The 71,722-nt window shown below is 42.1% G+C and overlaps 5 protein-coding genes across 9 annotated transcripts in view; 3 read left to right on the top strand and 2 right to left on the bottom strand.

Moving 5' to 3' along the window:
- The window catches only part of rps6kb1b (ribosomal protein S6 kinase b, polypeptide 1b), a 12,051-nt gene extending 1,541 nt beyond the window's left edge, over window positions 1-10,510 (top strand). The window contains exons 3-15 of the mRNA XM_080771416.1: window positions 126-246; window positions 882-950; window positions 2,273-2,420; window positions 3,763-3,820; window positions 4,338-4,438; window positions 4,578-4,668; window positions 4,816-4,906; window positions 5,546-5,653; window positions 6,199-6,261; window positions 7,097-7,174; window positions 8,677-8,784; window positions 9,175-9,287; window positions 9,430-10,510. Of these exons, the coding sequence (XP_080627542.1) occupies window positions 126-246; window positions 882-950; window positions 2,273-2,420; window positions 3,763-3,820; window positions 4,338-4,438; window positions 4,578-4,668; window positions 4,816-4,906; window positions 5,546-5,653; window positions 6,199-6,261; window positions 7,097-7,174; window positions 8,677-8,784; window positions 9,175-9,287; window positions 9,430-9,688 (1,408 nt within the window). The 3' untranslated portion in view covers window positions 9,689-10,510. The remainder of the gene's footprint in view (window positions 1-125; window positions 247-881; window positions 951-2,272; window positions 2,421-3,762; window positions 3,821-4,337; window positions 4,439-4,577; window positions 4,669-4,815; window positions 4,907-5,545; window positions 5,654-6,198; window positions 6,262-7,096; window positions 7,175-8,676; window positions 8,785-9,174; window positions 9,288-9,429) is intronic.
- A 1,512-nt stretch (window positions 10,511-12,022) lies between these two features.
- On the bottom strand, window positions 12,023-25,721 carry slc33a1 (solute carrier family 33 member 1). 5 transcript variants are annotated; one of them, XR_013964582.1, is made up of 10 exons: window positions 23,803-23,876; window positions 22,696-23,123; window positions 21,990-22,149; window positions 21,626-21,821; window positions 20,023-20,228; window positions 19,289-19,473; window positions 18,412-18,529; window positions 16,258-16,473; window positions 13,787-15,267; window positions 12,023-13,725 (listed from the first exon to the last, which is right to left on the bottom strand). XR_013964582.1 is itself a non-coding variant. In XM_080771807.1 (9 exons), exons 2-9 carry the CDS (start codon window positions 23,076-23,078, stop codon window positions 15,100-15,102), a joined length of 1,632 nt encoding a protein of 543 aa, XP_080627933.1. In that variant the 5' UTR covers window positions 23,079-23,123; window positions 25,533-25,721; the 3' UTR covers window positions 12,023-15,099. The 5 variants fall into 5 exon arrangements, 4 of the variants coding, with proteins under 4 accessions (XP_080627933.1, XP_080627931.1, XP_080627930.1 ...); XM_080771807.1 differs by lacking the exon at window positions 23,803-23,876 and adding an exon at window positions 25,533-25,721 and having other exon boundaries at window positions 12,023-15,267; XM_080771805.1 differs by having other exon boundaries at window positions 12,023-15,267; window positions 23,829-23,886.
- A 3,276-nt stretch (window positions 25,722-28,997) lies between these two features.
- Window positions 28,998-29,555, bottom strand: LOC308321556 (gamma-crystallin M2-like; the record flags this gene model as incomplete). Its single annotated transcript, XM_080772497.1, has 1 exon — window positions 28,998-29,555. One exon carries the CDS (start codon window positions 29,553-29,555, stop codon window positions 28,998-29,000), a length of 558 nt encoding a protein of 185 aa, XP_080628623.1.
- Window positions 29,556-33,297: 3,742 nt separating this feature from the next.
- Window positions 33,298-50,350, top strand: gmps (guanine monophosphate synthase). The gene is made up of 16 exons (XM_080772300.1): window positions 33,298-33,547; window positions 37,059-37,231; window positions 39,002-39,116; window positions 39,487-39,584; window positions 40,725-40,828; window positions 41,009-41,202; window positions 42,339-42,504; window positions 42,665-42,816; window positions 42,976-43,149; window positions 43,513-43,618; window positions 43,738-43,853; window positions 44,214-44,339; window positions 46,061-46,176; window positions 46,410-46,540; window positions 46,894-47,066; window positions 47,765-50,350. Exons 1-16 carry the CDS (start codon window positions 33,521-33,523, stop codon window positions 47,864-47,866), a joined length of 2,073 nt encoding a protein of 690 aa, XP_080628426.1. The 5' UTR covers window positions 33,298-33,520; the 3' UTR covers window positions 47,867-50,350.
- Window positions 50,351-51,934: 1,584 nt separating this feature from the next.
- Window positions 51,935-65,098, top strand: vmn2r1 (vomeronasal 2, receptor 1; the record flags this gene model as incomplete). Its single annotated transcript, XM_080772898.1, has 14 exons — window positions 51,935-52,158; window positions 53,844-54,135; window positions 54,295-54,537; window positions 54,772-54,963; window positions 55,234-55,362; window positions 57,565-57,749; window positions 58,262-58,388; window positions 59,002-59,229; window positions 60,254-60,377; window positions 60,919-61,079; window positions 61,316-61,511; window positions 62,476-62,717; window positions 64,134-64,333; window positions 64,774-65,098. The coding sequence occupies 14 exons, from the start codon at window positions 51,935-51,937 to the stop codon at window positions 65,096-65,098; spliced, it is 2,868 nt and encodes a 955-aa protein (XP_080629024.1).
- Between the last annotated feature and the right edge of the window lie 6,624 nt (window positions 65,099-71,722).

The raw sequence follows: 71,722 nt of genomic DNA, 5'->3' as shown, positions 1-71,722 counted from the left end.
GTGTGTGTGTGTGTGTGTGTGTGTGTGTGTGTGTGTGTGTGTGTGTGTGTGTGAGTCTGCGACGTGAGTATGAGCTTTGTGAAACTGGCGGGTATTTGAAATTGACCCTCTCTCTCCACACACAGCAACATGGACGACTGTGAGAAGATCGAGATATCGGAGGACAACGTCAACAAAGGAACCGAAAACATCAGACCTGAATGTTTTGAACTGTTGCGAGTTCTAGGAAAAGGCGGTTATGGAAAGGTATTTGTGTGGTTGAAAGATGAGTAAAAACGTGCATGAATGAACTCACTGTACATGACAGACAGCACATCGTCTCGGGTGGAATGTCAAAATTCAAATTCAAAAGTAGCAGTGCTACAAGCTCAAATCTTTCGAACTTTCAGATCTGCTACTATTGATACTTTAGTGTGTCGCTGTAGTATGATCACGGGGCACACAAAAACACAGAAAGTTAAAATATAGAGAAGAGGTTTCTGCCTGACAGAAATAATATGTACTATCAGGTGTTGATGGCACTCAAGAAGCGGAATGTTCCCCCAACAACCTGCACATTCACACACTTGATTTTGCCATTCTAATGAAGCAATTGCTACATTTCGTTGCTGTCGGGCAGGAACCTTGTATCTCCATATTTCAGATTTGTATATATTTTCATAAACGAATGGCCTGGTAGTTCATACAAGCGTCACACAAAAGTAGTGATAGCAGCTCTACAAGCTCACAAACCGCCATGATGTGACGCGTTGTGAGCTTGTAGATCGGCTACTTTCACTATTTTCGATTTTTTTAGTTTTCGACATACAAGGTGTCCACCTGACAGTGCTGAACGGTTTATTTCATAGTGACATGTGTTAATCCACTTTCTTCCTGTCCAGGTTTTTCAGGTTCGAAAAGTAGTTGGAGCTGCTTCAGGCAAAATCTTCGCTATGAAAGTCCTAAAGAAGGTACTTGCCAAACACACACTGTCCCTGTTGACATGACTGATTATCTACTGTACAGTACAAGAAATAATCCACAACAATGTAAAATAAAAAGTCAAATAGTGGCCGATATATCGGGAAAACTGGAATATCAGTCTGGATCTACTCTTAATAATATGACGACAATAACAAATGGAAATTGAATTATGTTGTTTCTGTCTGCAAATATTTGCTGTCCTTGGAGCCAGTGGTTGGGTAAGATATGACCACTAGTTGGTAGATTGCCATTTGTGCTGCTCTGCTGCAGTCTTGACTATCAACAACAAAATAAACTGTCTCAGTCTATTAGATTCTGCCTATAGCCACACTGCTTCTGCTTGATTAGCTGACATGACCCTAATGACAGCTTGCACTCTTGCCAAATCTCCACCAATGGGATTTGATTGTTTAACTGCAAAGTGGTGTACACTGTGAAGTGGTGCCTGCACAGCAGCCAATAACCTTGATTTATATACTGCGTAATGACCATCAAAATATGTAGTTTAATTACTATGTATTATGATAGTGGTGGATGCTGCATTTATTTGCGTGGGTATTAGACAGCAGATTTCAGTTTCTATTATACAACAAAACTGTTGCCTTCATCATAATAACAAAACAGCTGTACTGTTTGAATATTTAAAACTAAAATAGGCCTATTTATTTTATTCCCATACCCCAATCCCATTATTATTTACCGTGACAGATTACTTTTGAAGCAATATTCATTCATTCTCAAATAGTGCTGCACGATTCTTCCTCAAATGTGAATCTCTATTTTCCTCCAATAAGTGATATCACGATTCTCACACAATTATCATTTTTCCCATAATTCTTTATTAAAAATAAATAAAAAACATAAGAGTAACGAAAATGAATTGGACAGCCAACTAGTGCTGCACGATTCTTCACAAAATGAGATTGCATAGGTGTCTGAATCTAGATCTCGATCTTTTTTCGATTAATTGTGCAGCACTATTCTCAAACTCTGGGTGGTGATACAGTAAGAGGGGTGCCACAACCCTAGTTCCTGTGGCTACCGGTTGTCAGTAATTGATAGAAAAAGGTCATTTGGGGAATGAAGTTTTCCTTTAAATTGATGGAACATTTCTCAGGTTTGTTGATTTCACAATTCACACAATGTAGCAAATCTTGCTGCCAAAGAACCTGCTGAATCGATTTCCACCCCATCTCTCATTTGGTTCTGTTGCTGGGAGATGTTCTATTTACATTGCCCTAAAAATACATTTCCTAGTGTATCTCAGCCTTTGTGACATGCCGTGTGTGTGTGTTTTGCCATCCAACAGGCTATGATTGTACGCAATGCTAAGGACACAGCCCACACCAAGGCAGAGAGGAATATTCTAGAAGAGGTGAAGCATCCCTTCATTGTGGACCTCATCTATGCCTTCCAGACAGGGGGGAAGCTCTACCTTATCCTTGAGTATCTCAGTGGTTAGTACAAAGCAACACACACACACACACAATGCATGCAGAAACATACAGCTGCATAGTTGAACCACTTTTAACTCTGTTTTACCTATGTCAGAACAGGTTAAATAAATAAATAAAAAAGGGAATTTGCAGTCATAAAGTGATGCATTGTGGCCTACATTCTTAACACTTGTTACACTTGTGCATGCACTCTGACACCATGCCCAGTTCACAACAAGATTGATGGCTAGCCATTCTTTCCACCCACTCTTCTGTCTCCAGAGATTCCATTCAACCCACTAGACATTACTGTCTCTTAATACTGATAGGCTTTTTTTCGTGTTTGGGTGGACTCATTGTAACGGCTTTAGATTTAAAGTGTTTAAAATATGTGGGTTAACACCTAGTACTGTATACAATCATTGGTGAATTAACTTACAAATATTTATTTTCAAAAATAGGCTCAAAGATTTAAATAAATTGTATCAAATGGGGGTCATGGCCTAATGCAGTGAATCTCATCCTTTTCATTTAAAGGAATCATAGTTTTATATCATTTCTGTCGGGTGGAAACCCTGATGTCCAAACTGTTACTTTTCAGGATTAATAATTTAAAACGGCAAAAGTAGAAGATCGATGAGCTACTTTTGATGTTTTTGTGTGACACTGTACTATAATCAAATATGGCATTAAATGTCAAAATACGGAGGTAAGAGGTTTCTTCTTGCCAGCAACGATATGCACCAGGCTGCCAACACCTATTTGATATGATTTGATGATGTGATCTGTGGGACTGGGGATACACTGTAAACCCCTTAGTGTTCATTCAACTCTGATAGTTACAGACCTGTAACGGTCTATTTGGAGCCCTAGTGGACCCCCTGAATCGACGTTCAGAACCAGTTTAGCTGATGATGAAGCTAATGCTGTTTAGAGTCCTCAAATTCTTCCCCTACCCAACCCGACGTTTTTGGGTCTGCCCGGGCCCAAAATATATGCTTATTACTAATAATTAGTCGGGCCGGGCTGAGCCTCGGGTTCCGTGGAGAAAAAAATAAAATAAAGTTTTGGTTAACCAGACGGAAATGGAAGTGGATGTGTTGGATGCTCAGAGTGAACTTTACTCAGATATCTAGTTTGTTGCTGTCCGACTTTATAGCACGTGTTAATAAAGAACAACGGGCGTCAATGGCCAAATCGGTGTGACTTTGAGGACATTAAGCACACAATGACACCCTTTCTGTTTTTCAGGCCTAAAAGTATGGTAATTGTTCAGGCTGAGCCGAGCCTCGGGCCAGCCCAGTTAGGGCCTTAATCTTCTGCCCCGTTGAGAACTCTAATGCTGTTGTGTTGGACTCTGCAGGTGGAGAGCTTTTCATGCAGTTGGAAAGGGAGGGTATCTTCATGGAAGACACGGCCTGGTGAGTATCTCTTAATAGGCAAAACGTCTTTGGCATGCACACAGGCAAATCAAAGGGCTTTACATATGGCATTATGGCATAAGAGGGCATTTTATGAAGAAAAAAATAAAGTTGAGAACCAAGGATGGGGGTCGGCGGCCAAATTCAAATTTTGGGGTCCTCGACATGAAATAGTTTGAGAACCACTGATAACATGCATAACAACATTAGTCTTCCAGAAAACTGTTAGAATGTAGAAGTCATTTTTAGAAGATTCAGCCTCAGTTCTTAATGGGTTAAATATGCATCCCTGCATTATTAGTTAGCTGCTGCCAGAGTGAGGTCTAGCCAACACCAACTCGGGATTCCTGGATCGCTGCCCTCCATAATTTCCTATCCAACATCAGGTTCTTGAGGTCTTCACGTGTGTGTGTGTGTGTGTGTGTGTGTGTGTGTGTGTGTGTGTGTGTGTGTGTGTGTGTGTGTGTGTGTGTGTGTGTGTGTGTGTGTGTGTGTGTGTGTGTGTGTGTGTGTGTAGCTTCTACCTGGCAGAGATCTCCATGGCCCTGGGACACCTACATCAGAAAGGCATCATCTACAGAGACTTGAAGCCTGAGAACATCATGCTTAACAGCCAAGGTGTGTGTGTGCACTTGTATTACTATACAGGGCCAAACATACACACAAGTTATAGTAGAATTTGAGTATTAGAAATTGTAAGAATAATTTTCCTGAAATCTAGTCCAAAGTTTGTTATAATGTATCATTTCTCTTCCAGGGCACGTCAAATTGACAGATTTCGGCCTATGCAAAGAGTCCATCCATGATGGAACCGTCACCCACACCTTCTGTGGTACTATTGAATACATGTAAGTCAGTATTGCTCCCTCCCTTTCTCATTCGTTCACAGTTAACACACACACACATGTTGGTCATCATCGCTCGTGTATACTACTCAAATGCTTCCTCGTTCCTACATGTCTATTTTCTCAACAATCTGTGCTAATGCTTTTTAGGGCTCCTGAGATCCTAATGAGAAGTGGACACAACAGAGCAGTTGACTGGTGGAGTCTGGGCGCTCTGATGTATGATATGCTTACAGGAGCGGTGAGGTCAACACATTAATATATACATTTAAAAGGTTAACTACTAGAGATACAACACCCACCACCGCAGAGACCTGGATTAAAGACTTCTTGGCTTGGCTGGCTGTTCCAAAGAACAACTGGCAGGGGTTCTTCTGGGTGGAAACCAGCAAGGCACCATGTTGTCCATGTCACTCACTACACAGTGACTCCTACTGGTTGGTCACAGATAATGTGACCCTCTGAACACAATACTGTCAGGTGAAAAGAAGAAACTGTCACTTGGCATTGACTAAACTGGGCAGAAAAGGGGTGAAAACTCAAAGGAGAATTTAGGGGCACTGGGAGCTGACAGGTTTGTGCGGCGACCATATCATTGCAGCGTCTCATTTAATTTGTTTTGGACACCTTTATCAGCTCCCCTCAGTCCCCTTAGATTAAACTGTCCTGTCTGATAGTTTGTTTTTATTAACTGATTAACATACAGCGGGGAGGAAACTGATCCTCTTAAAGTGAACGTGGGCGCTGGCACAGGTTAACTACATTTATGCTACCAACTAGCAGCACAGAAAAAATTAAACACCAATTTTCCCACTTTAATTCTATCTTGCTCTTGTAATTACATTACATTCCTTTTCTTTCTTCTTTTATCTTTTTTTAGCCACCATTTACTGGCGAAAACCGAAAGAAGACCATTGACAAGATCTTGAAATGCAAGCTGAACCTTCCACCATACCTCACACAAGAAGCTAGAGATCTCCTAAAACGGGTAACGGGTGACAACCCTACAAAGTACAAACCCTAAAAAACTTTCTACAAACTAGAAAGACTGCATTTGCAGTGACCGGGAGGTAGAGTGGCCGTCTTGGGTTCCTCATGGTTTCAGGTTGAATTGTCCTTGAGCAAGATGCCAATAAATTAACTGCATCATCATCAGTGTGTAACTGCAATGAAATGGAGAAAGCTATTTTAAGTGCCCCTTTTAGCATTTATATATGCCAACCCTACCATTTGTCAGATATGCCATTTCCCCCCTGAAATATGACTGATTAGACCTTGAACTTGATTGTAAGCTTCTTTTGACCCAAACATTAATCAACTATCTGGAGCAGCCTTCTGATCTATCCCTGAAAGTTATTTTGAAAATCCTCCCTTCTGTTCACAAGTTATTTTGCTAACATGACCTCTACCCAACTCTGTTAGGGTTAGACAATGATGAGTTTACACAAAGTATTTATACAGTTTTTTATATATTTCTGAATATATTTCACATACTTTTCAATAATGTAATGCTCTCGACTGTCCTGTGTCCAGTTGCTGAAGAGAAATGCGTCATCCAGACTGGGAGCTGGGGCAGGAGATGCTACAGAGGTGCAGGTGAGAGGACAACATTGTACTTTTTACTGATATTATTGTCATTGTAATATATCTCTGTTGTTGGGGAGAAACCACCTAACTCCAAAACGATAATTTTTCAGAAAATGAAAAATAAAAAGTTGATATTGTGACTTAATATATTGTCAATTACTTGCATGAAAAGGGGAGAGGACTAAGGAGGTGGAGTTAGCTGCTTTAGCAGACAGTTTGAGGGTACAATGGCGTTAAGAGGTTTTGTCCGAATCACGTTTTAATACTTTCCATTGGTTCAATATTTTTTAACTATAACAAAAAACATTGCATGGATGCACCTGGGACGTATCCTCAGTGATGTATCCCAAGGTCATCAGGGTTTCGGGTCTCTCGAACATCATACGCCTCACTCAGGCGACCCAGCCGGGGTGATCAAGACCTGACTTATGTCCCAGTAGCTACCCTCAATCAGTCCCACTAGGGCAAAACAGCCAATTTTAAATGATCTATTCTGACAATGTTCGGGGGGGGGGGGGGTCATAACTGCTTATTACATATTTGTGATTTATTAATATTATGTTTCATTTGACACAACAAAAGATCGTGTGGTGTTCACTGTTCAAACATCTTTTTCTCCACATACTGTCAACTGAATGCTTGTACGCCTGTGTCTGTGATTGGCTGGTTTTCTTGCTCATTTGCAGAAAAATGGTGCATCGATTGGCCAGTTTAGCCTTGTCTTGCGTTCTCTGTGCCACCACCTTTAGCGTCTCAAATGTTGTCATTCTTCGCTGAAGCTGAATCTCTGCTGCGTCTCTTTTTTCCCCTAAATTTCAACATTGTTGGTCTTTCCTTCCTGCAGGCTCATCCATTCTTTAGACACATAAACTGGGAGGAGCTGCTAGCCAGGAAAGTGGAGCCTCCCTTTAAACCCTTCTTGGTAAGTTGTAGCCAAAGATGCATGTACTGCTAGGTTAGCATGACTTGGTTGGAGTTTGAGACGGCAATTCAACCCAGGTGTTCTCCTATTTCAGGCCCTCGTCAGTGGACACACCTGCTCATGTTTCTATGTATCTCACCATGTTTCACTTTTCTCTCCTCTCAACTGTTAGGCATGTCACAATTTCTACATAATGGCCTATTTGAGATAATTGAAATTATAATCATTTATACATGTTGAAAAATGTATTGCATATCTACAAGCACACAATGTGTTAAATCTGTATTTGAGGCAGTCAGTTCTTTGCAACCACGTAGAGTCTGTGGGGGCCACGGGGCCGCAGCCCCCATGAAGACTCCCAGGGCCCCTTTAGGCCCCCATGAAGATTTTCGTGGACATTTTACATTTACATTACAGATTTTCTGGGAATTCCGAACATTTTGGACCTCTCCGCCGGCAATCTGAGAATCCCATCGTCAAATATTCGGGAAAACAGCGCCTCCCCTGTTGTTCCTCAACTGTTGTGAGGCAACAGTCTGTCTTGAGAGACTACTCCGCCAGCCGTCCAAGAGGTGTTAAAAGTGTTGGGTGCGGCCACCCAAGTACTCAAATGCTAATCGTGATTCTTTTGTTTTCACCTAGCAAGATGTCCACAACATCAAAGCGTGTCAGAATTTCATGGTAGTTGTTCTTGAGTCGTGACATAATAACACTGATCAAGAATTCACCAAAGAGACTCACCTGGTTCAAGGAGCACCAGGATGAAAACGGGCCCCCTTGAGGATTGATCAAACTCTTCGGCTCTGGTTCTTTGTATATTTAAATTAGAGGCCATATCTACCCTGCAGTTCAGTCTTTGTTCACTAAAGGTCATTACACACTGGTGAATTAGCCATGCAGCACATATAAACAACCCGAAAAAGTGAAACATTTGGCCGGTGAATTTTGGCGCATCTGCCTATACACATCTAAATGCGATGCGTATATCTGATTATTAGCCACTCCACTCCTCCTGATTATTCTCCACTCCTCCTGAGTCGTAGTCAAAGTTTGGCAGAGCCCGTTGGTGGATGCTGCTCGCACACAAGTGCCCCGCTCCCCCCAACAGCTCTGGTGTGGTGGAGGGTAGGTTAATAACGTGGAGAAGAGGCGAGGGTGCAGTGAGTGTGCTCCCCGACCGCGCAGATCTGCGGGCCGCATTTTGATTGGTGTAATTACATTCACCAGCGAATGTCTGCAAAATTCGACAGCAGAGCAAAAAAAATAACAGCCACATTTTCACTCTGTGTGGACTTTATGATGAAAATTGAAATTATTCGCCCCCGGTGTGTAAAGACCTTAAGCCTAAACAGTCTAAACAGAAATTGTATTATTTAAGTGTTCCAGCATTCAATTCCAAAATTAAACATTAATCACAAATTATTTCAAATGTCATGATCGTGACAGCTCCTACTCAACCTCTAATCTCTTATCTCCTCTCCTCTTCCTCTGTGTCTCTGCAGCAATCAGCAGACGATGTAAGTCAGTTTGACTCAAAGTTCACCAGTCAGACGCCAGTCGACAGTCCAGACGACTCAACCCTCAGTGAAAGCGCCAACCAAGCCTTCCTGGTAAGTGCTGTGCACTCCAGCTGATGCTGCTTTTGTTTAGTTTGTTTTTATTGATCCACCTAATTATGTCCAAAACTGTTGCTTTTCAGGATTCAAATTCAAAAGTAGCAAGCTCGTATATAAGCTCGAAACTCATCGCTTTGTGACACGTTTTGAGCTGGTGGTCGGATCTGCTACTTTTGATGCTGATACTGTAGTATGATCAAGTTAGTAGAGCATTAATTTACGGAAAAACACAAAAGTTATAGAGACCGTTATCAGCGACAGCTGATGACAGATGAAGTCCAATGTATCTACTATAGAACGCTTTGAACAAGACGGGTGTATCACATGGCATCATGCATAATGGATATTACATAATCAAACACAAATGTTTTGCACTCCTTGTAGGGTTTCACATATGTTGCTCCATCGATCCTGGAACACGTCAAAGACAGATTCACGTTTGAGCCAAAAATCCGCTCGCCTCGCCGTTTTTTGGGGAGCCCAAGAACACCTCTCAGGTATGCCAGCAGATTTGATTGATTGACTTTTACCTCCCCTTGTGGTCTCCTGATAGATGATTTTTCAGGCCAGTCTTGAAAGTTGCCTCAAACAGCTGCAGTCAGGCGATTACAATGTTCTGTTGTCCCTCCCTCTCTCCAGTCCAGTCAAATACTCAGGGCCTGAGTGCTGGGCCCGTAGCCCTCTCCTCCCTGGTGGAGGAGCACCCAGCCTCCACCATGCACCCCAGGAGCAGGCCATGGAGCTCTCCACCCCAGAACAGATGGATGTCTCTGCCAGCTCAGAGGCGTCGGCGCCCCTTCCCATCCGCCAGCCTTCCGGGGCCAACATGGCCCATGCGAAGCAGCAAGCGTACCCTGTTATTGCTAAGCGACCCGAGCATCTACGTATGAACCTATGACCCGCTGCCAAGCATCCTTAGGAGAGTTTCTTTACGTTCTCTTTTCTTTGTCTATTTCTCTTCTTTTTTTTTAAGGATGGGGGGGGGGGGGGAAGCAAAAGGAAAATAAACAGACATTTGAGACAATGAAAATCGCACATCAACACGCATATGCCGTACTACCTGGAGTGTGTGTGTGTGTGTGTGTGTGTGTGTGTGTGTGTGTGTGTGACTGTGTGTGACTGTGTGTGTTTGCGCGGCATGGGGATGTGACTTCAGTGTGCGCTGCAGCGACTGCCACACTGACTACACCATCACTACCACATCCACTTTCCTGCTTTCTGTTCCTTGGGTCTCATTTGGCCTCCCTCCCCCCCCCCCACCACCACACACACCAATAGGACTGGGTATCTCTTTGGGATGTACAGCCTTTGTACGGCAGTGTCATACCTTGGACTTTAAAGAATGGTGATATTGTATCATGATACAATATGTCACTCATCATTTACACTACAATGCAGTCAAAGTCTACTGCACGGTCGGTCTACTGAAATCCAAAGCGCTTTGTGCTATCCTGAATGAACGCCGATAATGAAATTGCTTCCATTCAAACGGTTGGGAGATTCTGACAGTATTTATTGGGAAAACAAATGCTTCCTATGGCTGAATGAGATCAAATTAAGTTTTGTTAATTGGAAGGAAGAAAAAAAATAATTGGAAGCAGCTTTGAAGAATTGAGGTTAATGAATATAGCTTTGTCTTAAAGATGTTTTAATGGATGCATCAACTGTGCTATGTATCAATGATGGATCAATGAGCCTCAATAAAAAAAAAACACACAAATGTTTACTTTTTACATTCTCTCACTATTGGTGTCAATTGAATGGCTTGTTTGATGTGGGACCCACACAATCGCTGACTTTCAGTGAATAACCCACTTGATCACTATCACTTAGGGGTGTATTAAGTGTAACGATACATTCTAACCACAATATGATATGCATCACGATACATGGACGATATTGGCTCATGGCGATATATGATTCAATGATTTAAAATTGATACTATAACTATTTAGATATACTTAGATTCTTGAAATTAAAATCGATACAGTTACTATATCATTACACCCCTATGTATCGCTGCATCAGCCATCAGAATCGGGAATAATTTAGCTTTCTGTTCAAACTAATTGATATGACTCAATAGCCTACAGCAGTGATACTCAACCTCAGGCCCGCGGGCCTGACCATTATGACTGGCCCACCAATGAAAATCTAAAAGAAGAAAAAAAAATCTGGAAAATGAAATAAAAATAAATAAATCTGAATGAAGTTATCTTTAATTACATTATTATAAGTAATACTATTAGAGTTGTACTATTACTCGAACGAAACGGGGGAGATGCAATGCAAATGAAAGACATATACTGTGTATCCCTATTCCCTGACATAATTTTATAGCTAAACGGACAGAATTCTATTTTATTTGAATGATGAAACCCAGCTGCCATTAATAGTTGGAAATGGAAATGGAAATTGCGGAAATTGTAATTGCGGAAATTGCGGAAATGGTGGAAACGGAAATGTGGAAATGGTAATTGCGGAAATGGTGGAAATGGAAATTGCGGAAATGGTAATTGCGGAAATGGTGGAAATGTTTTGGACACCTTTATCAGCTCCCCTCAGTCCCCACTGCAAGTCGGGAACGAAGCAAGTTTGGGACTGCATGCACCCGGTTTTGCAATAGCCTACCCAATGTATGTCTGTTTGACTGTGTCCCTTTTATGGAGTTCTGTGTAAGGCATACCAAAATATGGAGTCCAGGCCATATGATATGACATCATATTGATGACCCGTACATGGCGATTTGCAGATGTATCTATATTTTTGGACATCCATTCAACGGACATGACGCGATAATTGTACACGTATATGTGAACTTGTGGGACCTTAACCCATTCTGACCTGAGATCAGATTCATACGAGGTTTCCACTGGACACACACTGGGTCTGATTAACCCATTCTGACCCGAGATCAGATTCTAAAAATGTCAGTCGTTCTTCGATTTTTCAAAAATAGCAGACCTACAAGCTCGTAGCGCGCCACTCGGTGGCGCGCTATGAGCTTGTAGATCTGCTATTTTTCAATAGCTAAAGCATAACATGATGCTAGCACCAAAATGGGTTCCCGGTCAGAATGGGTTAAGACGTTACATATCACCTATATATTGTCCGAAATATCGTTTTAGGGTGTAGAATTTGCCTCTGGGTTGGAAAATTACAATGTTTTATTCACTCAAGTTGCATTATATTTGTGTGATTATGCAGTGTTCGCATACAGAAAACAAGGGCGTCAGAGTGCATCATTGTTTTATTACATATAGGATTTGTTTCAAATCTACTCCATATTGCATCTTGTAAAGGTGTATATAAAAGTACATTTTTACAATTTACATCATCTTACCGTTACCCTGTGCTTACATGTTCAAATAACAAAATCTCAATTTCTGACTCAAGCCAATAAACAGGCAAATGGCATCAACCAAACTAAATTGAAAGTGAAATTACAAGCCCCATCAATGCTGAAATTGAACAACCACCACAATCATTTGTGAAAAACGAAATAAATTCATAAATATACATACAGTACATCAATGACAGAAAGGCTATTTGGCATGTAACTGGAAATGAATCAGATTTAATTAAAATAAAATCGATCGGTATGAAGGCAAGTGTCTACTCATTGTACATGAGTCTGTATGAAGAAATATATGTATAATAATCTAATCTAATCTAATCCAATCAAACCTGACCTTGGACCTGTGGTAAGGATAAAAGTCATCATAAAACGAGAGTCCGACTGATGCCTGAATTTTCTGTCCAATCACTGATTACCAATTTTGACAAAAATCTATGTGAAAAAAACACTTAAAGCCTATATAAGTTTCTTTTTCCAAGATCCATCTACAAGCTCACGTTGTGAGCTTGTAGATGGATCTTGGAAATTTGGAGGAATGTTTTCACCAAGAATGACATACCCAAAATATGCCGGTCGTCAAGTAATGGCCGATATATCGGTCTGGCTCTACAATCAAACCACAGTCCACAGACTAGTTGCCACAAAACATAATAATAATGACCTAGTGTTTTCTCTATCATCACGTCAATTTCCACCCCAAAACCATTACCATCATCCATCTTAGACCTAGCTACACACATTGTGATCGTGTAGGACTATAAAACACACAACAGCTGGCTTCTCGATGCTGGTTTTACTGCCATTTTCAGTCTTACCTACAATGCTCTGTTTATGAAATGGCTTCCGTCTTTGATATTCGTCCACCAAAAGATGGCAGTGCCAAAGTCAATGGGAGGAGTAGATCAAATGTCCAACGCCACTTTGAGATTAACCAACCAAGTAGTTATATAAGTAATAAGACAGCAAAGACAGCCAGATATATGGAGTGATAGACGTTACAATTCTGAGAAGCTTAAGAAATACAGACAGACACCCCATTTACGTACCATGAAAACTATATAAACTAGAGCCTGGCCAGCCTTAGTAAAATAAAATAAAAAATAAACATTCTGGTCTGATCACTGGTTCTAATGATTAATCATGAGTAACTGAACCATGGATTTTGAAATCGTACATTGGTCAGGCTCTAATCTGAATGTCACCTTCAGTATTGATAAAGAATCCTAGTTCAATGGTTAAATGCTGCACTGTGCATGTATTGGATTACAGTAATCAGTTATAAGGGGTAAGGGCATTTTTCCACATGAAAATATTTTTTGGTGAGCAATAGCAGTTGAATTACAACAATAATCAGGTTATTTTTTAATTGTATTTATTAATAAGTGAATATTTGGTGAATTACTCAAAAGGTAAACATTTTACCAAATGCTAATAATGCTTGCAGATGATAGGTATAACAGTATTAAAATTAAACATTCACTATGAATACAGTATGCTTCACATTCCATACATTTATTTTGAGTGATCCACCAAATTATTATGAATGACATGTTTACAGAGGTAGTCTCTCTACCAACCTGGGCTATTAAACTTAATTATTATTAATGACATGTTTACAGAGGTAGTCTCTCTACCAACCTGGGCTATTAAACTACAAAAGATGAACAAAGGACTAGCACCTTTGAAAGTATAACAAGGCACCAAAGAAATAAAACTGTAATCCTCAATTCTGACCTGGATTGAATGCGTTTCAACCATTGAATTTACCAGTGGAATTTACTACATCCGGGCATTTCAGGTTAATTGTCCAAATACTAAATACTATACTGACCTTAAAATAATGATATGGATCATTATAATTCCAACTGGCCGATTAAACAGAGTAAGAATGAATTTCAAATACTATCTGACCCAGGTCTGGTTTGGTTTATCCATTTCAAGCAGCATAGAATGTTCTAAAAGGACACAAAGCTTCAGTTTCCAGTATTATTTAATGTACAAGTAAGTGACTTGCTAGCCTGAAGGAGTCCTTGTTTCCAGCGGGACAGGAGTGAAACCAAGTAACATCCTCACCTCCAGAGAGCGAGGGGTATTACCATAAGGTATTACTTCACAACAGTGCCGGACAAAGAGCAAATTGAGAGCTTTTTCCACAGTTAGGTAAAGTTAGCTACATTTGTGGCAAATCTGCAAAATAAATGCTTACCACTAGCTTTCTTCACAATTGTGTTCATAAAGATGTCTACTATCACATCGATTTGTTCCAAGCCAACTCCCTTGCGAAACTTTGCGACAGCTGTTGAAAGTTATGGGGTACCATTAACAATTTACACATTTTCATTCTGCTTTAAGTAGCATGTGTGATGGGTCAAACTAGGGGATTTTCATGATTCGAAATCCATTGCAAGCATTTGGTTTGCACGACAAACACTCCTTGGGCTAAAAACGGCCATAGCCACTTTTCCAAATTTGATGACCTCATCACATTTGTGATGACTGCTATGGACGATTTTAGCCAAGGAGTGTTTTTTTCGTGCAAAATGCTTGCAATGGATTCAGACTCATGAAAAACCCCTAGTCTGACCCGTCACTGCGTCACATGCTGATTAAAACAGAATGAAAATGTGAAAGTTTTGCCTGCATATAGGTTGTTAATGTACCCCAACTTTCAGCAGCTGTCACAAATTGTCCCAAGGGAGTTGGCTTAAAACGAATTGTTCCAAAGAACACCTTTATGAACACATTTATGAAGAAAGCTAGTGCTAAGCATTTATTTTGCAGATTTGCTACAAATGTAGCTAACTTTACCTAATTAACAGTAACAATTAGAGGTGGAGCGTAGGGAGGGAGCCAGGCAGAAATGTATGACAACAGGAGCACCCCACACGGTGGGATATGCATAGGCGCACCAGTAATAATAGTCTGTTTGTTTTTTCCACTGAAAGAGAACATCAGTGGATGGCTCTGCACCTCCACGCTGCCGGGCTCTGGTCCTGTAGCCGTCTCATTTTCTTACCCAGCCACAGCCACCAGGCTAAGCCAATCACAAAACAAACGACCGTCTCTATGTAGTACCCGTCCAACAGCGTCACACATGTGCCGCCCTCCTTAACGCACAGCTGAAGGATGAAAAGAAGAGTAGTTGATACATTGTATTTATGTAAATATGATCTTGTTGCATACATCTGTATTTATTTGTAATTATTATTATTTATTTTTTTTACTTTTCATGAATGAATGCCCTATTTTATTCTTCGTCATATTACAGAGTCATCTACCAGTAAGACGCCTGAGGGCACTGGCCATATATGGAGCGTGTCTTGAGTGTACAGGGTTTGATGAGGGCCCAGGTATGGCCGGGCCTTCATTTTCGGGCCTGTTGAGAACTCTAGTTTTCGCCGGCAAGTTCTGACATATTAATATTGATGACATCAGAGATTTCCATATATGGGCTTAATTGCAGGTCGCATTTACTATAATATGATCCCTGATTTAATATCATCCCGGATGATGTCATAGTGATGTCACGAGACCTGTGCATATATGGGGGCTTTCCCCATGTATGGTTATTGTGAGTGACGTGACAAAAAAGACCTTTGGTCACACACAAAAAGGAGGCAATCTAAAAGCTCGTTGCATCGTGAGATTCGTGACATGTAGTGCATGGTCACGATGCGATGAGCTTTTTGCTGGTTTTGAAACGTTATGAAAAGGTTTGATCATCCAGAACAACATGCCCAAAATAGGGACACCAGGTATTTATGAATATTTATTAACCAATGAAAGGTTTTAACAGGAGCTTGTTGATTAAATAATAACTACATTCATTCATTTGGACATACATTCATAGAAATGATATTCATACCGTAAATGCCTTTGCAAACACCCCCCACAACCCCTCTTTCAGTCTCACTTATCCTTCCCTTTTGGTGTTTTAAACATTATGTTGTAATTTACAAGCTTGTAGGTCTGCTATTTTTGAAAAATTGTGAAAATATTTCTTTCAGAAAACGGGAGGATTTAGAAGAATCTTTTTTTTATTTCTACGTCAGGCCTGAATGGGTTATTCTCTCCCTCTCTCAATCTCTTTGCCTCATTCACTCACTCACCGCTGCATTCTCTGGAGAGACGCAGGTCTGCCCGACGGCCCCCTGGCATTCCTTTGAGGTGAGGGGGTCTACCAGCCACAAGGCCACCGTGGACGGCCAGTTCCCTCCCAGGTTGGTGACCGTGTTCAGCAGGGTCATGTACGTCCCCCCGATCAGCGGGTCACTCACTTGAGCATTGAAGGCCATGCTGGAAACATACATGCAGTACAGTGCCACCTGGTGGTCAAAGCAAGGAAAAAATGCTTCATATTAAAAACATATTCATATTAAATGGTCCGGTACTTTCAAATAAATCCAGGGCCGTGGAGGAAAACCGGTATGACCGACCTTAGCTGGAAACAAATCTACACACACACACACACACACACCAAGTTTACCAAAAGCTTTGTCCACTAGAGCGTAGTCTCGTGTAGCCAGACAACTATTCCACAATCTCCAAACGCTATAGTCTGGAACTACACCTCCCAAAATCAGAGTAATCTGTTTGTCATTTCCGTTCACAAAAGATATTTTAAAATATCTTTAGAGCTTATTTTTATATCCATTTCTGCTAAGCAGCAAGCTATATATGCTTGGATGATTTTTATTTATATTAGGATACATTTGCGCGACTGTAAAGACTAAACGGAAGTGGGGAGCAGGCTACACTTCTGCTTTATATTTTACTGTTAGGCAACTGTTACGGCCAGCCATAATTAGGTTCTTTTGTATTTGGTATTATCTGTTGTTTCCTGTGTTCTGAGGTGGAGAGTTGATGAGAGGAGAAGGAGACCTGTGTCATCATGAGACTGATTACTGGAGAGTGCTTGCTGCTGTGGGGAACTAGTCCTCTCCATGGATTGGCCGGCTCTGATGAGCCCTATGATACCAGCAGTGGAGTGGGTGGTGGCCACACCTGATCTACAAAGATCAGTCACAAACAACTCTGTTCAGAGGACTGTCAGCTTCAGGGCAGCAGGGAATCGGTCCCCCTGTCCTCTCACCACAACCTGCAACCATCCTGTCCAGTTCTTTATTTGGGATAAGTTTTTGAGTTCTGTTTTTGATTTGTGTTTGCTATGTTTGAAGTTCTGTTTTGTTAGTTTACGTTTATTTGGGTTATTGTATATCGTTGTAAATATTCCTGATTTTGGGCTGTAAATAAATGCACATTCCGTTTTATTGCAATTGTCTTTCTGCATTTATGTTGCTTCCCCTAACCCTAGACTAGGGGGTGTAACATGTGGGGGCTCATCCGGGCCAAAAGTTAAAACTTTTGGGTCATTTTGATCATGCCAGTTGGGTTGGTCTGGTTCTGTTTTAGGTTGGCAGATTTGTATTGTTGGTATCGGTGATAATTTTGTGCAGATACCCACTGTTACTATTAGCTCATTCAAGTTTAATTCAAGTGCCTTTGTTGCTGTTTGCTAATGTCTCAATCTCTGCACTGCAGGCGGAGAGAGAAGAATGGTGTTGCAACATTCTGAGAAGTGTATTCTGGTGGCTTCAGCGAGAGACCTTCGCCTTCTATCGCGGTAAGTGTGACCATGGGGAGGGAGAGGAAACTCTTACGTCCCATGGTTTAACATTTCCGTGGGGAGGGTGTGGGAGGTTCTCAGGGTGGGGGACTCAACAGAGTCTTAGGCTGGCCCTCCACCTAGGTGGAGCTCCAAGGAAGGAGTAAAGGCTAGAGCTGACTATGTGTACAAGCCCCCTAGCTAACACTGCCACTCCTACCTAGTCTGGCAATGCGAGACTAACTAGTAGAGGGTGACCTCTCAAGAGTAGTCTAGGTTCACGGTTCTCAAAGTGGGGTGCATAGTCAGGGGTTCTGTGAAATAATTCAGATTCATTTTTATTTTTATGCTGCATCATTACAATTATGTTTATCTAATTGAAAAGTGTGCTGTGAGGTTCTGAGCACAATCAATTCGAATAAAATGACTAATGGCACATATTGTAGTAGTGGTGTCCGTTTATGACTATGAAATGGGTGTGAATGATTTTGATTGAAAAGCTTTTAATACAAATAGTTCCAATGGCGTCTAAAGTATATATGTGTGCGATTGGTGTGCGAGGATCAGGGAAAATGCCTCCACGTCCACCGGGGCTAAAAATGTTTGAGAAGCCCTGGTCGAGGTGAGCATAAGAGGAGGAGACAAACGGAAGCCATACCTGGTGCAGTGCGTAGCTGAGCAGCACTATAGCGTAGTAGTAGACAGGGAAGCCCCCTTCCTCTTTCAAACTGGGGGTGTAATACACCAACAGAGCATACTCCAGACCTATCAACAACCTGCCACCAGAGCACAGGAACACCGTTAGAACACAGCTACGTACGTACACGTGCACACAATAGTGCTGGAACACTGCATTAACACCAAATGCACAATCATTCACATCAATTCAATATACTGTATAAACACTGAAATGTGAGTATTCAATTCCACCAGAGAACAATAGACGACACACTTAGAGAACACACAAATCAGCAAATCCCTTTCAGCTCAGTCAATTTCTAAACACCAATCACAGTTCAGCAGCCAGTGATATAGCATTCAATCTTAAACAAATGGGCTCGACAAAACAGGTCTTACACGCCAAGTTAGGTTTACTATAGATCTACCAAAATGCAACCACTTAAATCCCATGGACTGCTTTTGCATGCTTGCATGTACATATGTGCAATCATATACATGTCTGTCCTCTATGCAGTATGCATGTTAGGGGTGGCACAATACGGTAAATTGCAAAACAAAATCGCAGTCTTCACAGTATTGTGTGACTTTTACATTGGAGCAAAGGTTTTTCTGGACAGCTTCCTAAGAAAGTATTGTAGTGTTGTGCAGAATCCCTTCCCTAGAAGTAAAGTCTGTCAAAAAGAAAAACATGTCACATATACTCTATACTGACAATCTCCGTTGCATGAACAGTGTCACATGCCAAAAATAGCAGACCTACAAGCTCATGTAAGCTTGTAGGCGAGCTATTTTTGACGTGTGACATCGTCCTGCGACAAATAATAATCAGGCTTAAGGACTATGTATCTTCCTACCTAAAAGGGAAGGACTTGTAGTAGATGTCCAGAGGTCTAGGCCCCGCCGTGTATTTGCTGATGAGAAGTGGCAACATGATCTGAAGGGGCACCATGGGTACTGCCAGTAACGCCAGCTGCTCCTTGGGAACGCCTGCCTCCACTAGCTTAAGGCCTGTCACTGCATCCGCTACAGAGAAACCAATCTGGAACAAACACGCAGAGTGAAAAGCAGGCATACGCATGCATGCGCACGTACACATGCACAATACACAAGATAAATGCATTTACATAGATTTCAGTAGTTTATGACCATTACACCGGGTAGTTTAGATACTTATTCTGGATATAATATATTCTCAGTAACTTACTACTACCAATACTACTCTTGAGGAATGCAGGAATACAGTTTGTTTTTGGAATGAGAAAAACAATGTCAATAATAACATGTGCATTTTAACAGCCTTTTCAACAGGCTAGTTTGAACTCGCTTAACAAAAGGGAATATTATCAATGATATGGGCTAACAAAATAAGAGTAATGAAACCATACACAGTCTAATAAACCATTTACCTTTTGGAGCATATTCCGAGTGAGCGGACTATTTTTTCACTAATAAAATAAGTTAAACACTTAAATCCTATATTCTTCATTGTATGTTGAATAGAACTGTTGAAGGTCTGCTATTTTTGCTGAATGTTCGCTTTCGGTTTCATACGGTTAAAAGATGCTTGGCTTTAAAAGCAGTGAGGTACCTTAGCAGTGAGAAGCAGGCCACAGAAGGTGGCCACAGCAGGCATTTTGATGATTGTAAACAGCAGTTTGTAAGTTTCCATGACACTATGTGTCACCTCCGGAACTCGTTTCTTTCCTTGGACACGTTCATGTGCACTCTCCTTTTTAAAAATGGCCACCAGCGTCGTGGAAACCAGGAACACCATTCCCCAAAAGAACAGGAATTCTGTAGGAAAGAATCACTTTTCACATATTGGTCTGATCACAAACAAATATTCCTCTCTTTAAACATTAGTTAATTAGTAGAGACATGTGGGTTTGGTGGCTGTAATGTCATCCTCATGTGATGTATGTAAACAAAAACATTGTTTATTTGACGTTTCGGCCCCAATAGGCCTTCCTCAGAATCGAACAAAATTGTGTTGAGTCTGAGAAAGGCCTAAGGGCCAAAACATCAAATAAACTACTGCATATACTGTCTAGAGTCTGAGTGTGCAACATTTTCTCCTCCTCCTTTTAAGATCAGGTCAGTGATAACTTTTCTCTAGTAAATACCTAGCTCTGATCCATAGCCTAATGCACTTTGCTGCCGTTGCATTTAGGCTATGGGACTGTTCTCTTTCCTGGCTCGCATGAAACGCAGACCAACCTCTCTGTAGCGAAAATATTAAGAACGTTTTACCTACTCACCAATACAAAGGTGGTTTGTGTAATTAGAAAGTTCCTCTGAGCCACCCACCACTCACTGACACTCCACTCAGGTTTACTTTACTGTTCCTTTGGTTAGTATTGAATTTGGTAAATATGCCTTCTTTTAAAGCCCATATACAGACTGGAATACTTTACCAGTTAACATTAGATCCATCTCAACATTCCCAGTTTTTAAGTGTGCACTGTCTTCTTACTTTAAAGTTGTATGTTCTTGCTATCGATAAATATGCCATTATATCACCATGTTTATTTCATTATTTAATTTTGTATCACTATTATCATTATTTAATTTTTTGCACTCACTGTATAGGACGTAGCATTTTCAAAATGCGTTATATGATTGGATTCAATGCCGTAATGAGGCTGTGAGGTTTTCAAGGTTTGCAATGTTTATCGTTTTGTCTTGTACATGTATGTTGTATGTAATTTGTTTTGTCTTATTGTTTACATGTACAATAATGATTGTGACATGTGTTGGGATCCTCAAACGAGACGGTACATCTCAAGGGGTCTTTTTCCTAATAAAGAAACGTATTGGCAAGAAAGGGATTACGCTATGTAATTGTCCACAGACATCCATCTGAACATATTTTTGTGCCTTTTATTTTTTATGTTTTGAAAATATTCAAAATATTTCGATTTATTCTCAATAACGGATTTACAACCTCACAATGTGTCGCTGTGAGCTTGTACATCAGCTATTTTCATTTGTGCTTGTTTTCATAGACCTGGCCACGTTTCTCTTGCAAAACTGGCAACACAGCAAGAGAGAGGAAATCATGCACAAACGCAATGCACTATGGGCTGTAAGAAAAAGGTGAATAGACCCCTGTGGGACTACGGTTTACAAAGAAAGTATATAGGGTTTGAGTGGTTAAAATGATTCTCACAGAGTGTGACATGCCTTCATACCTGCCAGCGTGACAATGCCTTTGCTCTTGGGGACTGTCCTGAGGTATTTGTTGCAGAAGTCTGCAGACTCCAGAGCCAAGAAGAGCACATTTCCCAGGAAGTAGCCAGCTGTCTGGCCGACTGAGTTGCACGTGGATGCGTAGCCGACGTTCTCTCTAGACAACATAGTCAGGGCCCAGCCGTCCACAGCTATGTCCTGTGGGGCAGAGAATGAGAGAGATAGAGAGGGGGAGAGATAGAGCACGTGAAGTTTTCTTATCCATCTACCACACAAATTATGTGCGTCTTTCTGTGTGTGTCAGTTTTGCCTTTCCTGTCTACTACAGTACAGAATCTGACAAATGAATGCTTTGTTATTGCATACCTGTGTAGCTGCCAGGAATGCCAGCATGAAGAACACAAGAGTAAGTGTGACTACATCAGGCCCTCGTCCCTCCTCACTGTGTAGCAGTGCATCTACTTTTAGAGAAAGGTAGATCATGAAAAGACCCAGCAGGTACTGAGTAGGGACCAGCCATGACTTCCTACAGAGGAGAGACGGGGCCCAAGAGTGAAAAAAATGACATGGGGAAGACATACAAGAATACAATGGCCAAAAAATGTGCATTTCTTTTATGCACAATTTAACCCATTATGGGCGGGAAGTTCCAGGAACCCATTTTTGTAACCATACCGTTCAACACAGTACAGTGGTACTGTGTTGTGTGTGTGTGTGTGTGTGTGTGTGTGTGTACACCGTATATAGCAAGTTTTTCAGAAAATGTAGGTCAGGATTTAATGGCCTAACGGTTAAATAAAACTCACTTAGGATGATAGACAGTGGGCTACAGCCTAATTACTGGAATTTTCATGTTTTTCCGCTTGAAAATCTATTATTTCTGGCAACACCGGCCAGTGAAATGTAAGTTTCACTGGCCGGCGTTCCAACGCCTTGGAACGCATTGAGATCCCCCAGGAGGAAGTTACTAATGTTGCTCTGGAGAGGGAAGTCTGCAGCTCTGGAGCTGTTGCCCCCGCGACCCGACTACGGATAAGCGAAAGATGGATGGATCATGGATGGATGGACTTACCTCCTCCCAATCCTGGTGATGTAGAGTGCATCCACCAGTGGAGCCCACAGCAGCTTGAGGCTGAAAGGCCAGAAGACGAAGCTGAAGAAGGCTTGGTCCTTGTAGCTGACACTCTTACTCTGCAGGATGAGAGGGATGCTGCCAGCCAATCCCAAGGGAATGCCCTGAAGCACGTAGAGGAAAAGGAGAAGCGAAACATTCCCCAGCTCATCGCGAATCCCCGTCCTGACTTTGGGACGTCCGCCGTTCTCGTCGTCCGACCCTCTGATGAGATCTGCCTCTTCCTCTGAGCCGGAGGCTTCCCTCATGTTCTCGGACTGGGGGCCGGTGTTCACTGGCTTTCTCTGCCGTCCGTTTTTGTGAGTGACCACGTCTGACTCCATGATGGCGGAGCAATGGGCATCAAACCAGCTGTGCCCTCCAAAATACTGGAAAGGAGTGAGGGCATGACAAAGGAAAACAATTGTTCAGCACAGCATCTGACAAGACTTTGGCTGAACTTTTGACTGATTGGCATTCACAATCATCCACCAACGTCAACATTGAATTTTTTTGTCTGTCTTTATTTGAAAACGTAATAAAAATATTAAATACTAACATTGATTGGTCACTTTGACATCACCACCAGCGTCTATATCTAGACTATTACACATACAGTATGTGTTGTTAACTTGTTATTGCAATTAAAGCTAGAGCTCTTAACCAACTGGTATGAGTCAAACAACATTTTTCTAACAACGATGAATGGATGTTGTGACAGCCTGGCTAGAGCGACAAGCAGGAAGCACAGGTATACAATGGATGCTATGTAAAACACCCAGCAGGACCATAACCATAGCTCAAGAATCCACAGAAATAAAAGTTAAAACCGACAATTAATCAATAGTGGACTGGAAAGGACATGTAGACAACGGTAGTCTAAATTAAATCAATGGATGCATGCATACCTGATGAAAGCAAAACTAGCAACATGTCACAATAGAGCCAGGTCTAACGGTTGATACATTAAATAATCGATAAGAAAACAAAGCCGCTTGAGTTTGCGTTCATTCGGCTGTGAATGAATTGCATCTCATACACAAAGCAAAGAAGGAAAATAGCAGGTACCCGTTCGGCTTTGAACCTGTTCTTACATCAACATAACAGACAGCCACAACCAAGAGAGAGGACCAGGACGTGTGTGTGCAACGTTGAAATGTGTCCGTTTAGTTCAGATGACGTGTCCCTGTTATATTAAATATATAGTTCCTAATAAATCCAGTTTTTTATTTAGCTAATGATTGATTATAATAATACTATTACAAATAAACAAGACTATTTTCTATCATATTAGGTCTGGGTAATGAATCTTATTTAGATGAACATGAATAATAATCCTTTATACTCCGATGCGCCGAAAATAGCAAACCTACAAGCACACAAGGCGTCGCATCCGCAACGCGCTGTGAACTTGTAGATCGGCGATGAACTACGAAGTATATAAATTTGGGCATTGGAAATTGCGTCCTCTCCTCGGAGACAGCACACAGCAGAGATATATCACCAACAGTTGCATCACTTCTCTGCCCGACTGCCCTGGCCCCCTGCCAAACAGTGCCAATGATGATTTGTGTGAGGATGATAAAACAAAATCTGAAAGAAAATATACACGTGACGCTATGTTATATTTTATGTCATATTTAATTAGCAAATGAGTGTGGACTTAAACTGTTATTCGTCTAGTACTCATTGTTGCGTAGGTTTGAAAAATAAGTTTGGTATCTGTATGTACCATGTCCATGCTTACTTTCACTCCACTACTGACAAAGACAAATGGCATCTGATAATAATACCATGGGACCTAATGTTTTTGAATTTTGGGGGGAATTGTATACATTCCCAATTTCCCATAAAGCAATGCATATTAAAAATGTACGTTTGTGTGTGTGAGTATTCTTGTAAATACATTGTTATATTTTGATTGTCTTGTTCCACTTCTGCTTTGGCAATGTAAACGTACGTTTTCTCATGCCAATTTAAAGCTCCTTTGAATTGAATTGAAGAGAGAGAGGGGGGGGGGTAGCCTACGGTGATTGTGACTGAGTAGCCTACTGTGAGCAAGCAGCACCTCAGGATGATCAATTAAGGCAGCCAGTATGATGATGGATCAGTCGAGTCCGCTGGATGGATGCCAAAGTGAAGCCTCTTTGACCGAATGACCACCATTAAGCTGCATTGCTCCTCCTCCTCACGTAAATGCAACGTCTGATTGCTTAAAGTCGCATGTGAAAGTAGTTATCAGTCCAGATGGCATGTGATCACGCACACCGTCGCACAGGCACATTTGGTTGCACGATGCATCACCATGTGACAAGCCAACTTTAGGACTGTACCCTCAGATACAGATACAGTTACACTGACTGTTTGGAGAATGGTTTTAAATACATGTGATGGGGATAAGGATAATATGTGCGCATGTGTTTTGAAATAGTTTTTGAAAAAGTTATGAAGTAAACAGAACGCTAGAGTTCTCAGCCATACGTTCTGCAAGGTCGTCTTTTAGGCTATAGGTGGCTGCGTGCCTGCGTAACTGCGTTACTACCTGCCTATCGGGCCATATGGCTCTTTAGCCGATTGATAACATACGCGGTTTATTGATACGCCTCCCGGCCGAAGCTACAGTACGGACCGGTACGGTACCACATTTGTTAGTAAACATTTAAACAGGGAATTTTAAAGAAAACTACAGTTATAGCCCTAAACTAAAGGGTGTGGGTGTGGGTGGATGTGTGTGTGTGTGTGTGTGTGTGTGTGTGTGTGTAATTGCTGCAGCCTGCCCATAATAGTTGTCGTCATACCTTTTAGAGTAGGCTACACTTGCTGCTTTGTACCAGTTCGATATCCAGAAGTCTTTAGTGTTTGAATGGTTTTGTGAATCCCAAGTCAGACAGCATTTCCATCTCTGTAATTATGAGAGCAGAGAAGGCTATTCTACAGCAATCCAGAGGATCTGTGGGCTGTAGAAGTAGTCTGTTTACTCAATTGCTCTCTCCCCCTGCTTTGCCAGCAGAGAGAGGGGAGAAAGTAATTTGGGATCAAGTGTAACAGGACCTTGTAGGGGAAATCCACTTAGCAAGCTTGTTGATAAGTTTTCAGGATTGCAGGTTGCATATCCCACACAGCTACAGTTTCACAAAACACACACCAGCATGCAAGTTTGCAACTACAGCCTGGCCACAGCAACTACATGCAGCAAGTAGGGCTGGGCAATAAATATCAATAGGCCTATCGATATCGTGATGAAACAAGATATTGCCTGTGATTTGGGATATCGTAATATTGTGAAATGGCATATGTGTTAAAAGCACAATTTATAATGTAAAAATCACACCCGTGTGAAGTTAGGGGCGCTATCATCGTAGATCATCATGACGTACGGTACTGTATAATAGACTGTCTATTTGCTCAGACCTATGACATAAAATTCACCATTCATTGTCAATGGGAATTTAATGTTTGTGTAGGACAAAGTTTGTGAGACAGACACCAAAAGAGTAGCCTATAGGAGGGGCTTGCGGCCCTCAAAAATGTAAAAACAATAATATGGTCACACATATTGTGACATTTGATTTTGCATATCACATTCCAATACCATGAATTTAGCTCTGTATTTGAATGAGTTGCCCCAATATCCAGAAGTGTAAACAGTTCCAGTTACTGAGTTATATAATCCTTCAGAAAGGTGAAATTCCTTCAGAAGACAAGGTGGAATCTCTCAGCAAAGATATAAATTCCTAGCAGCACAGAAAGAGACAGATTGTTCCATCATACCCCCCAAAAATGGTGGTGTTCAATTATTGTCTCCACCACGTCGAAGGCATGGGGAGAGTATGTTTTGCAGAATTTGTACCCTGTCCATCCATCCATCCGTGTGTCCGTCTGTCTGTCCGTCCGTGCACAGCTCATCTCCCGACTCCGGTACCGTTGGCTCCGGTCGATGCCAAACTGTGCACACACACTTCCTGGATGAATTTTACAGAGCGGCCAGTTATAGTGCCACCATCACCATGAGGCCAATTTGGCAATTTGGCTTTTGTCCCCACACGTCTCAATATTTGCCATTGACAATGAAAGGAGATTTTATGACAAATCAAATGTAGTCCGCCAAATATTACGTGAATTTGTGGCAACACAAACATTACATGCCATTGACAATTAATTAAATGTACATCATATGTAGACAAGGAAATTGGCTAACCAATCATAAATTCAGTTGTTCATGAGATGATGTATGATGATGTATAATGATAAGAGCGCCCCTCACTTCACACGGTGTGATTTTTTAAAATATATTATATCCATAGTATACATCACGCAAATCAGTACATGATAAACACAGATCTGTCCGATTTTCCATATTCCATCTGATGCCTTCCAAAGTTTGCAGGATTGGTGAGTTTTAACAGAATGCCTCTAATCATGTTTTCTGTGACATTTTGCACACACATTCCCACTATAGGCTGAGGAAGAAACGCCACTTTCAAATCAGCCTCATGGTGGTGCTATAAGAGGCCCTGTAGAGTCTTTACCTGCAATAACCACACTGATCTGTGTAAAAGTTTCAAAAAGAAAGCAGCAAAAAAAAAAGAACACTCATCTTTTACTTTCTCTAATAACAACTTAAAACATGAACCTTGGCTGAAAAAAACGAAAGTTGTCCTTTAAACACATTTTTGTCAGGTGAAACCTTTAGAGAAGGAGGGAGGCAAATGCCTGAAGAAGGCAGAAAGGCCGAAATGTTGCTTTGACTCTTAAAATAAAAAAACCTCTTGAACCAGCAAGTGCCAAGTGGCAGTGCGCGGGTCTCCCTCCTTCTCTAAACGTTTGCTGCTCTGCTACCAACGCACCTGCTGAAAATTAAACCGGGTGTGCGGAAGTCTTCTCTCTATATGTCAGGTGAAACCTGACATACAATAGAGCGTCGCAGTCCCGCCCCTCAAGAGACCCGGAAAATAAATCCCCCTTCATTTTCCTCATAGACTTTTTAGAAAGTATTTATTTAAAGACGATTACGCAGCTGACAAAGCCAACTCTTGTCGTGACAAATCATGACAATAAACACAATGTTTTGGGCTTTTTAATTATTTGTTTGGTCCAAAATATTGTGTTGTCATGATTTGTCACGACGCTTAAAAGGTCTTTAAATAAATACTTTTTGAAATGTCTATGGGAAAAATGCATTGGGATTCATTTCCTGGTCCTGGCGTCGTCATGAAAGGGGGCGGGACTGCGACACTCTATAGGCCCGTTTTTATTAGCGTTTTCTATACCGAAATTTTTATCCATCCATCTTCAACCGCTTATCCATCTTCAACCGCTTGTCGGGTCGTGGGGGCTACAGCTCCAACAGAGAGCTCTAAATTTCCCTCTCTAGGGCAACATAAGTGACTTCCTCCTGGGGGATCCCGAGATGTTCCAAGGCCAGTGAGTCGATGTGTTTCCACCAACTGCGCCTTGGTCAGCCCTGGGGTCTCCTCCCAGTGGGACATGCCTCGAGGACCTCCCTAGGGAGACACCAGAGAGGCATTCTAACCATATGCCCCACCACCTAAGCTGTCTCCTTTCCAGGCGAAGAAGCAGCGACACTACTCTTGAGTCTCTCTCGTGTGACTGAACTTCTCACCCTATCTCTAAGAGAGATGCCAGCCACCAAAACTCATTTTGGCCGCTTGTATTCATGACCTTATTCTTTCATGAGTCATGATTAAAAAAACATATATATAAAAAAAGTCAAACGATCTATTGCTTGTAGGCATATTATAGACAGGATGCAAATTCAACAGCTATTTATCCGGTTTATCAGTTGCATTTAGAGCTGAATTATTATGTCCCTCAGTGTTCTTTATGTCATGTTTATGTTATGTTTATGTGTGTTTTTATCTGTTGCAAATGTTATTAGATTTTTTCTTCTGTAAGGCCCTTTGTTTTTATATTATTATTAGAGCAGTTTTAATGAACCACAAACCACCCTATATAGTTTGTTGACCGGTGTTCCCCCAGAGGCTTGTATACTTGGTCCCCTCCCATTTCCCTCTACACCCCTCTACAATTGTTTTCGGTCAAAATAGCCGATTTACATGTATTGTGAGCTTGTAGGTCGGCTATTTTCACAGAATGTTTGCATATTGAATAGGGGTGCTAGGGGTCATGTGGTTTTTGAAGTGTGATAAATGTTGTCACAGAAATAAATGCATCGTAATCCGTTCTTTGTTTTCCCCATTAAAACAACTTTATTAAGTTCAGTTCATCTCCTGATATTTAAATCAGTAATAGGAATCCATGATGCGCCTCATGCTCATGAACCTCATGCTGCTGCTGTCCATGCCCATGTTCTGGAAGTTCCTGTACTCGCCGGGCCTCATGTACATCTGCCTGCCTCTGTATTGGGCCTGCTCGTACATCAGCCAGTGGCCGTCCATCACGTTGCAGGACATGCAGTTGTTCATCTGGTAACGGTCCATGATGTTGTCACAGTCGTCCATCATCTCGTGCATCTGTCCGCCGAAGTTCTCCCTCTCGTAGATCTTCATCCTGTAGTTGCCCCTGTGCATGGGGATCATACGGCAGGACTTGATGTGGTCCCTCATGCCCATCATGCTCATGTGGTCGGGGTACTCGCCCCTCCTCATGAAGTACTGGTTGCCCATGTAGTTGTTGCGGTCGTACACCATGAAGCAACCCCTCTCCACCCTGCAGGAGTGGCACCTGTTCATGTAGGAGGACATGTCAGAGCAGTCGTTCATGCACTCATAGGAGCGGCCCTGGAAGTTCTTCTCCTCGTAGAAGATGATCTTACTCATCATGTTCATGCCGGAAGTCATCTTTGTGTGAGAGTTGTTTCAGCTGCTGTTGCTGCTGCTACTGTTGCTGTGGCTGTGGGTGAACTGACTGACTTCCTACCTGCCTGAAGTCATCCTTTTATACAGTACCACCAGCAGGTCAGTACAGTACTGTGTCCACTCCCAGCCCAGGCAGCTGCCCTGACACAGCAACATTCAATAAAAGAGCATAGAGCTCAGCAGAGGTTGTTCCACCTCAAATAACCTTGAAAAGGCTGTTTCTCTGACGGCACAAAGCCTGCACCATTACGACAATGCAGACAACAAGGAGTGCCAGGCCGTGCAGTTCCGGCGGCTGTACGTCCAGGGCGAGTTGGTAAAGGGGCGACTCGTTTGGTATTCCTTCATTGTCCCTTATTGCCTATGTACTCAGCCTATCAGAATGCTTGTTACATTCCAAAATCACTTTCTGACAATGCTTTTCAATGGGAAGGCATAATTCCCCCCCCCCCCCCCCGTTCCATTCCCATTGAAAATAATTGACAGAGTCTACCGCATAAGGTAGCAGTTTGGTGTGACTTTAGGTAGAAATGGTCTTTGAATGTAAAAAGCATTCTGATAGGCCAGTGGTCCGGGGACCACTATTGGTCCCTCACGGGTCCATTTGGTTTCATTTTATACGCTCTCTGGGGTTAGATTATTAAACATTTGTAAACATTAGTTGTAAACATTTAATTTACAAGAAGTCTGCACAGTTAGAGAATGTAGAAGAATTGCTATTTTGATCATTGTTTGCTTGTTATCTCTCCTATGTTGTCACATCAATTCAGCATGGAATTGTGGACAAAATCGTATCCAACGACAACAACATATTTTTTAGATTTTGGGTCTGTGAGGCTAAATGTCATCAAATGGTGGTCCGTGGCTCAAATGCCGAATAAATAATGGACCTTGATATGAAAAGGGTTGAAACCCACTGTAATAGGCTGAGGACATAGGTAATAATGACCCACACTTCATGACCATAGGTGAGAGTAGGAACGAAAGATTGTTGTGTTATTGTGTTATATATGATAAATTCCTGTTTTTGATTGTCTTTTATTTCTTTCTTTCTTTGTATGTATGGATGGTTTGGCGGCATACACACCCATTGCCATTGTAATGTACTATTTTACTGTACCGTACTGTACTATTCTTACTGTACTATTCGTACTGTACCATACTGTACTGCACTGTACTATTCGTACTGTACTAGCATTGCTGCTGCAGTAGTCAATAGTTCAGTACAGCACAGTATGTGTACTACAGTACAGTATAGAACTTATTTTAGCCATTGTGAAAAAGAAGGTGCTTTATCCGATTTTCCATTTAAGGAGGATTAGTCTGGTCTGGCCACATCTTGGGCAGCCAAGGTCTGGGATGTTAGAGAGCCTGGCCAGCTTATCCCCTGAATAATGAAGTCGGTGTAGTATTTAAATTGAATTAAACCATGGCGTATACACATTAAAGAAGTGTGAATACGTGGTAGACTTTCCTGCCACATCTCCTCAGGAATCTCCACACCCAGATCTCTCCCCCTAGCTTTTGTTTTATCACAGGTTACTGGTTTTAGATCCCGTATCAAATCATAAATCACAGACAGACACACAATTGTTTTCATAGGGGTCAAATTCCAGTATGTCCAATTGATTCTTGGGTGGTATGTATTATATACTATGAAATAAGGATTTTCTGGATAAAACTACAAATTTGAAGAAATCTAAAGAAATGGGATCTGGGTATATTATGATCGGCAAGTGTTTGAAAATAAATGAAAATTCTCCACCAGGCAAGGTCAGGTTATTGTGGCCTCATGGTGGCGCTATAATAGGCCAATGTGAAAAGGGTGCCATTTCTTCTTATGCCTTTGATGGCAACTGGATGATTTAAGTAACCTCAGTAACATCACTGAGGATACATCCATGCAATGTTTTAGTTATAGTTATTCTATTTACAGTGGCTCACATAGGAATAGACTATGTGACAACCGGGTATAGTCTGGTGACCACCGGAGAGACGGGTGACAGCCGGAATGTAGACGGAACCCGGATGAGCAGTATGGGTTATTATAATCTACCACTCCTGAATGAAGTGCCTGGTGCTGGGAGTCTGGTGCAACACACAGGTCCTGGGCCTGGTGAGAGCAGGAGTGGACCTGGTGAGACGTAGGAGGGGCCCAGACAGGAGTCAACCCACAAAGCCTAGTCCTTCCACGCGCCAGAATCTGGTTCTCCCAGTCCCAGCAGAGTAGTTCTGGAGCAACGGATTGTGTGGCCTTGCTCATTCCCTGATGGACTGATCGAGGGTAGCTACTGGGACGTGAATCGGGATTTGATCACCCTCTTGTAAACAAGTGTAATGCTTTATTGGGTCGTCCACTCACAGTTAACAGTCTTTGTATTGAGTTGTGCTTGAAATGTATACACTGTAATTCTGCAAACTGTTATAACTATATATATTTTTTGGAACAAAATGCCTTGTAACAAAAAATACATCGCATGGATGCACCTGGGACGTATCCTCAGTTATGTATCCTGAGGTCAACGGGGTTTCGGGTCTACAACATCATACCCCTCACTCAGGTAACCCAGCTGGGGTTGATTGATTGATTGAAGATGTTGGTAGACCCGAAACCCTGTTGACCTTAGGATACATAACTGAGGATACGTCCCAGGTGCATCCATGCAATGTATTTTTTGTTACAAGGAATTTTGTTACAAGGAAAATCCATCTGTTGGTGGCGTTATAACAGGCTAATGTGAAAAGGGTGGGATATATTCCTCAGCCTAGTAGGAAAGTGTGTGAAAAAGTTAACATAAATTGCACTGCGTTCTATGCCTCTAGGGAGTGTGCATGCAACGTTTCACACAGATTGGTGCAGTTATAGGTAAAAATGTGGAAAATCTGCCTTACGGTGGTGCTATAACAGGCCATTCTGGAAAATTTGTGTGCAAAGTTTGGCATCGACCGGGTTAACGGTGCCGGAGATTAGCCGTACGGACGGACACACGGACAGTGTGCTTCCCATGCCTTCGGTTGGTGGAGACAAAAACACCAGTCCATTCCTATGCCAATGTTGAAATGCACTGTCCATCACCGATGGGGGGACCCACTTTCTTTATTTTACTGTGCAGCTAACTTGCTTGCCACCTTGGATTGTTGCAGTTTAGAGCAGTTGTTCCCGGGGGTCCTCAGCTAAATCACTGATAGCTAGGAACCAAATTAAAGCTTACAATTCTGTAAGTCAAAAATGGACCCAATGGATGAGAGTTATGGCCTGGTGGTCCAAACTGGGAGAACTGCTTAGTTTAGACTTGAGGACCATATTAGAAATAAATGTTTCATTATCCATCAACTTAGTGCAATCTGAGAACCCATGTACAGTATATGCTAATGCAGAACAATGCATTATTAAGTCTAACTTCCCATTTGATCTGACTTTTTGAGACAAAAATAAACAATAGCTGGCTATTTTCTTTATTTCCCCTACTGGCAATTTAGCCCTAGATGATTATGACTGTGATATTATACATAGCCTACAATCTTTACTATTTCAGGAATAAAGTTAAAAAAAATTAAAGAAACGTCCTGATATAAAATAAACTCCTATACAGTAGATTTTTCGACAAATTCTAATGTCAGATCCACCCCGTTCTCTCGTTTTGCACATGAACTTTTTGCTCCACCCATGAAGCCGAAAATACATAATCGACCGATTTATTTTTTGTCCCCACGCAAGTTCTCGGTGATTTGCGGCGGCGAGGCAGACAAACAGGCATTCCTCTCTCTCCACCGAGACACACAGGGGACGGCTCTCCATTCTAAACAGTAGTCGGCGCGCTGACCCAGGAGGCGAGCGTCTGTCTCACTGAGCTGCCTGCGTGTGAGATCAGGGATTGGGATACTTACCGAGGCGAGGGACACACAGAGAGAGGGATAGAGCTCATTCCACAACACTACAGTCATCCATGGCTCTGTGCAACGGAGATAGCAAGGTCAGTTGAGAACCAGCTTACTACGACATGGACACGTCTGTGTGCGCCGTGCGGGGTGTGTAGCGCCGCTAAACGGGGTGACTTGATCTTAGGACTCACTCCGTCACTCGAGTGCCGGGTGGTGTTGTAGTCTAGTCTCCCCCGGTTCATGATGGCCTGTGTGGGGGAAAGTTACAGAGTACCGTGCACCAGCACCATCCTTGCGTGCCTGTTGCAGTGTCCCGTTAACATGTTGCTGCTGGCAGGAGATGGCTGCTGCACCGGGGCCGGGTCGTGGCAATGATCAGTGGTACGGTGGTACCATCGTTTTACTTCACTTTGAATGTTCGCACAACTGACGATGGGTCGGTGAGAACCGCTGTCTTGTCTTACAGCGCCTCGTGGATTGTAGCATGGCTCGGCTAGCTTAGCAGCACTGCCATCACACATCACAGCACTGGCAGCTAACAAGCTAATGCTAAACACGGCTACACATCTAGAATAAAGAACTTGGGATTCGTCAGTGATGTCACAAGAAGGCGTCAGTGAACCCTTTGACTTGACAGAAAATTGCTATACGCAATTTCATGTATTTCATGAAAAGTATACTACCGGTAGCCACTTTAACTCAGGTGTCACAATGTTGTGCTTGCCATTTTAGGTGAAAATGAAAAACATAATAATAACAATAGAAATATATTATTATGTTTATAATAACAATGTTTATACACGTTTTGTTTGAGCAGATCTACACGATCTACTCTGGATATTTTCGATTTATTATTATTATTATTATTATTATTACATGTGTTTGTAGGTAAAGGGCCCATGACAAACGTCCTTGTTTGTGACATCACAGAACTATCCTAGGTATCCATTGTATCTTTATTCTAACACTAATGGCACTAAAAGCTAACTTAGCTTGCTACGCGCCTAGCTAGACAAGACAACCAACAGGATGTCAAGGCACCTGATTTAAACTCATGAACTTGAACTTAGACTGTCAGCTGCTGGCTGGTCATGTCACATAGTTTTGATTTATTTATGTAGGTTATCTCACCAGCCGATGTCTGACACTACATTGACTAAAATGTCTTACTGGCTGTATCAAATCAAATCAGAAAAGTGAACCATTCATTGAAATAATTTGATTGTGACTATTCCACCTGACAGCAGCGTTGATATTGATCTACGTCCAGTAGGTACAATACAACACTGTCTTGTGGTGACAGTCAGTGAATCACAGGCGACGTTTCATTTACATTTTATTTATGTTTGGTACAATCTCAAGCAAAGAGAAAATGCCATGTCTTCTGTTTCTTGCTACCAACAGAAGTGTTTTTCTCAAAACAAGTAGGTGCATAATATAGCGTCCCTGGCCTATGTACTCTGATAAAGAGCAGCTCTCATTCCTCTTACAAAGACTGTCTGTGAAAAGTTACCCTCTGCTAGGTCAGCTGGAGTGCTATACAAGTCAGCCTCTCTAACCCTATGTGACTTTATGGAAAGTTAATGTCATCACGACATGTGATTGTAGTGAGTGGCTGAATGGATGCAGCACGTTTCACACAAGTCTGCTACTCAGTATTGACTGAGCTCACAATCACATGTCCATAATTGTGTTAGGTCAAGCCGAAACGTCAGTTAGAACTCATCATTCCATTGAGTCACATTCCTCATGGTGGTGAGGTGAGGCCAAAGGTGGAGGGTTGGTATAATGGAAGCAAGCGCTGAACCAAATTGTACATGTCCTAACATAGTCGTTACAGTGTAATGTGTATGAACAACTGTGTAAGAGTAATTTGCACATGGCATTGCAGTTTACATTTTTTGTGATTAATTTCATTCAGATGCATATATTTCGTAAACATGTAGCATGTACCAAGCGTTGAGGTGTACAGTTAAATGCTTGAAAAACAGTGTTGTTTACACTGAAAATAGTCAATCTACAAGCTCATGCCGCAATGCACTACAACTGGCTTTGGGATGGCTTTTGGTGGAGCACTGGAGGATAGTCTTCATATTTCCATCCCTCAGACATTATTTCATCTAGACTCTAGATTAAATAATAATAATAATAATAATAGAGTCTGTCCTGTATGTATGGGGTGCATACGTTGGTTAGACATACCTACAGTCATTAGTCCGACAAACCTGTGCTGCAGGTTCAAAATCATCTGTGCTGGGCGTTACAAATCACCCGTGCCTCCTGTCCCGACTTGCGTGGTGGGTTAAAACTAATCTGTGCTGCGGGTTCAAAATCACCTGTGGCTTCCTGTGAGGTTAGGGTTTGGGGAGGGTGTCTGACTCGGGTGTGTCTGACTGTAGTGTTGGTAAGGTATGTCTAACTGCTCTGGAGGACACACCATAGACTGTAACAAATATGGACAAAGCGTTCTCCGGGTCTAACATGAACGTAAAATGAAGCCTGTCAGTCCTTGTATTGTAAGTCGCCATCTTTCTAGATCCGTTTTGGCCCAGCTGGCCATTGGCTGGCCCAGACAACGAGGCGGGACTTCCCCCCTTCTTCTCCGTTGGTTTTTATTTTGACTCGAGTGGGAGGGGAATCCCGATCATAGACTGTAACGGTAGCCACGCCCCTCAGAACATACGCAACTTTATGGTCATTTGTTTAATAAATGGGACCATAATTTTCCAAAAAGAATATTATGACATTAGAAATGAGACTTTAAACTAGTGAAAAGAAAGTATTCATGACCATGTTTATTAAGGTAATACAGTCTAGGTGAAGTTGGGCCCAAATACATGGACTTCTATGGGGCTATGGGTTTTTCTGGGTCCAATGACAGCGCCACAACAGGCCATTATATGAACTTTCAGGAAATCCCGATTTCCTCAGTGGCTTCACAAAATATCTGTCTGACTGCCCCCCTGGGACACACCTACAACACCAGACATTCACATCATACGGTTATGCTTCCCATCTAAGAAACGAATGCAATGCAATACACAGTAATGTATAGAGCAATGAAAGAGCTGCATCTTCCATTATTTACAACTCATACAAGCAACAAGTAAATCTGTAGAAGAAAGCGGAGATCCGGGCACACTTAATAGTTAAAAAGGAGGAAACCTTTATTAAACCGACATGTTTCGACTTATACCGGTCTTCATCAGGGCTGATTTTAAAAATATATGAAAGAAATATATCATGGAATCTGCTTTTTGATTGCGGCTAACGCATACATGGATGATACACTGTTTAAGGTTTCTTACTGTATCTGTAAACCTGAAATTGCGTGCATGCGTCGGACCCGTGCACACACGCATGCACGCAATTATTTATATATAATTTATTTATTATTTTTGCTGTCTTTTGTGGTTATTTGCCTTTGTTTTGGCCTATTCACGGCCACCTACTAAAATCATACTGTGGTGGCTAGTCATGATTGTGTGGTGGCCTGCCACACAATATGCATATGGGGAAACACTGGTACTGGAGTAAAGCCGGACAATGCTTCATTTTTTTCCTTTTGTTAAATACATAATGTGTGTGTGTGTGTGTCCACAGCTGGACATCAGCAGCACGGAGCAGAATGGGTCATGTGAGGGGGCCGTGGTGATCTTAGACGCTGGGGCTCAGTATGGGAAGGTGATTGACAGACGGGTACGGGAGCTATGTGTACGCTCTGAGATCCTGCCCTTAGAGACTCCTGCCTTCGCCATCAAAGAACAGGGCTTCAGGTGAGAGTGGAAGTCGTATATATTGTCACTATCGGGCACAAACCATGTATGTCTTGTCAATTGTGTTTAATTTTTATTACCAGCTACTGTGTAAGCACAGCTGGTCAATGTTCTCTCTGCAGTGCTTTCATGCCCACTTGCTTTAGTTGAAACCTATGTTTCTCATTTTCTATACTGACAACCTATCGTCCTGATTGGCTGCCTCGTCTCTAGGCAACCACACACTTTTTGCCTCTAGCTGACCTCTCAGCCATGGGATATGAGGCAGCCAACTGGTAATTGATGTCATGTCATTTTCTGGAAATGGAACAAAATAACCTGCATTTCAATGGATCCAATGTAGTTATTTTGTCACTACTACTTTTCGTTGGTGAAAAATGTATAGAACCATTAAACCATAGACTGACGGTATCCCTTATTTGGGCATATTGGGTCATATCGGTATCGGCAAATATGCCAGTCGATCGCGAACCACCGATCCGACACACGGGTAAGGGGTTGACACTTGACACTATGGCAAGTAAATATAATGTTGGGGCATGTGGAGTTTGCTTTTGAGTTGCCCAAACTGCAAGTGCATATTTGAGTGAGGATAAATAGCTAGTTGGCTATAAACACTATTCCCAGTTAGTGGACTTCAAAATAAGACATATTTTTATTTTTTTTATTTTTATTATTATCTATATATTATTCTCTGGTATCGGTATCGGCTAACACAGAAATTGTGGTATCGGGGAAAAAAGTGTATCTGGGCATCCATAATAATTAATTACAATTTTCCTTTTTATTTCCTGCTTTTTCATACGGTGCATGAATCAACCAAGGCTGTCACAGTTTTTCCCCATCATTATTATTATATGGCAAATGTGTCCGTCTCATTTTGCTTTGCATAATTGTGGAAGTAAAATCAGCACAATTGCATTGGCCACTATTTAGTTTTTTGTCATTTATTTGTAATGAGGACTTTTCCTGATTTTTATCTCCTCATAGTGTTTACATGATAACACATTTGATTAAACGAAACAATATGTTCCTAGCTGTTTGTGCTTCTGTAGCTTCTCTTAGATATTAAACCAAATTCATCATATGGAATGCTGTTAATGTTCTTCAATGAGTTATCTAGTGTTAAATAAGGCTTTTTTTTGCCTGCTGTGGCCATCAATAAAAAAAATACAGCATTAAAACAGCCTTAAAATAAATTCAGTACTCCTTTCCTGTCTTTGGCCTCAGGTGTTCAGAAGAGGCCAATAGAAATTGTGTTTATCTTGTGTGAGAGCAGACCTCCATTTTGGAGACCCCATCAATCTTCTTTTTTTTTTACTGGTTTCTTTATTGGTGTTTGTGCACATGACTGACAGAGCACACAGGAGCCCACCGGAAATCTAAAGATATGCACCTGCCATATGTTTTATCATAATGTGATACCACACTGTCAGTGAGTCATTGGATGCTGCCACACATGTGACTGTAGTGTGTGCATATGGACGACTTGCACTTGGTGATTATATAGAGAACAAGCTGGACAGTGGACAATGTGTTGTGAGTCAGCTCATTGAGGTTTAGTACCCAACCCAACATTGCCTGGGTTATTGTGTGGGTGAAAGAGGGTTTCACTCTTCCTCTCTGGGTTATTGTGTGGGTGAAATACCCCCCCTTCCCCTCCCCCCAACCCCCAAATAAGGGCCGACTCTTTACTTCCAATTGTTTTTCAGGCTATATGCTCTTTTCACTCCTTTTCTTCCATCTCTTTACTCTCAACTCTCCACTCAGAGCGATCATCATTTCTGGAGGTCCTGCCTCCGTTTATGCAGAAGATGCCCCCAGGTTTGACCCAGCCATATTCACTATCGGGAAGCCTGTCCTAGGAATCTGCTATGGCATGCAGGTACAAACACATCGCATCATTTTTAAAAACCCTTCTTTTATCAAGGGAGTCGTTGAGAGCATATATACCTGTCGTTGCAAATGTCTGCATTGGGTAATTGAAGGGAGAATTTCAGGGGTTTTACATTTTTCATACACTCACAACCTGGAAGCTGCCCAATCACTCAGTCTGTTACTGTTCTTTGTCACTGAGAAACTATATATGAACTCTTTGAAGTACCTACTGTAGCTTTGGTCAGTTTAGTTGTTTTCCATTCAGCCAAAGAAATCTGAACGGGCGACCCTGTAGTTACAATATCCATGTCCATGTCTCAATATCCAGCAGTCACAGATCTGAGTGAGTGCTGAGTGTATCGTCTGTCTGTTTCCAGATGATGAATAAAGTGTTCGGTGGCACGGTACACAGGAAGAGTGTGAGGGAGGATGGTGTATTCAACATTGGACTGGACAACACCTGCTCTCTCTTCAGGTACAACGGTCATCAATGTAGATTATATGAAAATAAAGTACTTAACTTTCATGTCTGTCCTAAAGTATTTTCTGTTAAATGTGTCCTTATTGTATTTGTCTTTTTCTTCTTCTTCTCCTTCCGCCAAAAATAGCAGTTTTAGCTGAACCGTGCAGTCATTTTTTGCGAAATGTGGCAATATGGTAGAGGGCCATGCCAAACTGAGGATGCGAAGCCCACGACCATTGGTCAAAGGGTGGCGCTATACTGTAGCACTGAATTGAAAATGCGAACTTTTAACACATTGCTCATGAACGCATTGCTCAGGAACCGCTTGACCGTCGGCTCACATATCAGTGAACTGGTACAGCTGGCCGACCATCTGACTTGTAAACAAACACACTCCATGCGTACTGCGTCTAGCATAGCTACCGTCCCTAGCTACCGTCACGCTCTGATTGGTTCAGAAACTTCAAAGCGGTGTTTCAACTTGAAACCGTCTGAAACTTAAAAATAAAATGTCCACCATTTCCGTTTCACTACTCCTTTAAGCAACTAGTCGACTAGTAAATCCACTAGTCGACCTTGTTGGTACTAGTTGATGAGATTTTTTTTTCTTTCCTCCCGTTTTTGTAGGCCTCAAGATCAACTATTATTTAAAAAAATTACATAATAGGCATGCTTAGTTAAACAACCACTAGTGAAAGCCCCCCTCCCCCCGCACACACACAGTCTGTCTGAAATAGAAACCCACACTATTCTTGCTCTCACTCTCACACAAATAGAACCACCACAGGAATAAATTATCACATTAAACCACCCACTTGTCTGACCTCCTTTAGACTCACAAGCCAGTCTTTCTAAACGCTTTGCTGAACCAGAGACTGGGAACAATCTCCCAGCTTGCTGTGTTACAAACTAATTTGAGAGAAAAACCCTCTTCAGGGCGATCCCTGATATTGGACCGGTGACAGATGTGTGGGATTGGTGGTAAGTCCCTGTGACATACTAGCATCATGTCCAGGGGGTGTACTTGTACATCATGTCCAGGGGTGTTCATCAAGCTGCCTCACGCTACAGAAACAGGAGATGGGCTCCTGCCCTATGTGCCTCATGACTCGGCAAGGCTTACATGCTTGTGTGTGTGTGTGGTCCGTCCAGAGGTCTGCAGAAAGAGGAGCTGGTGCTGTTGACCCATGGAGACAGTGTGGACAAGGTGGCTGATGGCTTCAAGGTGGTGGCCCAGTCGGGGAACATCATTGCTGGTAAGACCCAGCCTGGGTAATGAAAGGTGTATCTACAATCTAAAATTATGGTACACAATATATTTAGTTTTAAGTCAGTAAATGTAATGGCTTTGAAGTTGCAATAAACATTGTTTAATGTTTTTGTTATTAAATGATCCCCTCACCGGCTCTGATTTATTTCTTTTTTTTAACCACAAGGTATTGCCAATGAGCAGAAGAAGCTGTATGGAACACAGTTTCACCCGGAAGTAGATCTGACGGAGAGGGGAATGGAGATGCTGCGCAACTTCCTCTTTGAGATTGCGGGCTGCACCAGCAACTTCACTGTACAGAACCGCCAGGAGTCCTGCATCGCGGAGATCAAGGAGAAAGTAGACAAGTCTAAAGTACTGGTGAGGAGGAATTTGTATGTGTCAAAAGTATGCAGTCCAAGTACTTGTTAGTAAGCCACCATTACATAGAACCAAACCAAGATATGTACATATCATTGTTGTCGGGCAGAAAAGTGTTTTTAACTTTTTGTAAATCAAACCCTACTTGATCATACTACAGCATTCCCGTAGATCATACTAAAGCATTTCGTGCTTGCGGATCTGCTACATTTTCTGTTTTTCAATTTAAATCCTGAAAAGTAACAGTTCTGGACATGCAGTAGGTTTCCACCCGACAGATGATATAGTTACCACACAATGGCAGTGCTTACAAAGGACGGTCAATCTCCAAAATATGCAACTTTGAATAGAGGGTATGCGTGTGACAAACTGACATCATCATCATACCCGGAAGTTATGAGGGAAAGCCTACTGAGTGGCAAAAAACTACTTTCTGGCCTTGACACCCTCATTTGCGACTCACTTTCTGCATGCTCATACCCTCTATATAAACCAAGGTGCATAAGGTTAGGCACAGAGGTGATAGCATTTTGGTTGAACGTGTGTGTGTGTGTGTGTGTGTGTGTGTGTGTGGGGGAGGGGGGAGAGATTAAGTGGAGCAAATTAATTAAACTCAAATTGAAAATCCTTCTCTGTTGGCTGAAAGGAGTTGATCCAGTGAGTCCCTGAGCTCCTCCAAACTGGGCTTCCTCTCATGGGAGGAGGGGGAAAGGAAAGGAATGGATATATATAATTTGGTGTCCTCTCCTAGTTAGAAATGATTTTCATTTTGAAATGATGTCCATATTTCTTGTAGTTAGCGTATTGGGTGATATAATTTTAATATCCCATTAAGAGGAATATAATATATTTCTATCAACATTACTGTGTATCTGTGTAAGAAGACAGAAATAGCCAGGACTCAGAAAAGTCCTAATCCGTCCATGCATTCTTCGTGATTACAGAAATATCACCGGGTGAATGTATCACCTGAAAGTTTGAATTAAAAAAAAAATGCAATTTGATCATTCTAAGAAGATAACAAATGGACATATGCTTTGATAAATGGTTGATCGTAACGTCAAATATATTGTGTATTGTAGTCAATGGACTACAATACACAATATGCTCACCTGTGATTCTGATGTCGGGGACAGGTGCTGTTGAGTGGCGGTGTGGACTCCACGGTGTGCACAGCACTTCTGAACAAGGCTCTGAACCCGGACCAGGTGATAGCGGTTCACATCGATAACGGCTTCATGAGGAAGAGAGAGAGCCAGAGTGTGGAGGAGGCCCTCACCAAGCTGGGAATCAAAGTCAAAGGTAAATGGAGCCATAGGCTGTTTTTGAATGGACGGACCTACAGTCTATGGGATGGACCCAATAATCTGGCATGGGTCTCTACTCTCTACTAGTGATGTGCTTTCTGCATGCTTTTTGTCTGATCCGTTTTGACCTCTCTGCTCTCTAAACATCTTTCCAGTGGTGAATGCAGCCCATACTTTCTACAATGGAACGACAACCCTGCCAATCTCAGAGGAGGACAGAACACCAAGGAAGCGAATCAGCAAGACGCTCAACATGACCACATACCCTGAAGAGAAGAGGAAGATCATTGGAGACACCTTCGTCAAGGTGGGATTAGCTACTTGTTTATTTTTACCTGCTTATGTCTGGTTGTTGTTGTTTTATCACTCGTATTTCCCACTTAATCTGTTTATCACACCTTACTTTTTGATTGACGTCCTGTATTGCCTAACTGGCTTCCTGGTTTGTGCTAATTGACATCGCCAGGTGGCCAATGAGGTGATAGGAGAGTTGAACCTGAAGCCTGAAGACGTCCTCCTGGCCCAGGGTACTCTTAGGCCTGATCTTATTGAGAGCGCCTCACACCTCGCCAGTGGCAAGGCTGAGCTCATCAAAACGCACCACAATGACACCGAGCTCATCCGCAAGCTCAGAGATGAGGTAACGCATGCAAGCAAGCATATACACCAGAAATGGCTCAACAAAGTTCTCTCAAATCCAGCATACATTGGGATGTATTCAAAGAGCCAGACTAGTACAAGCTCACAGATTGTAGATCGACTATTGTTTAAAGAACATTAAAAATACTATTCTTTTTGTTAACCTATAATGACATGACCAAAATTGGGAGCGAGGGGTTAAAGTGTTTCAATAACCATGCTTTACACACACAGTAACTAGGGTGTTCACCACCTAATACTTCTACTTTGTACTTTGAATACACAGTAACTAGGGTGTTCACCACCTAATACTTCTACTTTGTACTCTGTGCATTTCTGATCCAACTCTTTTCCCATCTTGCAGGGAAAAGTAATCGAGCCACTAAAGGACTTCCACAAAGATGAGGTCCGAGCGCTGGGGAGAGAGCTGGGTCTGCCAGAGGAGATCGTCAGTCGACACCCTTTCCCTGGTTAGTACTGTACACTTGCACTCTTGGTGTGACCCCAACGGTTGAGATTCTTCAAATGGGATGTTTGATATATCACGGTGCTTTGCAAACAATATCCTCTCCCTGTCTACCTTGTGTAGGTCCTGGTCTGGCCATAAGGGTGATCTGTGCAGATGAGCCCTACATCTGTAAGGACTTTGCTGAGACCAACAACATCCTCAAAATCATCACAGACTTCTCCGCCAGTGTCAAAAAGGTCAGAATTCAGGGCACCGCTGCCAAGTGTGTTGGCCACGACATAGTTGGCTCATGTTCGGCTGGAGACCTGTACTTTGCACATGACCTTCTCCCTCTCTGTGGTGACACAGAAATATATTTTATTCCATATCTGTCGGTTGTCCGATGGAACGATGATGTGCATGATGCATGTTGTTAGTCTGTGTGTAGTCAATTGATTTGTGACAATTAAGCATTGACTGCACAGAAGCACTACTCCATAAACGCTTATTTTCTGAAGTATGGTAGCTCACTTAAGTATCATTTGCATAGATTCCGTCTCATACTTCAACTCTCTATTCCTCTCCTTAATGCATTTAATCTCTTTCCCTCCCTACAGCCCCATGTGTTGCTGCAGAGAGTCAGGTCATGTATATCAGACGAGGAAGAGGAGAAACTCATGTCAATCACCAGCCTTCATTCACTCAACGCCTTCCTACTGCCCATCAAAACTGTCGGAGTCCAGGTAGCCCAAATGAACAAAGACAATCAGTTATTCCCATCTCTGTAAATTCGTCAGTTCGTCAGTTCATCAGTTAAGATGTCATGAACTGCTAGTCAGTCTGATGATGGGCTCTCTGCCTACCTATGTATACGTCTGGTGAGATCAAAACAAAATGTAGCAGCTCAAACTGGTTGGAGTTGGAAAAACAACTGCGTTGCTTAACCAATGCTAAGACATTCAGGAGGTCCTTCATATTGATACATTATCAGAAATGTTTCCAAAGCCGGGGCTTGGGTATGTTGGAGATAGTTTCCTCTCTGTTCTAGCCACTACATTGAATTTAGATCTCCTCAGAGTGGTAGGCTAAGATCTCTGATCCTGTTTACGCAAGACTGGTGAAACGTGCTAATGTTCCTTAACCCATTTAGGCCTGACCTCCAACATTAATTTTTTTTATTCTAAATCCTCCAGTTTTCTGAAATAAATATTTTCACGATAAAAAAAATAGCATTTTTCAATAGCTAAATTATAACATGTTTTAAAAAATGGGTTAAATCCAATCAATTGATGCATAAATACATCGGATCCGTCGAGACGAGTGTCTGTTCATCCGCACACACTATTTACATTTTACAGTATACGATAAAGCAAAGATGCTTTTAATAATGGCCAGCTTTCACTTTGAAGATTGTGAGAACATATGTTCAAAGTAAGCAAATGGCTACTCGGAGGGAAGGAATAATTAAAGTTGGCATTGAGACAACTAAACTAGAAAACTAAAGTGAATGAAATCAGCCCAGACCAGCTTAGCAGTCAGCTGTGTTTGTGTGTGGAGTGTTTTGCTCAGTTTGACGTCTGCTAAGGTATGGGCAGAAACAGATGTTTGTCTCCATCGTCTTCATAAGCATAGTTTAGTGGTAAACCACCACACCAACACACCCACTGACCCTGGCACCTCCTCCCTTCTCCACTTCAATTCCATTCTTTCTTCCTGTCTACCAAAAAGCTTTAAAGTACTTTTTTACTTAAGTAACGGTAGCAATACTGTTTCATTAAAAATGTGTCAAACTAAAAATATAGTAAATACGTTTCTGTAATCTAAATCTACAAAGGAAGTTGTAACTAAAGTTTTCAATTATTTGTAGTGGAGTAGAAATTATTTGCAGTGTTGAAAAATGGGCATACTCGAGTATCTCAAAATTGCGCTTGAGTACTGTACTTTACTACTTTCCCTCCTTTTTTTCCTCCACTCCTTTAACTTGTGTGGAAATGTGGTTTATTTTATTGCATCAGTGCTGCTCAGTCACAGATCATTTAAATTAGGGTGAGTGAGCTTGACTTATACAGTACACTACAGACTACACTGTCCCACTATAGCTACAATAACAAGGATTCAGACTCACTCACCACAGCCAGACAGTGTCATCATAGTGGGTGTAGCTCTGTTACTTCCTGCTTAAATCTACAGTGCAAAATGTCCCCCAAACCTCAGACCTGGACGCAGCCAGGAGACTGTAGACAAACGCAGTAAATGTATACCTCTCAGTTGCATGTACTGTAGGTGGAAGAAATTAGAATTACACCTGCAGTAGCCTACTAAGGAGCAATTGAACAGATAGAATGAAGCAGCACACAGAGAAACTCAATGGCGCCGCCCTAGAGAAGGGAGAGGAATAAGGTGAATAGTACTACAGTAATTCAACAGTCACCGTCTTTGACGCCATGTGTCCCTTGCTCTTTAGGGAGACTGTCGGTCCTACAGTTATGTGTGTGGTATCACCTCCAAAGAGGATCCTCACTGGGAGTACCTCATGTTCCTCTCCAGACTCATCCCACGCATGTGCCACAGCATCAACAGGTAACACAATTTACAAACTCAACTGAGGATTGCTACTTTTTACATCTTTATGCATCTACATATGTGTATCTATCAGTCTATCTCTCTATCTCTATTACTGCCTTCAAGTGAAGGCTGTGTCCAATTACAAGATGACAGAACAGTGTTGCGTTTGAATTGGTACTACACCTACAGTAACGGTACTGTACCAATGTGTAAGCACAAACATAATTGTCTCTCTCTCTCTCTTCCAGAGTTGTGTATGTGTTTGGCTCCCATGTGAAAGAGCCCCCCACAGACATTACGCCAACCTTCCTAACCACGGGCGTACTGAGCACACTCAGACAGGCTGACTTTGTAGCCCACTCTATCCTGAGAGAGTCTGGTAAGGAGTGTGTGTGTGAAATGTCTTAAAGTGTGGACATGCCGAAGTTGAAACGGAAGGATGTGGTTTGTTCAATTGCGTGCAAAATGTAGGACGTAGGATGGTGTCGCACGCCGAGAATAGCTGATCCACATTGGGACACGTTGTAGATGTTGGTTATGCTGCTAAAGCTTATAATGAACAACATTAAGAAATCACCTTAAGCTCATATATCATATCAAATCTGTGACATCTTTCATATTTTCTGCTATAGCTGACCAATGAAGCAGCGATGGTCTAAAATTCATCAAGTGCCTTCAATTTCATAATCTGGGAATAACTCATATTTTCTTTGACATGATCTCCCTCTCCAGGCTACTCTGGTAAAATCAGCCAGATGCCCATCATCTTGACCCCCCTGCACTTTGACCGTGACCCCCTGCAGAAGCAGCCGTCCTGTCGGCGCTCCGTGGTGATCCGTACCTTCATCACCAGCGACTTCATGACGGGGATCCCTGCCACACCTGGTCAACACATCCCTGAAGAGGTACTGATGCTTTTTAGCCTCTCAACTGAACTGCCTTTAACATGCTGTGCATTAGCCTGCTGTCTGTTAGCCTTGCTGTGCATTAGCCTGCTGTCTGTTAGCCTTGCTGTGCATTAGCCTGCTGTCTGTTAGCCTTGCTGTGCATTAACCTGCTGTGTGTTAGCCTTGCTGTACATTAGCCTGTTTTCATTACCCTTCTGTACATTAGCCTGCTGTTCGTTAGCCTTGCTGTACATCACCACTTTTCAACCTATCTTCATATAATAGGTCCTCACTAATAATCATGATAAAATGGCACGATTCTTTTGTACTCAGTCTGTGTCTCATAGGAGGGCTGTGGGCAGTTTAGAAACCGTCTTCCAGTGACATCATCATTAGGCAGATTCTTTTTAAACAAAAATGTTTAGATTTTCATTATCGTGAGAACGATGGCTTCCATTTTCGCATTGCAAGCCTGCAATGCGAAAAAGAAAGCCTGCAGTTTCTATTAGCTTGGATTCCCCATCATTATTTTTCATGATTATTAGTGAGGACCTATTATATGAAGTTAGGTTGAAAAGTGGTGAAGTGGTCCTTTAACCTTGCTGTACATTAGCCTGCTGTCTGTCAGGTTTACTGTACAGTATGTTAGTCAACAGATGGTTGCAATCTGGTCCCAAGTTTAACTAAACGGTTGTGCTGTTTATCTGCTTCTGCAGGTGGTGTTAAAGATGGTAAGCGAAATAAAGAAAATCCCAGGGATCTCCAGAGTCATGTACGACCTAACATCCAAACCACCTGGCACCACGGAGTGGGAGTAGAACCTCAAGAGGACCACACACACACACACACACACACACACACACACACACACAGTCACACACACACACACACACACACACACACACACACACACACACACACACAGTCACCATAGATACCAGAGAGGGCTGGTGACCCCCTCTTCTCCTCTTACCTTTACCAGGTTGTCTTTCCTCCTTACTACTCCTAACTCACACACACACACACACACACACACACAGTCGTCCCCGTCCCCCCCCACCCCCCACCCCCACCTTTCCTCTCTTGAACATTCCCATGGAAGGCGGGCAGTACTGTGACCAGCGGGCGCACCAGGCCGCTACTACTCTGCTTCCCCTCCATATTTATATATATTTTTTGGCAATTGGGTCTGATATTGTTATTGGTTATTGATGATAATATGACAATTCATTGTTATTATTTTTTTCTTCTCATTCATGCGTGACAATGGATTTCTTTCTTGTCTCTGGTGGAATAATTAACAGCTGCCTCTGGGTTTGAGGTCGGACATTTAAAGGAAAAGAATAGAAAAACAAATGAAGGAAGGGGACTTTAGCGCACGTCGTGCCTCAGGTTGTGTTATGAGATGAATTCATTAAGAAAACTAAATGGAAAGATAATGTCAACGGAATGGATGAATGGCTTACCAGCGGTAAAAAAAACTAAAACATCCGTCACTTTTTGCCTTTCTTTTTTTCTGTCTCAACTTATATTTTTACTGTTATAGTTAAGGCTATTCTTAGCCTAAGACTGTTCTCCCATATATAAGATACAATACATATATGTGTTCATTTTCCTACTGTATACTGTGTTAAGCGTGGCAGGGTATACCTGTCCAAAAGTTAACTAAAGAGATAAACTATATGACCAATTAAACTATTTTTTTGATTTTTCTTTTGCCAAATGTAGAATAAACTGTGTTTATATATCAGTGGTTTCTGATCTAGTCCAATCTGGAGTCATTGGCAGGTGTTGCTACAGTGGGCTGTGGTCGACCAGAGAATTACTTATTAACCACATGAACCCTAGTGTCCGTATTCTGGGGTGAACATAAGGCAAAAGTAGCACATCTATAAACTCACAAAACGCAACGTGTTGTGAGCTTGTAGATGTGCTATTATCGGTGAAGATGGGATAAGGAGGGGGCCTTATATAGACACCTGGGGGACTCCGGACAACTAAGTATATAGGGTTTAAAAGTGGTTAAATATCACAATGTGCAGGATAACCTCCAAAATGGTAGGTGACCTTTTGTGTGTGCCTGTTCTTTTTTTTTTTCTTGAGTTATTTTAAATGTGAACTGATCTGGACTTAATGCTCGCCTCCTGAAAGGCTGATTATAGTTTGTTCCATATGCTGCAATATATATGCTTTTTATGAGAAACAAGAGGACTGACTTAAAAATGAACTAAATTCTTAACTAGAGTAGAGTTGATAACTGTTGAATGCATTTGTCATTTTCATTGCCATTTGGCTGCTCACGTGTTGTGTGGGAGCAAATTCTTTGCACATTCTTAATTTCTTTACCCATAAAGCCTTGATGCTTCATGACATAAAAGATAGTATATTCATTTTCAAGCATTTCTTCCCGTAGTTTGGTCCATTGAAAACGTATCTCTGTTATCACCTCCAAGAGACCAAACCAAAAGCGGTTTTCCAGAAAGGCATTGTTGGTGTATTTGCTGTTCAAGCACCCAGTAGGCCTATTTTCTAATCTCTGATCTCACTCCAGTAACTCATGCAACTCCTTGCAACGAAACGGTTGCGAGTAGTTTCATGTACTGTAGTTGCATGCAACCATTATCCCCAATGGCAGTTGCAAGGAGTTGCATTGGTATGACATGTCCTTAAAACTGTTTTTTGCAAGGCGTTAATGTGACTAGTTATATGGTGTGGTTTGGGCCTAAATTGAACTCTTGGCGGTGTAAATGGTCCATTTAATTAGATTTGTACACTTAGAGTTAGAAGAATGAACACTGAGGATTTTACTAGGTAGTAAGTACAGTGCTCAGGTTTAACTGAGTTTTGTAATGTTTCTTCGGCCACCACATGGATCTAGTAATGTCTCTGACTGCGGTCTCATGGTCAATGGACACTTAAATTTGCGTTCATGCTTCCTGAACATAATTGTCTCTCATCCGTTTCCTTCATGTCAGTGGCAAAATCACTCAAGTCAAAATCCAAACTGAAACTGTCCCCTTAATTTGTCTAGTGTACCCCCCCCCCCCCCCCTCTGTGTTGCCTGTGTATGTGACGATGTCTCCATAGAAAACGGCTTGAATATTAACAGACATTAATTTTTTTTATTGGATTTGCAATATTGCGATAAGATTAAGTTATGCTATTATGTCTTTGTTATTTGTTCAAATAATGCTCATCCTCCTTAGTAATGTGCCTCAAACCAAGCCACCGCATGCAGTTTCAACTATGATGACATTTGTATAATGAAAAATTGAGCTTTAATAAAGAAGTCCACATTGAGATCATTGTCTGCTGGTTTCTCATTTCACCACAACAATGATAGTGAGGCTTTCATTTGATTAGCTCATCACCACTTAAGCCCTACTGTATATACTTGACAAATGCCAAAATCTACAAGAACACAATCTGTTGCAATAACTTGTGAGCTTGTAGATATATTTTCACTGCAAAGCAAGATCTAGATCCCACACTATTTGTTTTTTCTGTGTGCCTTGTTAATTGATTTCTTGCAGATCTCATCAACTACAGGCAGAAGGCTGTCATGTGCACTCAAGGATCACGAGAGCTCAGGGACCAGTCACACGACATACTGCAGGCCTATTCCCAGGCGTCTTATTACGTGAGTGATGATCATGATTATCATTTAAATCTGTGAATATCGTAATGTTTCGACTAGTAATATGGGCATCTCCCTTTGGTTTTCATTAATAAAACAAATAATGCATGACTGTAAACAACCACATTATCAGGTAAGTTTTTGTGTAATTAATTTGATTGTGCTTGTGCACCATGTGTGCCTCATTTACTAACTTGTCCCAGGAGAGGTCTCCAGGCCTGTGGTTCAGGTGTGTGTTTCCCTGCTGATTGAGACAAAGAGTACAAGCTCTTAGCTCACTCACTTAAGTTGTCAACACGTTAATAATTATTAAAAGAAGCCCAGGGGACAGTGTGGAATTTGGAAACAGTATTGAGGCTGTTATTGAGGGACAAGAATACGAAGAAAGTGTCCTGTGACTGCTGTTACGTAAAGAAAATACAAGTTGCCACACGCAGCTACCAATTAACTCTGGGCCTGTGGCGGTGTGTTCTCTGTGTCTTGTGTCATTAACCTGAATTCTGGGAAATAATCAGATTGGTATTTACAATTTATTGATGATTCTGGTTACAATACGGACCCTTAAGCCCTAACCACACCAAAGGGTCAAGACGGTTTTAGCGTTGTCCCTGCAGTGTGATATGTCTTGTTGCACGTTGACCCTAGTGATTCAACGCATGGAATTCAATGGCCCAAACCACACCAAAGGGTCGAGAATCGAGACGGTTTTAGCGTTAACTCCTTGGAACTGTTTTGACCCAAGGAGTTTCATGTTGACCCTTTGGTGTGGTTAGGGCTTTAGCCTCTACTGGGTGGCTCAAAGTCAACAGGACATCTACACTATGCCATGGTTCTCACACACCCCCAGGGGTCACCAGGACATCTACACTATGCCATGGTTCTCAAACACCCCCAGGGGTCACCAGCATTCAGCAACATGAGCATTATAGCATTATAATGTCTTTTTTATACTTTGGCTATTTGAAAATGGACATCTTCAAGCTCACAGCGTTGTGAGCTTGTAGAACTGCTAGAGTTATTTTTAAATAATTTAATATACATACATCTATGCTAATGACAAGATGAAAATGCTCTCCATCACTTGTTGCCATACTGCACAGATGCATCATCAGTCTCTTCTGTCCAATGTGTTTTCTCCACGCAGCAGCATCCTCCAGAGAATAGATGCAGGCACCTGTCACAGTTACCTGTTCTATTACTGTCTGGCAAAGCGACAACTCCTTGGCTTGTTTTTTTTCTTCACCATAGCATGGAAATTAGACGACTTTTGTTTGGATTATGTGCATTTTTCTACCTTTACACCTCAGTTTCAACGAGATCCACTTGCAAGCTGAAGGCAAAATTCAACTTGAGTGGATACAAAGATGTAGAGAAGAAGAAGGTGGTAATCGGAGGGATGTTTCCTGTTCACCAACGCATTGCTACCGTTAAACGCAACACCTCCAGAAGCCCTGTTTCTGCAGGGTGCGAAGGGTGAGTCCAGATCATTACTCGGATCCAAAGGTCCATTACTTTTGTTTTTTAGAAAAAGAGAGAAACCTAAAATGTTACTTCTGTTCTACTGACAACTAATACTTCTGGGGTATATAGCTCACCTATAGTGAGATCTTGTTTCATGATTTGTTGCGGAACTGTCAAAGGGCCCCATTAGGTATATTATGAAGCACTTTATCTAATTGAGAAGAGCACACTTTGTGCGCTCACCTTTGTCTGCTGTTCGGTTGGCCAAGTCATAGACCGTGACGTATGCGGAGTACGCAGAAGTGATACGTCACTGACTTCAACCCCGCTTTGTGGGTGTTCGCAGTTTCCCTTTCCGTGATGCGATGGACCGATTAGCGATTACAGAGCGCCCACACAACCCGCCCAGCACGGCAAGATAAATCGCTGTCTGCCTTCGTTCAAAATGTACGGTTTGTGTGTGTGTCTCTCACTCAGATCACAGTGCCACATTGCCGCGTGGCGTTAGACTTCTAGTACTGTACATTGTTGCAGGTGTCAGGCCTAGGATATTTGTCCTTCATTGATTTGATTTGTCTTTAAACCTTTTAATTGTTCATTTCACTTGGGAACGCATACTGTAACAGGGTGAAGATGTGTTGTATATTTTGTGATGGCAAGGTTGATGCCACCTCCTCTCTCCCATACTGTCCCAGTCTCCCAGAGGATCAGCACACTCTCACACATCTCACATTATGATTTTGCACTCTGCCATCCATCAATTTTAGTTCCTATTTTAACATCTTACATGAAGCTATTTATATGTATATATTTATTTTTTAAGATTTTCTTTGGGCTTTTGTGCCTTTATTGATAGTTACAGTGAAGACATACAGGAAAGAGGGAGAGACATGCAGCAAAGGTCATCATGAATGGGACTCGAACACACAATACGCTGTCAGGCCAGAGCCTATATGTGGCATGCGCCTGGACCACTAGGCCAGCGGGAACCATGAAGCTATTTTTACAGCCTGCATCTGTAGGAGGGTAGCCGTCTACAAATCTCTGTTTGTCTGACTGGACCGATCAGTGCCAAATGTCTAGTGAACATTGACAGTCGGCAAAGGAAGTAACTTCACTCCATTTTAGATTTACTGGCAGTGTGGGTGTGCCCACTGGCCTAGCGGTCCAGGAGCATACCACATACAGTAGGCGCATGCCTGGCAGAGTGTTGTGAGTTCGGGCCCCGATCCGGATGACCTTTGCTGTGAGTAATTCCCAGACTCTCTCTCCCTGTTTCCTGTCTCTCTCCACTGTGCCCTATCAATGGAGGCAGAAAATCCCCCCCCAAAAAAATATTTACTGGCAGTTCAGACCATATGTTGTGGTTGACATCAGTGCATGTTATGGTAGACACGCCCCCTTCTTATATAAACCCCATTGTAACTTCAAATTCCATTGTAACCATGTTAGATTCATTAAAAACGCCATCCCGGTTCTGGTGACTGATATTCTTTCTAATGTGTGAGTGGGCCATGTTTTTTCAAATACTTTATACATTATATTTTTGAGCGATGCTAACCGCTCCAACATTTGACCGTGTGTGTCTGTCTATATCCAGCAAGAGAATTGCCCATATATGGTTGGTCATGTGCATATGGGACTGACCAATTTCAAACCTTAATGAATTTAACTAATTCCACTTATTCTCCACTCAGATTTAACTTCCGTACATTTCGCTGGACCCAGACTATGCTGTTTGCCATTAATGAGATCAACAACAGCCCGGACATCCTGCCCAAAACGGAGCTGGGCTACGTCATTTACGATTCCTGCTTCACCATCTCCAAGGCCGTCGAGGGCACACTGACGTACTTGACAGGCCAGGACGAGGCTGTCCCCAACTACCGCTGTGGCGACGGGGCGCCCCTCGCCGCTTTGGTAGGGGCCGGCGGCTCAGATCTCTCCATCGCCACTGCTAGGATACTGGGACTATATCATTTCCCACAGGTAAGCACCGTAAGCCTGTCCTGTCCTGTCCTGTCCTGTCCTGTCCTGTCCTGTCCTGTCCTGTCCTGTCCTGTCCTGTCCTGTCCTGTCCTGTCCTGTCCTGTCCTGTCCTGTCCTGTCCTGTCTGTATCTCTGTCCTCATCTCTCTCCCTCCATCAGGTCAGCTACTCCTCATCCTGTTCAGCCTTGGAGAGTAAGTTCCAGTTCCCCACCTTCCTGAGGACCATCCCCACTGATAAGCATCAGTCGCATGCCATGGCTCGGCTGGTGCTGCATTTTGGTTGGACGTGGGTGGGCACCATAGCTGCTGACGATGACTATGGCAAGTATGGCATCAAGGCCTTCAAGGAGCAAATTGAGGATGCCGGTGTCTGCATCTCCTTCTCCGAGACCTTGCCTAAGGTGAGAAGAACTCTGTCTTGTCTTGTCTGTCTGTCTGTCTGTCTGTCTGTCTGTCTGTCTGTCTGTCTGTCTGTCTGTCTGTCTGTCTGTCTGTCTGTCTGTCTGTCTGTCTGTCTGTCTGTCTGTCTGTCTGTCAAGCTATTTTCGAAATGGTGAAAACTCAAAACAAATGTTGACAACATGAAGAGAGAGCCACTCGCTTAAGAGTCGTTTCATGAATGACATTCTGTCCAGGTTCATTCCCCGGAGGCCATCCAGCGCATCGTAGACACTGTGGTGGAATCCACGGCCAAGATCATGGTGGTGTTCGCCTCGGACGTGGACTTCAGCCCTCTGGCCCTGGAGCTGCTCCGCCACAACGTCACCAACCGCACCTGGATCGCCAGCGAAGCCTGGGTCACCTCGGCTGCCGTCAACCTGCCTGATGTGAGTTCTGCACATTCCTCCGTATTACTCCCAGCCAAATTGCGAAAGTAGCGAAATCCTATCTGAGAAGTGGGCTCGCAACTCAACTTGTGCTCCAATCTTTATTCACAGTAGCAAAATATGTTTAGCTAAAAAAAATCCTACTGGGGACAAATATGATAACTTTAAGTGTGTTAAGTGTGTTAAGTGTGTGTGTGTGTGTGTGTGTGTGTGTGTGTGTGTGTGTGTGTGTGTGTGTGTGTGTGTGTGTGTGTGTGTGTCCCCGTCCAGATAAGCCCAGTGCTGGGTGGTACCCTGGGCTTTGGGCTGAAGAGAGCAGTCGTCATCCCTGGCCTTCAACGCCATCTAGTGGACATAGACCCATATGAAGATGCTCTCACAGAGACATTCTGGCAAACGGTTTTGATCAATTGATTGAACATTTTATTCACAGTTTGTAGAATGGGTACATTTCAAACGAAATCACAAGTCAATACATAAACTGCTACGACGATGAAACCAGAAAAAGCACTAAGACTTGTTTTCATCATCATATTAAAAGAAAGTTAAAAAGGGAAGGAAATGTACAGTATGGAAAATAGGGGGGGGCCTTAAACTTTTTTACAGGGGCCAGTTTCGAATTGCAGCCGCCGTGCTCTTTGAGAGCGGTTTTGCATGATAAGCTGTGTGACCCTCATGATAATAAGGATTGTGCATCTGTCGCCAACTTGGCTATTTTGGATTATTCTAAAATAGCCGATCTGCAAGCACACAACACAGCACTATGTGATGCGAGAAATCTGGAATAATCTTTTAAAATGTAACGAAAAAAAAGAGGTCCCGCAGCAGTGTGTTTCAGCCGACATTTGGGTCTAAACGACCATCATCAGGGGCCTATTTCACGAAACTTGGATTAGAGATTAAGCCGGGCTTTAACACATATCCTGGCTTAATATATCCTGGATCAGTGCTTAACCGGTTTCATGAAAGCTGGTTGATCTTGCCAGATTAACTTAACCAGTTAACCTGGATATGTTGAGGCTTGATTCGGTTTCATGAAAGTGATGCTACATAAGTTACCATGGGAACTTATGCTTTGGACTTAGCCTGCTCCGGACCAGGCTAACAGCCAGGTTTAACCTAATCCTGATGTCTTTACTGTTCATTAAGCAGTCAAACTGATCACAAACCAATGATGTTTTCCAGATGTATTCAATTATTATGGGTTTATGTTGCCTTATTTGTATCGGTCTGCATTAAAGGACTAATTTAAGCACTATATAAAATCAAATAACCAAAATATATAGGCTGCACAACATCATGACAGCTTGTGAGCTTGTAGATCAGCTGCTTTTGGTGAATGTTCCCCATGAATAGGTTTGCTGTCGTGCAAGTGCACGGTTAAGAATAATTATTATATTATATTATTATTCTTTGTAAAAGTGAAAACCACTAAATATTACCATTACTCATTGTTTTACAACATATTGTAACGTTTCACCCACTACTAGTCCTACATACTTACACCTAGAAACCCCATTCAAACCTATTTAGGTTCATCCTACGGTGGACATGTGTGCCTGAAAAGGAATCTTTGAAATGTTTCATAGTTTTAGAAATATAGTGCTTTCAAATTTGAGACATTTATAGGCAGATAGTGGCACTTCAAAAAATCACTTTCACCTAGAAACTCCATTCACACTTTGTAAAATTCAGCTTACTGTGGAAACACATGCTGGAACTTTTTACTTTGAAATGTTTTGTAGTTTCGGAGTTATGTAACTTAAACGCCCAATGCATTCTCAATGGCAATAGAACAAACTTTGGCATGCTAACCCATGAACCTATGACCCTCACCAGTCTGGCCCCCTTCCCCAAAGGTAGCTCCCTCAGAGGAGGGAGTTATGGCCAAATATCACAATGCGACAATATCATTATGCTTACAATATTAAGAATTCTGTTTTAAGTTAATAGTAGTGGTAAAATGTAAACTATATTTTTGGGGTAGTTAATCATTCAGTCTATCCACTATTGAGAGTATGTTCTCTCTTTAATTACAGCAGCAGTATTTATTTTAGAAGCTTAAGTCCTTGTATCAGTTGGTCTTGAATAGATTAGTAAAGACAATGAGATATACAGAAGGGGGCTGTAATGCAACTATTAAGGATGCAAACTGCCTTAATACCCCATGAAGAAGAAGGATCAGTAAATCTTTGATCCACAGAAGGGGTCTAGAGACAACAAGCCAGACTGTCTATTAAGCCAGGCTTGCTGATCCCGGCTCGCCAAATCCGCCAATCTGAGCCTCGCTTGGCTTTAGTGGAACGGAATAAACCAGGCTGTAAAGATCAGGATTTAAAAAGCCTGGCTTTGGCCTATATCCTGGATTAGTTAATCCAAGATTCGTGAAATAGGCCCCAGGTATCTGGTTACAACAGCAACCACTAACGTCTATATAGAGGAACTCAGAGAGGCGAGGACCAATCAGAGGCACACGCCACAAAACAAATGTAACAACACAACTCTTCTCTTATGGGGGTCCCTGACACAAAGAAATGTCATATGGGGGTCTGCTGTCCTTGACATGAAAGTGTTTGAGAACCACTGATCTATATGTTACAGGCGTTTAACTGTACAATGGACTATGCCAAGGCTCTGAGACGGGCCAAAGCGAGGGCCAAGGCAGCTAACCGTACTCTGGACAGAGCAGGCAGAGCTGTGCCTGAGGGTCTGTGTACCGGGAAGGAGTCTCTGATGGAGCTCAATAACACCTACACTGACGTCTCACAGCTACGACTCACCTACAGGTCAGTGGGGTCTGGGGACTCCCCATGGGTCCTTGAGGGGGTTCCAGCCAGGGGGGAACCTATAGCTAAGTTATCAGTAGTCCGACCCAAATGGACCCTTACAGGGCGGTAACTCTGACCGTGTACAAATGGAACCAAACGGACCTGTAGGGCTGTGAATCTTCTGCTATCTCACAATTAGATTCTGATTCTTGGGGTAACGATTCAATTGAAAATCGATTTCTTCAAATAAAAAAACGATTCCCAAATTGATTCCAATTCTTGGGGTCACAATTCGAATAATTTGATTTTTTTATTCAAAACGATTGAACAAAATTCTCATTAAAAAAAAAAAGGTTCCCAATCAGTTTTATCAAAATTATTCATATTGTTTTCATCTGGACTTTAACAACCAAGTGTATCCTAGTTATTTCCAACAGCTCAAACAAAAAAATATATAATAACAGAGATGGTCGTGTAAAAATGATTGGCTTTGATGGTAGTAATAATAATAATAATGTGTCTGTCCACAGTGTGTATAAGTCAGTGTATGCAGTGGCTCATGCCTTGCACAACCTGGAGCATTGTGTGCCTGGAGAGGGCCCTTTTCCTTCTGCCCCCAACCGCTGTGCTGATATCAACAAATTTGAACCATGGCAGGTGTGTGTGTGCGTGTGTGTGTGTGTGTGTGTGTGTGTGTGTGTGTGTGTGTGTGTGTGTGTGTGTGTGTGTGTGTGTGTGTGTGTGTGTGTGTGTGTGTGTGTGTGTGTGCGCGCGCGTGTGTGCGCGCGTGTGTGCACATGCATTTGTTTGTACCTGCATTCGTGTGTGTGTGCATGTGATTCTTCTCACTTGCATGCACATGTGTCAGAATAGCTTTCAGTAGAGAATTAACACTTGACCTTCACTCATCATAACCAAGTATTATTTACTGTGTGAATAACAGTTTACAGTCTACAGTTTATTTTATGGGATTTGACTTGCTATAAATATAGCTATGTGTGAATTTTATACCATTGTCGGTATACACATACACACAGTATGCTATTTACGATTGTGAGCTTGTAGATCGGCTATTTTTGGCTAATGTTCCCCATGGAATATAGATGCTACGGTTCAAGTGGCCTTTTAAGAGTTTTTAAGCTGTTACTTTTCAGGATTCAAATTAAACATTATAAAAAAGTAGATCTATAAGCTCTATACACAATCATTTTGGCCACAATAAGCGTGACATGACAAGGACTCATCCCTACTGACCATCTTGTTTGTGTAGCTGATGTACTATCTGAAGAACGTGCGTTTCAACGTGCCCCACACCGAAGAGGAGATCTACTTTAAGAACGGGGATGTGGATGGTTACTATGACATCCTTAACTGGCAGACCAAAGGGGACGGGACCATTCACTTTGTCACTGTGGGGAACTACAGCGCTGAGGTGCCTGGAAACGCCAATATGACCATCCTGAACGGTTCTATCATATGGAATAATGGAGAATTCGAGGTCAGTGACAATTTTAGATTAGTGGCGGATTAGCAGAAGGAATTTATACAATAAAATAAATTTTGATATAATCAATCAAATACAAATATATTATAAGTATATCAGCTGCTATTCAGCCAAAACTGTTAAAGTTAACGATACCGACTTCATGCTTGCAGGTAAACCGTTCCACGTAACAGCTGCATAGTATGATACAATCTATATGGTACAAAGTCTGTGCAGCTCCTTCTGTAAAATTGATATTAACATTGCTAACTGTAATTGCATCAATATTTGGGAGCCACATTGTGAAGGATACACATTTTAACATGTGATACTCTCTACTCCACATGGAGGCACTTGAGGCTAATAAAAGCATAGGATGGGTTTTTAGTTAATTGGGTTTTTAAGTTAATTTATTATGTCTGCAGCTTTTTTTTTTATCTGGGGGATGCTAATGCTATATGCAAATATTCCCAGAGAACATTTCTGTCAACAATAATGTTGATATATTAGCTAGAAATGCTGTCAATGTTTGGTGCCAGAGTCTCCAGATAGTTTATTGTCTAATATGCAGCCTGCATAAGTAACGTAATTATTGGCTGTAACTCCAGAGTATCCCACTATGAACCCAGAAGATCATTTATTTACCTCTAATTTATCACAATGAGAGACTATAGGAGAGATGAATCATCAGGAAAAAAACAGAGCATAATATAAGCACAACATCCGTGGCTCCCCCGTTCTCTCTCACCCTTGCCTAATGCATACCCGTTGTACTCCACTGATGTACTCTCTGGATGAATCAGTAAAGCGCCATAAAATATCATTCTTTTGGTGTTTTAAACATTATGTTATAATTTAGCTATTGAAAAATAGCAGATCTACAAGCTCATACGAGCTTATATGTCTGCTATTTTTGAAAAATCGTGAAAATATTTATTTCAGAAACCTGGAGGTTTTTAAATGTTGAGGTCAGGCCTAAATGGGTAAAAGATTTAAAAACCAGCCTCTGCTTGTCTCTCTCCACGTCCCCTCATGGCAGCCTCCTCGGTCAGTGTGCAGCGAGAACTGCCAGCCAGGCACCAGGAAAGGCATCCGACAGGGAGAGCCAGTGTGCTGCTTCGACTGTATCCCCTGTGCCGACGGGGAGGTCAGCAACTCCACCAGTCAGTATACCTTCCATCTTCCACAGTGGTCAGGGGTTTTCAACCAGTGGTCCTTTTGAGGCGGTTCCAGGTGGTCCCCAGCTAAACTCTTGACAGTGTTTCATTTTACGCTCTTAAATTATTCTTTAAAGTTATAAACATTTGCATTACTTACTTTACTACAGTGTAGCCTACATAATTAAAGAATGTGGAATATTTGTTATTTGTATCAACCTTTGCCTGTCATCTCTTCTATGGTGCCATCAATACAGCAACAGCATGGAATTGTAGACAAAATCTTATCAAATGACAAAATAATAATAATAATAAAAAACGATGATAATATGATAATAATAATTTAAAACGTTTGGCCAAAAATGTACTGTATGTAGGAAATTACACAAATGAAATCATGCATCCTTTTAAAAAGGTGTGGACTATCACATTCACCCCATAAAATATAAGATTACGAAATGATCATTTTAATAATGTTGATTTTAATTTCCTCTTCATGGTTTTTCTTCTTCTGTCTCCATCTCTTCCACCCACCTCACACTCCCAGATGCTCGTGAGTGCATCCAGTGTCACGAGGACTACTGGTCCAACATGGCAAACGATGAGTGTGTCGCCAAACTCATTGAGTTCCTGGCCTTTGGAGAGATTCTGGGGATCATTCTCATTGTCATCTCTGCTTTTGGGGCTCTGATCGTCATAGCTGTGATGGTGAGATATTATATCATTTTTGAAATGTCTTGTAAATGTCTACCTATAATAAAATGCCCATAAATATGGACACCGGGTTGAAAGGGGTTTTAAAGTATTTTGTCTCTGTCGGGTGGAAATGTCCAAAACTGTTACTGCAAACGTAGCAGATCTACAAGCTCAAAGATCTTATATGTGATAGTTTTCTGGCCGACAGCAACAATTTGCCAGCGTATTTCTGTTCATCCCTTGCACAGGTGGTGTTCCTCATGAACCTGAACACCCCTCTGGTGAAAGCCAATGACCCCGTGCTGAGCTTCACGCTGCTCTTCTCCCTGGTGGTCACCTTCCTCAGCTCCATCGTCTTCCTGGGCAAACCTGAGCCCTGGAGCTGCATGACCAGCCAAGTAGGCCTGGCTCTGGGCTTCGCTCTCTGCCTGTCCTCCATCATGGGTGGGTGAAACCTGCTTTATACTTAACCCATTCTGACCTGAGATCAGATTCTAAAAATGTCTGTTTGAAAATGACAGTTTTCTGAAAAAGCTATGTTTCTGTCAGTCGTTCTTCGATTTAAAAAAATCACACCTATGTGAACCAAGTGGTGCAACTCCCCTCTCTCTCTCTCTCTCTCTCTCTCTCTGCTCCGTTAGATTAGCGATTTGCGTCCAGCAGGTGGCAGCAATGTCACATACTTCTCTCGTTCCAATTTCACGCATGCGCACACCACTCGTGCTCATTGACGTACGTACACAAACAGGTACACGGACAAAGCTGGATGTAGAAGTGGTTGCACCACTTAAAAAATAGCAGACCTACAAGCTCGTAGCACGCCACTCGGTGACGCGCTATGAGCTTGTAGATCTGCTATTTTTAAATAGCTAAAGCATAAAGTAATGCTAACACCAAAAGGGGTTCCCGTTCCCGCCTAAAATGGGTTAAAGCTACGCTAGGTCGCTTTACTCTTTACTCTTCTACCCCGTATTTGAACCCAGTTTCCTCCACAAGTGCAGATTTCTATTTTATATATATTTGTTAACCATTGAGCTAATAGAGCCTGCCTGCTTGCTCAGATACTGTGTCTAGGTGAGACATGAAGAGTGAGACAATAGAAGAGCAGGGAAACAAAATACAACCACCCCAATAATTGTGTAAGTTATATTGTATTAACATACTCTACCATACAGATTGGACAAAATTAAAATGTTAAAAAAAACGTCATAGTGCTGCTTTAACCACTTAAACCCAATATTTGATCAAGTCCCTAGCTCATATACTAGGCTCTGTTACTTTTCGGCATTTCTCTCTACATTAAATATCTTTGCTGACAATTGCCGATCTACAAGCTCACAATGAATCGTGTTACAATGTGTTGTGAGCTTAAAGATCTGCAATTGTCTGTGAACGTTGTTTTCCTCAGGTAAGACCATAGTGCTGTTCCTCAGAGCCCGGGCTGTGAAGACGCTCCGCAATAGGGCCAAAGCGGCAGCCAGAGCCGCCAAAGCTGCCGCCGAGGCAGCCGCCAACGCCGGAGATCCTGATGTCATCGCAACCAACACCACAAACACCAAGGTGGACGACAGTCCCATCAAGAACCTGGACACCGACACTCTCACTTTTGCCCACCAGAGGACTATAGCCACCGTGGGGACACTGATACAGGTAAATGAGAGTGAAACCACATGTGTAGACAACATCCAGACTTCCTGAAAGTTCATATAATGGCCTGTCATTGGGCCCAAAAAACCCATATCTCCATAGAGGTCCATGTATTTGGGCCCAACTTCACCTAGACTGTATTACCTTAATAAACATGGTAATGAACATTTCTGCTTCCAGTCACTAGTTTAAAGTCTCATTTCTCATGTCATAATATTATCTTTGGAAATTTATGGTCCCATTTATTAAAAAAATTACAATAAAGTCGCATATGTTCTGAGGGGCGTGGCTCGAGTCAAAGCAAAAACCAACAAAGAAGAAGGGGGGAAGTCCCACCTCGTTGTCTGGTCCAGCCAATGGCCAGCTGGGCCCAAACGGATCTAGAAATATGGCGACTTACAGTTCAAGGACTGACAGGCTTCATTTTACGTCCATATCAGACCCGGAGAACGCTTTGTCCATATTATTTACAGTCTATGGTAGAGCTGCAACAATTGATCGAACTAACCGTTTTAATCGATTATAAACAGAAATAACCGATGTTCACTATTTTTGCATTCACCGTTGTGTGACAAAGTATAAAATACATTTATGAATATTTTAATTATTTGAAAATGAGTCGCAGCCCTACTCTGCAGTGGTTATAGGATCCCTGTTTCTGGATGCAAACATACCTGCCATTGGTAGTATAGGTATAGGGCCTTAGTCCTACTCCTCCTCCCAGCCCAAATCACACCATGGAAAGCATGAGTGTCTATTTAAAACAAAGTGTTTTTTGACTGGGGGGTCACCTAGGTCTAATAATAATAATCTATTATAGATAGCATAGAAGCATCGAGACGCATTGTGAGTTTGTAGATAGGCTATTTTAGGGGGAAAGATTTGCTGTAGTAGATGTTAGTTGAGTTCATTTCCTGTTTGGTTCCACGTTATTTAAATTTGAGTTATGTTGACCTCTTAAGATGAAGATTTGTCACTTTTGGAACAATTTTGAGTTTGAAAACCTGTGTTATCCTTAAGCTTTGACTGCTCTGTCCCGCACAATTGGTATCGGACTATCGGAGGAACCGAAACGTTGCATTATTAAAAGAAAATACTCATGTACCGAGCAGATGTGCAGTGTATTTTCATTTCTTTCATGTAGTAGATGGACAAAAGTGAGCCAAGTACTAACAGTTGCAACTCAGATCCATTTCACGACGAATGAAGGGTGGTTTTATTTAAGTCGGTTAAAGATAGTCCAGTTTTCGGTGAAGAGGTGTCCACCGAAAACTACAACATGACGTCACGCCGTGGTGGTCACCGCTCACACAACACATCTCTCTGTTTTTACTAACGGTGGTCACCTCTTCACCCAAAACTGGACAATGAATTGGCCTTTCTGTCTCTCACTGTCTTTGTGCTCTGTCTTCATCCCAGGCTATAGCATGTACAGTGTGGCTCTGCGTCCTCCCGCCTCATCCTGTCAAGAACATGGCTAACCAGAATGTGAAGATCATTCTGGAGTGTGATATAGGTAACGTCATCTTCATCTGTGCTATTTTTGCCTACGACATCCTCTTGGCTCTGATCGCCTTCATCTTCGCATTCGTGGCTCGCAAGCTGGAGGACAACTTCAGGTATAGCAGTCTGTCTGTCTGTGTGTCTGTGTGTCTGTGTGTCTGTCTGTCTGTCTGTCTGTCTGTCTGTCTGTCTGTCTGTCTGTCTGTTACATGCTGAAAACCATTCAATGACCTCATATTCCTGAACATTCATCTATAGATTATAGATAGATTCTTTATTAATCCCTGTAGGGAAATTCTGATATCTCATAGCAAGCTCATACAGGCAGGTTTAAAAACACACCTCAAACTGACAAATATAAGAAATATATGGTGTCACTGGGATAACAATAATAATAATAATCCCTTGTTATTGCACATATCATGATTTGATTTAAGTTAATTTCCTATGCCCTTATTTTATTGTGAATCTATCTTAGTCTGACATTTGGGCTTTGCAGGCCTCCTGATTTCACAGTAACATGGCATTTAGTTGTACTTTCCAACCTATGTTTCAGTGAGGGGAAGTTTGTGACGTTTGGCATGCTGGTATTCTTCATCGTGTGGATCTCCTTCGTGCCGGCATACCTTAGCACCCGGGGCAAGTTCATGGTGGCTGTCCAGATCTTTGCCATCCTGGCCTCCAGCTTCGGCCTGCTTGCATGCATCTTCCTGCCCAAGTGTTATGTCCTGCTGCTTAAACCTGAGCGCAACACAGAGGAGACGGTCAGGGCCGTCCGTGGTAAACCTAAAGATGCTAGCGCAACTGGTACCTCAGCCTCGCTGGCTACAACTGGCACTGAGGTCACTGCTACTACTGCATCTACAGGCACCTCTGAATAGAAAGAAAACAAAGTGTAGTCTAAACCAGGGCAGGCTTCCATACGCTTTCATCAAAATTAATTAAAACAGACAAGGTTTTTGTGTCGCCCGCTGGCCTAGTGGTCCAGGCACATTGCGTGTTCGAGTCCCGTTCATGACAACCTGTGCTGCATGTCTCTCCCCTTCTCTCTCCTTCTTTCCTGTCCGTCTTCACTGTAACTATCAATAAAGGCACAAAAGCCAAAAACAAATCTAAAAAAAAACACATACAAATAAAGGCCGTTGATAGCCCACCATGATCGATACAGGGAACCACAGACACATGATCAGTCATTTTCAGTTAATTTCCATAGTCCCCCCAAATGCCTCTAGGTGGCAGCATCACCATGACAAGTCAACAGGGCTAATGGTCAAAGCTGATTCATTGTCTTTAATATTGATATAAAACTGTCAAAATTCATATTTGATATTGTACCCAAATGGACCTGCAAGGGTGTATTTGGTTACATTACACTTTCAGAGTTACAAATGGATTAAGTAACAATTGCATCTGTGTGTGATGCATGCGACACTCTTGACTCAGTGATATGCTGTTTTTAAGAAACTTTTGACTGCCACCTATTGAACTCTGGTCATTTCTCCAGCTTTGTGGTTTAAGTAAAACCTGGCTAATCTGCTATTAATTGCTCTTGTGTATCGTCCGCCAAAAATATTATAAAATGTTCTGACTTCCTCCAACATTATGCCATCCTTTGATCAAGTTCATATTCTTTGTCCGGTTAAGACATTTTGTGAATCTGGTTGAGTTTTATAATCTTGCCTATAAAATCTTGCTTCTTAATATAGGCCATTAAGCTAGGCCAGTGGTTCCCAAATCTTTTTAGCTTAGCTTTTGAGTGTGGTTTTAAATATGGCGAGGGGCAGCTTTGATGAGAGCGGGCGTGGTGTTGGTGAATTAAAAAAAGATTGCCTATTTTCAAATAACCAATTTAGGGTTAAAGTGCATGGTTAAATTAAGTGATGTTGATGCTATATTAACTCATTTTGCTGGGGACCCCCTGGAACCCCCTCAAGGACTCCTAGGGGTCCCCAGACCCCACTTTGAGAAACACTGGCTTAAAACAAATCTATCATTACATGCCCAAAACTGGGACACCAAGTTGAAAGTTGTTAAAACTAGCACAATAATCTTATGAACTGAAATAAATATTTTGATATACAGTACATATTTTTGTAGTGGTTTTATTTACAGTTTTTTTTTCTTCTTTTCTCTTCTGGTCCCCCATGGACAAAACCCCCACTTTGAAGCCCTACAGCAGAGTACTGTATACATGTGTTTATGCAGACTGTGTGGGACAAAGAGTACTGTGGTCCAAATGTAGCAGAATTACTGCTAGTCGTGCACTGCTATTAGCATATGATACAACAGTACATGACACTGCTATTAGCATAATATGATACAACAGTACATGACACTGCTATTAGCATATGATACAACAGTACATGACACTGCTATTAGCATAATATGATACAACAGTACATGACACTGCTATTAGCATAATATGATACAACAGTACATGACACTGCTATTAGCATATGATACAACAGTACATGACACTGCTATTAGCATAATATGATACAACAGTACATGACATCTCAAATTACGGTGCAATAGCCTATTGCAGCACACAGTCTGGAGAATAAATACTATACAATACTATATCCTGTATATCAATTCAATCTTTGGATTGATGATACTGAACAAAGAATAAGGCTTTCTTTCCCTGTTAAGTAGAAAAATGGGATTAGAAGAAGGTATACGTAATCAAACCCCATGGTGCCTTCTGCGCTGCAAGACTGCTTATGAGGAGAGATAAAAGGCTATTACACATCATCTCTGTGCACAATCCAGCAAAGCAATATTGTTCTTCTGCCATTTATACAATTCTGTAGGTGCATCTGTGTCCCATTCTCTTCATTATATATTCGAGTAGAAACCTATCTCCATATTCTAACTTTTTGTGGGTTTTTTGCCCAACTTGATCATACTGCAGCGTCATACAAAAGCATCAAAAGTAGAACGAGCACAAGCTTGAAACGCTGGTGTGAAGCGATGCGCTTTGACCTTGTAGATCTGCTACTTTCTACTGCCATCATTTAATTTGAATTCTAAAAAGTAACAGTTTTGAATGTCATAGAAAAGTAGTAAATATAGCAACCTACTTTAAACAGTTTTGAAAGTGAATGTCACAGTGATTCAGTGTGTTAATGTTGAAACAATGAAAGGTATTAATTGCGACCAAAGGTCACCGATATCTACGTATGAAATCTTGCGTTTCTGTCACATAACCCACAATTCCCGTCACTCACATGAAGTCACACACCCCAGGCAAGCCCCAGGTCATCGTGACATCACGTGACATCAGCCCCCTGCCCCTGGTCACCCCCAGGCAACATCCCAGGTGATGTCACGTGATATCAAGGACCATATAAGATAGCTCGAACCAGTGCTGGTTGTATAGTTAGAGCCCGCTGCAGTGGTGTCCGATCCAAACTTAACCAAAGATGCAGAAATTCCGAACCCAACGATATCCGGTTTGTAAAGCCAGATATCACAGGACATTTGGGTCGTAAGGCCAAATGTCCTGTCTTGTCCGGAAGACAATGGAGTCTCTCATGAGGAGCATATAGCAAATGCTGCTAGCTCCCTAAACCTCTTCGGATCCTTCTTGGTTCACTAGATGCGTGTCATGATGACAATTCCAGCCAACTGTACGTATCACCACTATGACGATGCCAGGCGTGTATATCCATATATGAGGTTTCTACACTAATCTGATGTCAGCGCTGCCTGGATATCGCTGTATCGAAGGCTTTCACCTAGAGCTCCTTATATGGAAACAACCTATAGCTGATGCCCCCCATGCCAAAGCGCCAGCGCTCACCCAGCAGTCTGCCATCTACGAGGCGGATGCATGCGGTCTTACTGGTAGAAGTACTGTATTAAGTTTGTTACAAAATAACTAACATTGCAACATTATTTTAACTTTTACTTATATTTACTCAAAGGTATAGTGTCACGGTTTGCAGGTGTTAGGACCCAAGTGCAGGAAACTCAAACAAAGGCAGGACAAGAAGATCACATAAACTTGACTTGGGAAATGACATAGGATAACAAAAGTACATACACTGAACATAAAACCTGACACTAACTTAAGATCCAGCACTGAACAAACACAATTAAGGCAGAGTTTAAATAGTCACTGCATGGAGCTCATCACCCAACCTGGCTCAGCTGGTCCCCACAGGTGACGGCACTCAGGGCAATCAGAGTCAGAGGAGCAGGACTTGGGAGAGACAGAGGAAAATCATGGACAAACGGAGGGGCTCAGGACGACAGGACGTGACCATGACAGGTAGTAGTTTTTTCACATTGGTTTCCACTTGACAGCAACGATGTGGATTAATCGATTAACCCACATTGTTGCTTCCAGGTGGAAACGATATGCATGCACAACAACATGCCACTGAGATATCTCAGTGCCATGTTGTTGTTGTGCATGCATTATGCATATAATTTGTTGCTGTCAGGCATAAACCTTGCCGTATCTCCATATTTCAACGTGTTTAGGTTTTATTTTCGTAAATTAAGGACATACTTCATCATAGTGTCACACAATAGTAGTGCAAATGGCAATCCACAAGCTGTGGTTGTGTGCTTGTATCTGCTATTTTCACTATTTAAAAATGTATTTTTTAATACATGTTAATTAAAAAGGACATACAAGGTTCCCACCTGACAGCATCGATATATAAGTTTCTGTGTGCATGGTTTTCAAAAAATCTGTAAGGCTGTCAACTGGGGCACCAATCAAAGGTGTCAGTGTGGCCTGTTAAATTGCCACAGGGACAGTAAGTGGTGGAATGCGCTATATAATTTACTGCCAGCTGACAAGATATCAGGTCACCAGGAACCACTAGGATCAATGCTGCTAAATGTAGACAAAATAATGTTCTGGTCTGGGTGTGTGTGCGTGCGTGCGTGTGCATTAAAGCTTAAACTATTAAAATAAAACTATGCTACGATTCCTAGGATATGGTTTGTTTTTGATGGTGGTTATCTCGCATGTTTGCACATGTACACATTTTAATTGTATTAAACTGTTTTCAGGTACGTGTTGGACCCAAGTGCAGGAAACTCAAACAAAGGCAAGACAAGAAGATCACATAAACTTGACTTTACTTGGTAAATGACAAACCATAACAGAAGTACATACACTGAACATAAAACCTGACACTAACTTAAGATCCAGCACTGAACAAACACAAGGCAGAGTTTAACTTTAAATAGTCACTGGAGCTCATCACCCAACCTGGCTCAGCTGGTCCCCACAGGTGACGGCACTCAGGGCAATCAGAGTCAGAGGAGCAGGACTTGGGAGAGACAGGAAACTCATGGACAAACGGAGGGGCTCAGGACGTGACCATGACAGTCTGACATTCATTCCATAATCCATATACCCTTACACCACCCCTTTGAAATGTAAGTACAAATGTAATTGGGGATACCAGTTTTGTCCCCAATTTGACATGCTGACCCAGTCAACTGGTTTCAAGTCTCCAAATGTGGCCTATGACAGGCATGCATAAATGCAGACAGACAGACATACACACGCACGCACGGTCACACGCACAGGCCCTCATAAGGTTAGATAGGATTAACACCATAGAAAAAGCTTCTTTTTGATATAGGACGTAAGGCTAGAGTAAGTCAGGGTTAGAAGTTGGGAATGACCCCTATGCCAGTGGAATGTCCCCCCTTCCAGATATAGCAGTGTGTGTACGTGCATGTGTTAGAAGTACCTCTTTGCTCCTTGTTCAAAGACATTAGTGTATATAGGACAATGTGAACAGGATGCCTTTAAACAGATATGTCTTTACTGTAGTATGTGTGAAAACATGTAAGCATGCATCTCGTTTTAAATGAAAGGTCACGCATACCACTCATGTCATAGAACTCCATTCCTCGTACTACTTCACAACAGGTCCGAATGGCTGGTTTCTCTGTGGAACTCGGCCCACAAACAGAACATTGGTTCTCCCCAGGGATTTAACCCCTTTATCCTTATTTTCTACACTGGGGGTTTTCAGATGGGAGCTGTCTTTGAGACAAAGTATGGGAACTAAGGGCCGATTCATACTCCTGTTTCGGCGCTGTAGTGCCGAAATGATTTCGGCTCGTCAGAAATTTTCAGTAGCACCGAAGAGCCGACTTTAGGACGGTACCCGCCCCCCCGAACCTCAAATGACGTCAAATTGTAGGCTCTACAGCGCCGAACCGACTTTTATTCGGCTCTAAAATAGGAGTATGAATCGACCCTAATGCTTGGTTGAATTAAGCCATTTCAATATTATGGCTACACAGGTAATGACAGCTGGACAGAAAATGAAAAGCAGAGCAAAAGTTATAGCAGGGGTCAAACCCGTGTGAAGTGAGGGGCGCTCTTATCATCATACATCATAATACATCATCAATGAGAATTTGCGTCTCCTTGTGTTTACGCAATGTTTGTGTTTACACACTCAAAACTTTCCATTCATTGTCAATGGCATTTATTGTTTGTGTTAGGACTTAGGACAAAGTTTACACGCACACTAAAAGCTGGACATAGGAGGCCCCTCAAAATTATATAAGTAATTAAATTCTCAGAAGTCATGCTTACTGTACATCATTGTCAATGTCAGTAATGTCACAGTAAAGTCTTCTGAGAATTAGCATTTCCTCAAACCGAACTCTGGTTAAAAACATGAGACTCCCCCTCCATTATTATGTGTCATTATGTGATTGGTTAGGAGAACTCTTATAATGTGACATCAATGTATCATGTATCTTGTAGGTAATGTATCCCATCTATCGAGCAGAAGAGCTGACCAATTTTTCTCCCCAATTTAGTCGTTATGCCAATGTATTCCTCCCCTCATAGATGCCTTTTATTGAGTCGGGGGTTCAACTCGTTAGAGCTATTTTATTTCAGCTGCTTGTTCTGTGTATGGCTTTTAGTAAGTAGAGTCAATCTATCTGTCAGTTTATCCGTCTGGCTGATGTCTTAGTTTATCTCATTGCTGTCTCAGGTTTACCAGTCTCTGTCCGTCTGCTTGGCCTGTCTTGAACCTAGCTGGCTCAGAGAGCCATTTGGCATGGATGTGTTTACTGTCTAACTCTAGCCAGTGTATCTGCTTGTGTGTCGTGTGGTCACTGTAAGGATAGAGTCCACGCTATAGAGTTCCTCTATGGAGACAAAGTCACATGACAAGCCCAGGAAGCCGTATCTGTACCGTCCAGCCTCCTCCAGGGACGACCTTCAGGGAGAAACACAAACTTGATGTGAGAAACCCAGGTTGGGTCATCTCTGACCTCCAGGGCCGGAGGGCCCTCAGGGCTGTCCGGAGACTGGACACCGTCTCATTACCTGGATGAATAATTCAGGGCTGACACTGCATCAATCAGCACTTTACGTGCACTTTACACCACCACCTCTCTCTCTCTCTCTCTCTCTCTCTCTCCCCCCGCTCTCTCTCTCTGTCTGTGTCTCTCTCTCTCTCTCTCTCTCTCTCTCTCTCTCTCTCTCTCTCTCTCTCTCTCTC

The sequence above is a fragment of the Protomyctophum bolini genome (assembly GCF_963924005.1).
Source record: "Protomyctophum bolini genome assembly, chromosome: 9".
NCBI classification, from domain to species: domain Eukaryota; kingdom Metazoa; phylum Chordata; class Actinopteri; order Myctophiformes; family Myctophidae; genus Protomyctophum; species Protomyctophum bolini.
The sequence above is the reverse complement of the archived record's forward strand: the minus strand, read 5'-3'. Positions and strand labels throughout refer to the sequence as shown.

Bases quoted from the DNA above. Each gene is read 5' to 3' on its own strand.
- gmps (XM_080772300.1), top strand. From the start codon at position 33,521: ATGGCTCTGTGCAACGGAGATAGCAAG. The intron at 39,117-39,486 runs GTACAAACACAT...GTCTGTTTCCAG, and splicing joins GAATCTGCTATGGCATGCAG to ATGATGAATAAAGTGTTCGG. The intron at 46,177-46,409 runs GTAACACAATTT...TCTCTCTTCCAG, and splicing joins ATGTGCCACAGCATCAACAG to AGTTGTGTATGTGTTTGGCT.
- slc33a1 (XM_080771807.1), bottom strand. From the start codon at position 23,078: ATGGAGTCAGACGTGGTCACTCACAAAAACGGACGGCAGAGAAAGCCA. The intron at 22,150-22,695 runs GTAAGTCCATCC...TCTCCTCTGTAG, and splicing joins ATCACCAGGATTGGGAGGAG to GAAGTCATGGCTGGTCCCTA. The intron at 16,474-18,411 runs GTATGGCTTCCG...TTTGACCACCAG, and splicing joins TCAGCTACGCACTGCACCAG to GTGGCACTGTACTGCATGTA.